The sequence below is a fragment of the Leiobunum rupestre genome, chromosome 2, assembly GCF_980474605.1.
Source record: "Leiobunum rupestre chromosome 2, qqLeiRupe1.1.hap1, whole genome shotgun sequence".
NCBI classification, from domain to species: domain Eukaryota; kingdom Metazoa; phylum Arthropoda; class Arachnida; order Opiliones; family Sclerosomatidae; genus Leiobunum; species Leiobunum rupestre.
In genome coordinates this window covers 33,341,994-33,414,082 of record NC_143385.1, presented here as the reverse complement: position 1 = coordinate 33,414,082, position 72,089 = coordinate 33,341,994, and the positions used below count along the sequence as shown (strand labels likewise).

The 72,089-nt window shown below is 36.4% G+C and overlaps 2 protein-coding genes across 2 annotated transcripts; one reads left to right on the top strand and one right to left on the bottom strand.

Annotated features, from left to right (window-relative positions):
- Window positions 1-3,349: 3,349 nt before the first annotated feature.
- On the top strand, window positions 3,350-4,033 carry LOC149957385 (uncharacterized). The gene has a single exon (XM_090167010.1). The coding sequence runs from the start codon at window positions 3,350-3,352 to the stop codon at window positions 4,031-4,033; it is 684 nt and encodes a 227-aa protein (XP_090023136.1).
- Window positions 4,034-38,660: 34,627 nt separating this feature from the next.
- Window positions 38,661-70,087, bottom strand: LOC149957384 (sodium-dependent multivitamin transporter-like). Its single transcript, XM_090167009.1, has 7 exons — window positions 69,950-70,087; window positions 51,228-51,551; window positions 49,154-49,273; window positions 48,522-48,670; window positions 46,611-46,746; window positions 45,207-45,414; window positions 38,661-38,863 (listed from the first exon to the last, which is right to left on the bottom strand). Exons 1-7 carry the CDS (start codon window positions 70,085-70,087, stop codon window positions 38,661-38,663), a joined length of 1,278 nt encoding a protein of 425 aa, XP_090023135.1.
- Window positions 70,088-72,089: the final 2,002 nt, after the last annotated feature.

Here is a 72,089-nt window from a genome sequence, read left to right as displayed (position 1 = left end):
ATAACGCGTAGGAGGGTGGTGGCAAGCCCTTCACGCCACGCGAGCCAACAGCTTCCTACACTTACTATTACCGTTAACCTATACTACCGTTAACCTCTACAAGCTTTTATGGAAAGCGGAAACTGAAGGACTCAGGCCAAAACCTCCATAATCAGTGGGGAGAGACCTTGCAAACTAAACGCCGAAGGAGTGGTTCCAAGTAATCGCCCAGTGCCACAATATGGGATCGATCGCGGCTGCGAGGCGAAAGTGCTAACCACCCCACCTCGAAAGTTGAGCAACGAAATGTTAACACAACCCGGGATTGGTCACCGAGCAAAGCTCTTGCCAAAATTATCCCTCCCCCCTATTGTTTTGATTACTAGCGACGCCCCTGGAAAATTATACTCTGAGGTCAGGTAAGGGAAACGTGTCACCATCTTTAATCTTCGGGGGAAGTAACCGGAAAATGAACAAGAGGGACAATGAATGGAGATTAATTCCTCCAACACCCTTTGCACGTCCTATAATATTGATAATAATAAATGGGCCCCCGCCATGAGCTTGCCTTTATTTGATGAAACATGAATTTGAAGACTTCTTTGTTCTTTTTCGCCAATGGTGTCAGATTAAAAAGTATATCCGAAGGCTCTGAAAATCTCTCCCTGATTATTTCCAGACACCTGAACAAAATGATGAATACCCATTTAGTATCGAAATCATTGCTTGAAGCATTTACCTGGTATAGTTATTTGGCAGTCCGACAGAATAAAACCGATTAAAGCATTTCGTTGAGTTTTAAATTATGTGAAATCAATTTTTAACTTAAGAGTAACAGACTTCAAAATAGTTTAAAATTAAAACATTGTTTGATAATAATGAAATTATATCCGGCGTGCGTGCGAAGGTTGGACTAATTTAAAGGTCTGTCTTGTGGCGTAATATATAATTTTGTGATGTTTAAAATAATATAGTTACCCAAAACAATTAATTTCACTATAGATAAATTGTAATAGTATGAAGATATGTACCTTTCGCAATTATCCAATATATCATCACTTTCCTCTTCGTTCAGTTGGTTCTTCAAAGCGAGATCTAAATTCAAACAGAGTATTAGCACTTGATGTATTGAACATGAGTTATTGTCACGTTATGTGACTCAAACCGAACACGTATTTTAATTCGAGAAACTCTACTATAATATTTTTGAGACCAACTTCATTATTAGCAACTACCAGGAATGTGCCTAATGCCATTTGTGGAAACAGGTTAATTTGTCTTTTGAAACTAGTTGAATAGAAATAAAATCCAAAGTTAGCAGTCAAAGCAGGTTTAATTTCTTAAATTTTTTGCTATTGTTGTGTTGTAGACTAAAAGGAATAGGTCCAGACATAAGGTTCTCCGATTTAAAGGGCCCTCAACCGAACCCTGTTCTGAATTAATTTTTTTATCTTTCAATGGGGAAAGCTACCTTCGTCTATGCTTCAATTTCTATTTCAAGGTTTTACAACGCCTTTAAAATTGTTAAAAAAAATGAAAATCATTAGATTCAACAGTGTCAGTCTGTGCTATGGTGTTTTAAAATTTAAATAAAAATCTAAAAAATAATCGATTTTTTAAAAATAAATGGCAAACATTTATTAACATAAAAACATAAACTAAAACAGAGATAATATTGTGACTTTTGGATAAGCAACTTATTTCATTTATCCTTTGAAGTCTAAGAATTCTTCCTAACCCTTAACCTTTGACTGCCTTGTTAATCAGATCCGAATTTTTCAAATGGTGATATCAATGTTTGATTTGTTTGATACTTTAAATTTGCCAAAGATTTCCATCATTTGCTTATAATTTCTGGCTTCATTAGTTCTGGCTTGTCTCTAGCGTTCCCAAAATGAAACAAAGGAATATCAGTTGCAAGATTTAAGACACCTGTTTTCACATGTTACGAATGTTTATGACAGGTTCGTTAAGATAACTCGGAGTGCTACTTATTTTTTATTATTGTTCTCAGCCAGCAGAGCACGCCTTGGTTGGTGTGTTAAACACGCATTGGAATATAATTAATAGCCACGCTCACACTACACTCTTCATAAAAATTTAAAACACGTAAGTCCACAGAAAATATAGAAGATTAATTGGTTGATTTACTATGTTTTTCGTGGAAAGCTTACTTTACAGGGGAAGGGTTCCACAGTAGCAATTTCTATAAATAATAACGTCTCTCACTAGATGGAGGTACGCGCGACCTTTTGAATTTTCAAAACATATATCTGGCAAACCAACAGCCGCTTTTACCACGCTTCGGCCGTGAAAAATGCCCAATTTTGTGTTGTGCTAAATTGCAAAGAAAGAGGAAATGATAAAGATGTAAGTATTTTTTTAATAATAAATGAAAATTATTAACAATCAATTAATTTCCTCATTTTTACGTGTATAAGGTATCATATCATAGGGTTCCACTGCCCATAGGCATGACTATCTTTACAAACCAAAGAAAAATATTTGTGTTTGCTTTAAACATTTCAAAGTAACGGATTTTTTAAGTTGAAGAGCAAATGGCCAGAGGCATTTGAAAAGGGTGCAGTACCATCTAAATTTTCTTGGGACGTAAATGGTGCTATCAACTTTACACAAAACGCTTTAGAAAATAATGCAAATCCAGGTCATAATTTAAATGATCAACTTTATGACAAAGAGTTAATGTTTTAAGTCACTGACGACCAACAATTGCCAAATACCAATTAAAAAGACAAAATCTTAGCAATGCCTAATGAATCAGGCAATACACGAAATATTTCCGATAGTACAGATGATATTCCTTTTAACGGAGTTAATGCACAAAATAGTTATTCTGAAAATTTGGATATAACAATGAGGAAATATGAGCAACTTGAGGAAATGCAACGAAAGATGAACCAACGGGAAGTAGCTCTGGAAAAGGCTAACGAGAAAGTACGAGTCCAAACAATCAAGCTTAATTCAACTGAACAGCTGTTAAATGAAGATATTATGATGAGGAAATTAGCCGAAAGAAAACTGAAAGAGTTGAAACTTAGTCTAGATAATATCAAAGATAACGACGAAGCCATTGCATTTTACACCGGTTTACCAAACTACAAAAGAGTGATGGCTTTGTATGAATTCCTAGACCCAGGTGATAACGGTGAAAATATTAAACATTGGAAAAGTAGGAAAGCTTCTGATGGTGTCAACGCACCTCCAATAGTTGCCGGTCGCCCTTGAGTTTTAAAACCAGTTGATGAATTTTTTATTGTACTTATGCGTTTAAGAATCGGGTTATTTGTCCAAGATCTTCAATGTCGCTAAAGCTACTGTAAGTAACGTGTGTAATACATGGATTAACTTCATGTATCTTCAGTTGGGACAAATTAGTTTGTGGTCCTCACGTGAACAAATTGATCAGACCGTGCCCAAGGAATTTAAAACGACATATCCTTCTACGAGGGTCATCCTCGATGCTTCGGAAATTAAGTTTGAAATACCTTCATCGTTAGTGCTACAATCAGAAACCTACTCCAACTATAAGTCAACCAATACCTACAGTGGTTTGATAGGCATGAGCCCGAATGGCTACGTTACATTTGTGTCTTCACTTTATACGGGCTCTATATCGGACAAAGAAATAGCAAGAAGAAGTGGATTTCTTCAATTAAAATTCAATAAGGAAGACAGTGTAATGGCCGATAAAGGCTTCTTAATTGGGGAAATGTTTAGTGAAGTTAATGTCAAAGTAAACATTCCACCATTCTTGGAAGATAAAGACCAATTTTCCAAAGAAAAGTTGGAGTTAACTAAAAAGATAGCAGCTCTTAGGATTCATTTTGAGCGTAGAATTCAGCGTATCAAAGGCTGGCATATATATGATAGACCTATCCCAATTAGTCTAGCACCAGTTATCAACCAATTGTGGATTGTAACTGCAATTTTGACAAATTTTCAAAAACCCATTATTAAAAGGAAGAACAATACACTTCTAACAAAAATTAACGAACTGGATTTTTCTGAACTTGACTGTCCATTAAATGAATAAAGTTTTTAAAATTGTGTTTTTTTAGTTAAATACATACATTTTTGTACTCATTATTAATTTATATTTTTTATCTAATTCATTTACGAAATCCATTGAATAAAATCTTAAAATCAAATAACACCTTCAGAATTTTTAAACTGTAGGAACTTCGACCATAGATTAAATATTCAATTAAAATAGACAGAAACTTGGGCAATTAAGTTTTAAACATAAAGGAGCTTGAAGATTTTTTTTAATTTTTAGGAAGATGGGCTATTTTTTTAACATATGAGTAATAAAAATCTGTCTAACTTTTCTTCAAAGACAACCACATGTCACGATAAAAATGCATTCTACAAATAATTAATCCTTTTGGTAAATATATTACATAGTCGCACCAAGTTGGACCTGTTAATACCATTTGCCCCATTATTTGATGAAAGTTACAATGGTTACTATGTAATGTAACCTCCACATTAATTTTTACCAAATGACCTTTCGCTCGTTCTATAAACTCACTGGGAGATTTATCATGCAGTGTATATGCTGACTTAAGTTCAAGAAGTCCATACGGTGGATCCTCTCTTGAATCTCAGACTAATCCATCGGTGGATGTCCCGAGCCAACACTTAGTTGGGTTGACAATGAACCCAGAGGTGTGAACTATCACATTTTGTCCGAGGTTATTCATTTGGTTAATGTTTTTACTCCTTGCAACAGGATCCATCGTCTTGCCATATTTAATGGCGTTTACTTAGCTGAGCTTAAACTGGTACATCTATCATTTTTCCTTTTAAGGGAGTTTGCTTGGGCTACCGTTAAAGATAACTTCTATTCCTGGATCAACAATAGGCAGTTGGTACGAAAGTGGCGAGTTTTTAACTTATTTTCCCATTTTTGTATTAGTCCAATCAGCAGAATTAGTGGAAGGAATCATCATGTTTGCTGTCTTGAAGAGCGAAAAGTAATTTGTTGACATCTGCGTTGACAGCTGCGTTAACAGCAGTTTTATCCCCTATAATGGCCCTGGATTCATAAATTCGACAGTTCATTGGCTTAGAACTTCCGCATTCTTTTGGAGATTGAAAATGTACATCCATTTCGACCAGTGGTCAAATAGATTTGTCCCTGGGACGACCCCATTCTGGTATCTTGCGTGTGCAAAATACTTTTTCTTTATTTTCAGCTGAAGTTGGGGGAACAATTTCACTTTGAATGCATTCCAATTGCCTCAGGAAAGCTATCAAATGGTTGCAACTTCCTGATAGCCCTGCAGCACATTCGCAATAACCATCAATTATTGGGTTATTACTACCTGACATATGGTTTATCAGTCTTATTTTTACTGTGGTAGCATTTACCTTTTACGTAAACAATGCCATTTTCTATAATAGAATGAAAATTTATATAAAGATTAAATATTGAAATCAGAATGACTGTTAAAATAAAGCAAACATACCTATCAGTGTTGGTAACCATTGAATCTTTGTCAACATAACCTTCGACGAGAAAGTTATAGCTACGTCTTAGCTGCCTATTTGTGGTATTAATTTTTTCATTATATTAAAATATATCAACTTTAGAAAATTAAGGTATACTTGCTAAAGATTTCTTATAACCAGTTATTAAAAATATCAATCTCTTGTTTATAACCGAATTTAAAATAATTTTTATTATTTTCTAATTCTTTTACAACATTTCACTTCACATTCGAGAAATTTACAAGCCTAGGGAGTGCTGAAGAAATAGCAGACGATTTTTAAGGTATCCGATGGTAACGCCGTCTCACGAAATATTTTAGCGTTAGCTCAAATTGCTACTATGCCATTTACCCCTGGTAGCGTACTGATGAGCAAAAAATAGTATATTAACCTATAGGCCTGTTTCAAAGACCAGTGGGTGAATATATTAATTTGTTGAATAATAACTTTATCTAAAACTATCCTCGTCTGCAACTTTTTTTCTTAAGCTTAGGAGACTGGGAGAAAATACGACGTAATGCCGCGGGAAAAATAAGTTAACATCCTATAAGGGTACGTTTCCCATAGATTGATTTGCTTTAAGCTTTAATCTCGAATATTTGACACCATTGACGTAAAATTAAGATCCTTTACGACACAGTTCCTCGATAATCTAATAACGGTTTATATTTTCCGCTTCCCAGAATACTTACCGAATGCGTTTCTATACGTGTATTTGGTAACTAGTTCACTGATGTCAACTTTTGAATGGTCATCCAGTTGATTTATCTTCTCTATCACTGACAACACGTGGCGCTGCATGTTTTGGTCCAAGGCAGACAAATTCTTGTTGTGGAAAATTTCACCCAGAATTCTTCTCCTTTTAAAGTAGTCTTCTTCACCTCTTAATTAATTAACGGTAATTCAGTGGAATATTTAATAAGCAAAATCTTCGAACATTGATACATTTCGGGTAATGGGGGGCACGTGTTCCCTTGTTCACCCTGGCTACGCCACTTGTGGGAAACTTTTCATTTTAAAACCATCGCCTAATACTTCAAGCGATCTGCTTAAGATTTTCGTTACGTAAATCACGCTGTCTGAAGACGTGGTGAAAACAACAAAGCAGACCAAAGTTTGCAATGAAAGAATCAGAGTTGGATGCTATAATGCCATATTTCTATAAATATCTGATCACATTCTTGGTTACTTCATATTAAAATGAATTATTATATTTTTTTATTTATAAGATCATTCGTGGCTTGATAGAATTTTTCAAAATTTAAGAGGAATTATAAACGTAAAATAACAAGTTTTTTGATAGTCAAAGCGATTTAACTTGTTTTTAATTCTAAAAATTATGTAGATTATTAAGTTAAGTTTTACATGATTGAACAGGATTCCAATGTCACACATTCATTAGGAGAAAGAAGGCAAGGCTTTTACGGTAAATTGAACACTTATCGATCAATGTTTTGTTGTAAGTGTAACCTAATACACTGGTAAGACTTATCAAAACAAAATTATATATGTAGACACTCGGGATATCTAAGGAAATTGGTGCTCCGGTTGATTTCCTTTAAGTGGTTGATAACCATTTTTTTTGACAAACTAGAGCTTTGCGCCGATACGACATTAAGTTATGCCTCAAGTCAGTGGCGTAGCCCGGATTTTGTTTTGGGGGGGGGGGGGTTGACACCATGGAAAAAAAAGTAAAAAAATAAAAATATTTGTACGTACGACCATACGTTTCGAGGGGGGCATGTGCCCCCTGTGCCCCCCCCGGCTACGCCTCTTCCTCAAGTAGAAACTTACTAACCTGATTTTCCTAACTTTTCTAATTATCTTAATACGTGGTTTAACGCGAAGCTTAAGTATTTTCATGGTAAACATTTTAAATTATCCAAGAGCTCTACTAATTCCATTTTTACAAGCTTAATTTTTAAAATCAGTGTCTTCCATTAGCTAAAATATAATAATAATAAAAATAATAATAATCAGCTAGACTAATACTCAATGCACCACCTTAGGCGTAAGTCATCGAAACACGTTTTTAAAAGCCATAAAATCAGGTGGCTGAGTTACAATGCGTAGAAGGGTGGTGGCAAGCTATTCATGCCACGCGAGCCGATAGTTCCCTTCACTAACTATTACCATTAACCTTAACTAGCGGGGAAAGAACTAGCAACCTCAACCCACTAGGAGGTTTTTCAGAGTTTTAACCCAGTGCCACAAACTGAGATCTAACCCGGCTCCTATTGCTGTAAGGTGAAAGTTCTTCCAACTCCGGAAAACCCACTGAATATTAAATTCGACGTAGTCTAAGCCTCGCGCATTTCCTCGAGTTCTTTCACGGAACACTGGCAACAGATCCTTGGACATTTCAATTGCATACGTAAATTTCTCGTTTTATGAAATACTAGCTGGGTAGCCCGTCCTTCGGCCGGGTCCCAGATAGAACTAAAATCCCGTGAAGACTGAGTCAGGGTTGCCAGATTCCAAGCTCTAGATTATCGTATATAGTTTTGATTTTGATCTGACCAAATTAAGAAGGATCGTACGGCTGAAAACAGGTCAATTAAGATAAAACGTCGAATACTTTAACTCACTGTATGTACAAAAAAACACGTGATGAAATATTTGCGATTCGTGGCGACAATAACCATTCCCTCGTCAAATCGTACATCTGGCAATATCGTACCGAGAGACCAATTATCGTACAAATACGATCCGGATCGTACATCTGGCAACTCTGGACTGAGTCATACCCCCCCCCCCCCCAGCGCCGCTGCTAAATTGACTGAGGCAGGAAAATATTGGTTGTATAGGTGTATGTAGGTATGAATTAATTAACTTAATTGGAAATCGATGAAAATTGCGCGACTCGCTGGCTTTGCGCCATAAGAATAGCTATAAGAAATTTGGCGGTCCTAGGTTGAACCTAAAACCATTTACACCTGGAATGCAATGAAGGTAGGCGTTGTTGTTAGTCTAGTGTCGCCGCTACCCCAACGCCACCATCGTTATTTAGAGGCAACTCTCATCACCAGGGAATTCAGGCTGAAAAAACGCGATCACTTAGCGCTCCTTTCGTTCATAGCGTCGCCCTCCTCTCCCGAAATTTTACTCGGTCGCCCCGCGAGTCGTGACCAATTGTCGCCCGTTATTTACGGCGTCAAGGCTTAAGTGGAAACCACATGGTAAAGTTTATTGAAATTTCACCTAAAACGGTTTGGGAACTTGTTGAAGGTATGTTTAAGTATGAATTTTTATCATGGTGTTAGATACTCGTCCACCTGCTAGAAAATAGAAATGAAGAGCCCGAGTCCGAGAAAGACAGCGGAAGAGAGCGCGAACCGTTCGCCTCCTAAAGAAGGGGGATAAAAAAGGGGGGTTGCTGCTAGTTTGTGGATTACTTTCCCGGATTTTCTCTACTCGGTGGTGTTTTGTAGCGGACACTCTGAAATCGGAGTTATAACGTTGCAATTGTAGTCCAGGTGAGGTGTAAATGGTCTTAGGTTGAACGGCTCGGACGCCTATGACTGAGCCATAAACAAAACCGTATTTCCTCCCCCTCCCCAGTCTCCATTCTCCAAGTGACGATGACGCAGCCGCGAAATTGACTGAAAGAGAAAAATATCGGTTGTATAGGTGTATGTAGGTTGCAGGATTCACGGCACCTTTCCAGGGGCAAAAATACAAAGATTTCGACTCGCTTATTAACATTATTTAATTAATTAACTTCACCCAAATTGGAAATCGATGAAAATAGCGCGACTCCCTGCCTTTGAGCCATAAGAATAGCTGTGAGAAATTTGGAGAACCTAGGTTGAACGGCTCGGACGCCTATAGAGAAACAGACGCAAGACAGACAGACAGACAGAAGACACTTAGGAATATAGTATAGATTACATACTTTGCAACAATTATGCTTTTTCCAATTGCTGCTCTTAGAGGATTATAGAAACAGGATTTTTCTAGTTCTTCTCGGCTGGTTAACAGTAGCTGCAAATACAACGGGATTCTAATTGAAACAAAATATTCCTATCTAACTGTTCTCTAAAATTGTAAACAGTTTAATTTTAATCTAGGCCTTATTTACACATAACCTTCACATGGGCAATTCTGTGGAAACCTGGAAGCCAGTGATGGGCATTTCGCTTGAATTGCGGCTCAGCTCTTGATCGCTATCTTGATATTTGCTCAAGTTCGAACCCGACTTGGAAAAGGGATCGGCACTCTTATCTTTAAGCGCTCGTATGAGAGACGGAAATGAACTTCGGCTCATTCCCGATAATTTATCGTTGATAACTATAATTAAGCGCTCATTTTTGTTTAAAACGAAAAACATCAATCAAATGAGCTGAGCAGTGCCCTTCCCCGCTAGTGGAATACAACAACACCGAATAACGGCTAAGACATTACGACGTGCGTTATTTCACAAAGTAAAATATGAAGAGATATAATTTACAAGCCGTGTTTAAAAATAATATTTGAGAATGTTATAACGAAGTTTTAGCTAAAAGGTCTTCATTTCGAATTCGTGAAACCACGTTGTGTTTTCGATCACGAGACTGATACAGAAGGGGAAATTTACACGTTTATCTTTTAAAACATCGTCTACTACATTATATGTCACTAAAAGATTTGCAGAAATCTAATAAGTCTTAAATATATAACATCCAGATGTAAAGTGTCACAATGATACATTATGTCCACTGAAAAAGGATCCACAGCTAATATTTGAAAAGCTATTTTTCCTAGGAATTTAATATTTTCAGATCGCATAGCATAAGAAGCGGTTCATTAGATGATTAAAAACTCAATGATCATGAACCATATTTTCGGGGTCATTCCAAAAATATCTCTGGAACCGATAGGCTTCCATAAGAAACGTGTTCGCCATCGCACTTAATGACTAAGGGGCTCGAAATCGCAACAATTGGCCAATCGGAAGCTAAGAATATAAAAACCATAAACAAGAACATCACGAATAAACATTTTCAATGACTACTTATCATCATAAAAATGTATTTCAATTAAGCTTAAAATATAGATTCATTGAAATCAATTTGGACCTGAAAGCTGATGGTGCACACTGTTCGAATTGGAACCGACCTCTTTCGAAATTATTAACACATTAGCGTGTTCTCTTGGGCATTTTTACTTATGACCTTCTTTTTTATGTTTATTTTCTTGGTTTTCTGTTAGCTAGTTTACATCGATTCGGAACCACGTGGACATAAAATACGTAGGCGCACACCTTTGTAATTAAAACGGAGTCTAAATCTAACGGTTCCTAAAATAGTTTTGGAAAGACATTCAGGACATTGATCAACCTCACAGAGTTTGGTACTATCTGAAAATTCCTAAGAAAAAAGCTTCTCGTTTATTAGCCATGGCTGTATTTTTAGTAAATACCCTGTATTAATGATTGTTTAAAATTTGATGTTTTTAAAATTAAATTCTAAGGGTGTCGGAAATAAAAAGTGAAAAACAAAAAGAACAAGTTCAAACTTCGGCGCTATCAGCTGTAGTTAAGACCAGTATCTTTTTAAGAGCGATCTTGACGTAGAACATGTCTTCATCCTTGAAAAGTTTTCCCATTGCAGTCAAAACGTGCATCATAGCTGTTTCAAGTTATAAAATTACTATAATAAATAATAGTGAAAACATTAATTAAGTTTAAGAGTCTCCTACGAATTGCCATAGCTTTAATAAAATCGTAATTTATACTCGATTAAGTCCTGTAAGTCCTACTTAAATAATTAATGATTGCGTATTGACTTGGGAGAAAAAGCATATTAAATAAAAAATGCTTTAATCAAAGCAATTGGAAGTTTGATTTCAGGGGTAGTTCGTATCTATGAAGGCACAGATATTGGAAATGTTTTAGAATTAAAGATATTTTTTGGAATTATTTTAAAAAGCAAAATATATTTCTAAAATAATTTCCATGAATTTTTTCTCACCTTTTATAGATTTTAAAACCCTTTCCTTAAATTTGAGCCTTGAAACTGTAACAGTAAACTGAGAAAATTTTAAATTGTAAAGGAGTACGCGTGTTTAGTTCAGATTTATGTATATTCTAATGGAAATATTTAAAATGAATTTTAAAATCGGCCGGCATGGATATAAAATAGGGCTGTGGGATAAAAAATTCGAAAGAAAAAGACATACTACGAGCTGAGTTATTTTGCTTGATAATGCACCATATTTTTGAAACGCTTATTCTGGCATTGATTTTCAATGCTATAGACGCAGTGCTTCTATATGCGGGGATTTTTTCCTTTTTCGGGAATTTTTCAACCTTTAAAAACGCTAAAAGGGAATAATGCAATTTAAGATAGAAAACGGGAAAAACGATGGATATTGAACAAAGGGTCATTATAAAAGTAATGCAAGTCATGATCTAAATATCTAAAGCAACTTTTGAGGATATGTTTATGCAAAATTATTCAAATGTAAGTAATTTTGTAATAAATAAAACCTTAGATTTGGATTAATTTTCAGAATTAATCTGAATATCTATATTAATTAGTATTAAGAGCGAGGGATACAAAATGGAAATTTCTAGGTCAAAAACACGAAAAACGTGATTTTTCATTTAATGAAATTATCGCAAGAGGAAAATTTTAGATATAAAATATGGAAGCCCTGTATAGACGTCTGCTATGCTGTCATAACTGGATTCTGCAGTTTTATGTTTCAAACTACTTCTCGCAAAATATTATAACCTTAATAAATATGCTGTTTTATATGTTAAATTAAAATTTGGTATAAATACATCTGAAATTAAACGGTCAAAGGAGTTAGCAACTTTCTATGTAAGCTAATTCTCTTAATGAATTTATAAAACAGACATGTACTTAATGCTATCTATTCAAGTCTGCACTTATTAATAATAATAATAATCAGCTAGGCTAATACCCAAGGCACCACCTTAAAGTAGAATTATACATCAGTATTTAAATTTGGCATGCATCATGAAAAACTGAAGATCCTCACAAGTCAAGTACCCGCTGGTAGTAAGAAAGAGTGATATTAGAGTTACATTAAAATGACCACATTTCTTTCTAGAAAGGCCTGATGAAATGTGTGTAGTTACATTGCAGTAGCTGGTTTGAATTGTTAAAGGGACTTTCAAGAAAGACCTATTTGAATATAAGTCATTCAGTCGTAACTTTGGGTTCACAATGTACGGCAACTGAATTTCGTATTTTAAATTGACTAGAGGGTCTCTTGAAAGTCTCTTTAATAAAAGAAAATTCATGACATCTTTTCTTAGCTAAAGTTTAAGACACATGGCTCTCTTTGCACTTGCAGGCTCTCTCTATACGTAGATAATATCATCGGTTGATTGTGAAAATAGAGGCTCTATAGCTGCACCCAAATTTTCTGTTAACTTTAATAACTTTCTTGATTGAATTGATTGCAAATCTCTTTTATTAATGACGTTTTAATAGTTAAATTTCTATAATGAGTTTCAGCAAATTTAAATGCTGTAATTTTAACGTAATCCTTTACAATTTAAAATTTTATCAGTTTACTGTTACAGTTTCAAGGCTCAAATTTAAGGAAAGGGTTTTAAAATATATAAAAGGTGAGAAAAAATTTATGGAAATTATTATATAAATATATTTTGCTTTTTAAAATAATTCCAAAAAATAACTCTTTAATTCTAAAACATTTCCAATATCTGTGCCTTCATAGATCCGAACTACCCCTTAAATCAACCTTCCAACTGCTTTGATAAAGGCTTTTTGTATTTAATAGCTGTCCCTTTGCTCTGCCTCACAGGGCATATTTTGCATAAAATTTGTAATTTAAAATAAAAGCCATAAGTTAGAAAATAAATAGGTTTTATTTTTAAATATATTTTGAACAGACATTATTATATTTTTGAATGTAATTTAAAATATGGAATATTATCTTCAATAATTTACTTAACATTTTGAAATAATGATGATAATTGGTTATGTCAAATTGAGTTTTAATTTCCCATTAAGACATAGATAACAAGATAATAGGTGTATAACTGGTTCTAGTAAGCAAGTGAAATATGCTTATTTTGGTAAAACTTTCAATCAAAAACAGACCTTTGATAAGATAGTGATTATGGGTAGCATAGCATGATTTGTGAAGAGCTTTTAATCGTTTACTTTTATCTCAATCATGTATCAAGAGTTTTCCAACTCTATCGAGTTTTCAAATAAAAAACCAACCATGTGTTATTTATATTCACCGAGGCAAAGTGTTAATTCTATTAACTAAGGCAAATTTTAATTTATATTCACAAAGGCAACGTGTAATTTAATGCCACGAAGGCAAAGTGTAATTTATAGCCAAAAGGCAATATAAATAGAATTGGGTACAGTACACAGACATTGTAAATGTAAATAGCCCCAAAGGCAATTAATATGAATATATGTTATATTAAAAAACTAAAAAAAATCTAACGCACTTACAAGGAGACGACCCGAGGTGTCACACACCGATTTTGTTCAAACTCGGGGGTTTGGTAGACCTTCATGTAACTTGAAACACCCTAAAGGGAAATGTCTCCATAGGCAACCGTTTTGCCATGGCAACCAAAAATGTTTTGAACAAAACAAAATGGAAATTTTCCCTGTAAAAATTTTAATTTTTGAAAATGTTAAATATAGATAATATAAATAAGAAGATAATGAAAAAGTTCGAAGTTGGTTGAAATCTTTACAGGGGTACCCTTACATTTGGTCTGATTCCCATGTTATATTCAATAGGAAAATTTCCATTTTGTATTGTCAAAAACATTTTTGGTTGCCATGGCAAAACGGTTGCCTATGGAGACATTTCCCTTTAGGGTTTTTCAAGTTACATGAAGGTCTACCAAACCCCCGAGTTTCAACAAAATCAGTGTGTTACACCTCGGGTCGTCTCCTTGTTAGTGTAAGTAAGCACATTTATCAACAGTACTTGAATGGTGGGTCTCCAGTCCTGTTCTGGCTGTACTACTTACAACGGTATGGCTCGTACACTACTGATCCTCAAATAACAATAATTTCAGTCTACTCACTCTTTAAGCTTTTGAATAATTAAGACGCCTTTACATAGAGAATTAAGTTTGAATGCCCAAAACGTTTATGAAAATTATTCAAATATTTACCATACTTCATTACTGTAATAAAAATTCCCAAAATTATTAACACAATGCTAGATGGATACACCTAAATAAAAATTCAATTATTATGTTTTAACTCAGTAAAAAATCAGCTGGGTAAAAAAAAATTATGGAAGAGATAATACAAAATTAACTTTAAACTAAATTTCACATTCCACAAAATTATTTCTGGTACTACTAAATACGTTGTTTTTAAACTAGAATATATCTTGTATTAATAATAGAATCTGAAGCTTAGCTTCTATTATTAATCCAAGAATATATGGGATCGGCTAATTTTCCCAACGAAGCAAAGGCTTAACGGTTAAATGTAAATTACTATTCAACTGCAAGTAAATTAATTAATTTAAATAATGAGATTTAAATTAAGTTCCCATAAGAAATGGTTTATTATTTCTTGAGTAAAGTGCGAAAAACAATGTTAACTCGAAGACGGACAAAATTTTATTTTTGCATTTTTCCGCGAAACTATTTACGAGCTGATCAGTTGGCCTTCCATTTCAAAAATTGTACACTAACTCATTACAGTACGAAGCTTATTATCTACAGTCGACTAACTTTCGTTAAATGACGGGATTCTAATACGTTTCTCGCTGAAGTTGACAGTAGCAACAAATCCGTATGTCTATTTCTGTACTGTACACCAACGCTGATACATTAATATTCATTGTAGTACTTCCAGACTATAATTGTTGACAGTAATAATTATCCCGCTAGGAATCCATAATACGGAATTTTGGACATTAAAATCGCTTAAAATAAAGTCTTGAAATTTTTAGCGACCCGACTATTGATTCTCCTGCGCTTGGCTGTATTAATTTTAGCCATAGGAAATCGCGCTGACCCCATAAATAAGAATGGCCTAAAGGCCATTCTTAATTATTGTAATCAGTTAAATCTGCGTTTAAAAAATATTTACGAATTGCTTTGCGACACATAACTTTTCCATTTTACCACCTTAAACAATAGGCATCGCAATTTAAAGACGTATTGTTAAAAATTATTTATTTCATTTGATAGGAATAAGATGATAGCACCGGTGTTGCTTAGTTTTACTGTGTTAATTAATTTATACATTTTAAATAAATTGACTTTTATTTAACAAAGTTATGAGGCAGCGGGCAGCGGCGGACTGTTTCTTAGAAGCCCCTGACCCCAATGTTAAAATATCCTTCCTGTTAAAGTGTTTTTAGTTCTTAGACGATGCCATAGGCGCGCCTGGGGCACTTATTGGGTAATCCGCACTTAATGCTTTTATATTACCTTCTTCCGCCAATAGTTTTCAACTATTTTCTGCCAGAAATATAAGCTTAATTTTTTATTCAATCAGTACTTTGTCTCAAAAAACGATGATGCTTTAAATCGATGGAACTGTCTTTCTTGATACCGTTGAGATCGTTTTAGAAAACTAACATTTCGTTTGGCACATTCTATGAAATTTCATGCAAATGTCACCCCTTTATCACTACACTCGCAGAATTACAATTGACGTTTACCGTGAGCCATTATTTATTTCGCGCTCGTTTCAATTATTATAAAGCAATTGTACTTACTTGTCATTTTACCAGCGCCTTCTCTCGCCTGGTTGATGAAGTAATGCAAGTGTCCCAAGAAGGGCAGGGTTTTCATGCTGGATATTTCGGAGTCCCTTTTCTTTCCACTATTTACACTTTTGAACAAAAACACTATTAGAAATACAACTGCAGAAATTAACGCCAACGCAATGGTTTCAATGGCTTCCATTCTAGGAACACGACGTTGTATTAAGCCTAAAATCCAATGTGAAGTGACCAGAGGTCCAAAGAGAAAGTTAAATATAATAATAATATTTAAATAAATAAACAGCTTGGCTAATACCCAATGCACAGTCTCAGTCCTTAGCCACTTAGCGTCTTGTAACCAACTGTTGAAATTCCACCAGTTTTAGTGGTCTACTATATATTGAAAGGGAATCGAATATTGGGCAATATTTTTATAAACATTAATTTTAAGGTTTCCAAATGAAATGTTTATTGAAAAATATACATTATTTCCTCAAGCATAATTCTCTAAAAGAGAGTGTATTTAGTTTCAGGTACATTCAAATGATATACGAATCTGATATTTTGTTTCATTTTCAATAAATTTCAATGGTAAGAGGAAGTTATATTGAAATAAAGTACCTTTAACATTTCCTTATTAGGCTTTCCTGTATAACAAGATTCAAACACAATTTTTCAGATAGTTCGTTAATTAATAACGGGTAATGTTTTTTGGTCTTAACGGCGTCAAAATTGTTAAACGATTTATGGCCTTAAAGTAAACCCATTTCGAGATATGAGAAGTTGAATATAATTTTAGAAACATGTTCGTTTCTTAATGAAAAACATATTTAAAATGGAAAAATTCACAGGACAAGTCTCATCAAAAGTAATATAATAACTATAAATATCACACTTAGCAAATTTTGCATGAAAATTATCTTCGGAATAATTGTTTTTTTCTAGATTCTGCGGCAAAACAAATTTTACCCTTTGAAAGGATAAAGCATCGGTAAAATAACTACTTAGTTTAGTTGCAAGTTCAAATTCGAGCTCGGCGAAAGTGTCAGTGTCGAAACAAGGTTGCACCTGAAAAATTGCATTCAAAGATAAGCAGTGTGATATTTTGGTCCCATGAAAGTCTCGTTTCTGATTGAGAAGACGTCAAATATATTTACGCTTAACGTGTAAAATTAAAAAAAAAATTCTAATAGATAAAACCGTTTCCTATAAAATAATCACCTATGATATAAGGCCGTTAAGATCACTTCTTTTATTGAGATAGCTATGTGGAAGATGTTTGTATTGGTTTACCCTTCGAATGCATATGATAGGCGAATAGTCTAATTTATTCTTTTAAATGATATCATAAGAAACAAAAGAATAACAATGAACAATTTCACTTTATGCTAATCGGTAGTTTAAAAACTTTGGAATTCCCGTCTTTGTTTAGCAAAAATAACTTCCAGTCAGTTTTACTCTCGTGGAAAGATATCAATCCTTAGCCACGTGATGAATTAAAAGGTCAATGGCGAAACACACTACCATTTAAAAAGTCAGCGTTGGGAGTGTAAAAAGTGCCATTCTAATCTTTATTATGTTAAATGTAATAATATCATAAACGGAGAAATGAGTGTGTGACTTAAATATATATGGAAATGTTGGTTCACTCAAGTATCATGCAAACATCAGAAAATAAAAATTGAACAATAGCTACTTTAGATTTATTATTCGGTGTACACGTTAATAAGGATTTGATATGAGTCCATTTTTGATCCTCTGAAAAATTTTATTTATTTATTTAATAACAATATCTGCAAAGCCAAGAAGCTAACTTATGTGCAGAAAAACATAATTCAAAAGTAAAATATGATCGATAATAAAAAATACAAGTATGAATACATAGTGATCAAAACAAGCGAAACGTTATAAAAAGTAACAAAAAAACCATAACGGCCGTTAAACAGAAAAACTATAAATTAACAACCGTCGAATATAAATTAAATAATCCAAAAAGAAATTATAACCAATTCAGTCGTTAAATTGTGAAATATAAAACCGTCGATGCTTTAAAATATTCCCAAGAAACATAACTAAGCTATACCCATAATAAATTAAAAATATATTAAATCTCTTTCATCATATCTACGACACCCAGAGTTCCAAACTTTGACAAGGTAGAAGTTACATTACAATTGAAACAAATTACAAATACAGTCGTTAAATAAAAAAATCTTAGTCCGAAAATATTTCACAAAATCTGTTGATGACTTTTTAATTCCCAGTATTTACAGATAAACTCAAAACATTTTGTAGAAAAACTTATCTCTACTAACCTTTCTTGAATATAGTCTGAAAATGCTTAATGTGCGACGATATCCTGATTTAAACAGACGAACCGAACCAGCCAATAAAAACTGAAAGAGAGTGTGCTATATAGACGGTCGTCAAAATTACCTTCTCTTGCGCCGGCCAAGTTATAGCTTGTGCTTTTTTTAATCGCCTATGTTCTATTGCTTAAAATGTTTTATATTTTTTTCCGTTGCTCCTATTTACCGTAATAACCCTTAATGACCGTAATATTTCTATCATTCCACCCAAAAAAGACCTTCATTTGATAGAAATACAAATGCGGGTAAAGCTGCTAAAATAAAAGACCCCACAGTGGTGCAAAGATCATGAGACACAATCCCGCCTTGGTGCAAAACAAGTGAGGGCGGAAGCTTTGATATTGCAAGAAACACCTTCCGGTCGACAAGTGAGAACTTCAATATCAAGATCTAAAACGTGTCTTTGAGTAAGAGAAGCTGATTTTATATATCAAGCTTATGAATATTATGGAGGTGTACCATTGCTTTTTTACATGCGGTAAGTTCAAAATTCCCAAATTCTGTGAGGCTGCTTAGTGGAAAGGCGAAACTTTTGGCATGTGTTGTTCTTCAGGTAAGGTGAGCTAACCTCCTTCACTGGAACCCCTGCAACCACTGAAATCTTTACTCCGGGGCAATACATCTCAATCTTAACCTTTCCTCACCAACGTTACAAAATATAATATACAAGTTTCCAATTGACTCGTTCGACCCGACAAAAGTTATTCGACCCCCTGGTTTAATGCCGACTGATGAAGTTCAGGGTCAGGTATACAACCTTACTGAATCCTTGATTCCCCTTGAAAACGAAGAACCAAAATTTCTTCAGAAGACAAAGAAACTAACCAGAAAGCCAACAATATGCCATGGTTAGATAAAGATATTATTTTGCCATTACAGCGCATGCTCCTTGAACGTAACATTTATGTTGGGAACTTTAAAACTGTGTTGGAGGAATGGTAACAGATTATTACAAAGTGAAGAGAAAAACGAAAAAAGCTACTTTTTTATTAAAATATACACAGGTGTCTATTTATATTATGTTTTATATAATTATTGATTGGCTTGTTTTTAAATTTTACAATAACTGAATTATAGTAATTTTTACCAATATATTTTATATGGGATATGTAAATTAGGTTAGAGTCCACTAACAAGGAGACTACCCAAGGTGTAACTCACCGATTTGGTTTAAATTCAGGGGTTAAGTAGACCTTCATGTAACTTAGAAAACCCCAAAGGGTAAAATGCGATGGGCTTTAGGTTTAGCATGGCAACCAAAAACCTTTTTGACAACTAAATTATAATATTTCTCTATTTAAATTAACATGGGAAAATCGAAGACACTAAGGGTCCCCCGTTATGAAATTTCAAAAAAAAATTAAACAAAGGAGGTTAATTTTGGGTAAATATCAAATTTTGGGTAAATATTAAATTTTCGGTAAATATCAAATTTTGGGTAAATATAAAATTTTGGGTATATATATATTTTGCATAAACATTTAATTTTGCGTAACTATCTTATTTTGGAAACTATCTTATTTTGGGTAAATATATATTTTTGCATAAACATTTAATTTTGCGTAAACATCTAAAATTTGGTATATATCTAATTTTGGTAACTATCAAAATTTGGGTATTTAAATTTGGATAAGTATATAAATTTGGGTAAATATTTTAATTCAGGTAAATATTTAAATTTTGGGTAACTATTTAAATTTAAACACTTAAATTGAATTTAGGTAAGTATTTCAACTTGGATAAGAATTTAAATAATTAATTTTAAATATTTACCAAGAATTATGTAGTTACTCAAAATTTGATATTTACCCAAAATTTTATATTTACCCAAAATTAACCACCTTTGTTTAAAAAATTGGATAATTTCATAACGGGGGACCCTCAGAATCTTCGATTTTCCCATGTTCATTTACATAGAGAAATATAATATTTTAGTGGTCAAAAACGTTTCGGTGATTTTGTAGAAAATAACGAATAAATGTAGACCTCTAACCGAATCGACTGTTTGGATAAACCAGACTGTATATAATAATCATTTTAAAGACGATTGAAAACTTTATCAGATCGTTGTCTTGCTTCAATGTTCGCACGCACATACGCACATACCCACCCAACACACAAACACACTTCCACCTACTGGTGAACAATGTCAGGCTATGGTTAAGTTCAAAAACTAAAATTGTAAAATTATCTGATACTTCTGATTCCGTTACCGATTAGTCTGATCACTTATCGTGACTCAAATGGTTGTTGAATGCACAAACACTCAACAATTGTATGTGAATATCTTCTACGTCCTAGTTCAACAACCATACGTTTAGAAAAGAATATCAGAAAAGCCTGCTCGTGGAACAGGTTAATTCGATTGTTGATTTTTGATTAAGTAACGATACCCTTCCATTACCTATAGCAAAAGAAGCCCAAATTGTTCGTGGGGTGTCACTTATTCTACGCTGTATGAAAGAAAGGGGACCGGAGGGGTATCACAGGGTGTCACAATGAGAGAATGAGGACCGGGGGTATCAGTTATCATAGGGTATCGTGGGGTATCACGTATTGTACGCTGTATGAACGAAAGAGGACGGTGGGGTATCAGTGGTGTAGGCGGGCCAGGGCGTCGCCCCGGTGCTTTTTTCAAAGGCAGGGCGCCGCCCCGCCTTGGTTTTTCCATTTTGCCAGGGCGCGCCCTGCCTCTTTTTTTCAACTTTAAAGGGCGCGCCTTGCTACTATTTCGTAAATCATTTTTCTCGAATAAAGGGTGTGTGAATTTATTATAAATACCATAACAATTTCAAATAGTTACCTAGGTACGGCCAGCTTCGATCACGCTAAAAATCGAAGTTGAATGTACATTTATAGGTTTTAGGTTTTATTGTTGCCGTATAATTCAATTTACCCTTTTGAAACAGGGCGGCTCCAGTGGGAGCGCAGCATTAAAATTACAAAATAAAATAATATTTACAAGGTAAAATAGCTCTTTTTTTTCTTTTTCTACAAACTTTGAGCTTTAAAATTTATGTTATTTACAATATTTACATTGGTGATTAGGAGAGCGACCGAAGTTTGTTCCTTTTACATTGCCATATTTCCAGAATTTTCTGCACCACAGCGAAATCCCACTTTGCACCCTTAAGTCCAAGAATTACGCTAAGCGGGTTCCCAAAATTATCTGCCTGCCAATCCCAAATAGACTGGTCCACTTCTGTCTCAGGACCTTCCAACAGTACATGGTGCAGGTCTTCGTCGACTAATCCACATAGCTTGCAAAGTGCAGTGCAAAAATTCGGACCTAACAGCTCTACCTGACGTTTGCTGGTAAGGAGAGCCCCAGTACGGGCTTGGAAGACGAGGCCACTTCCCCATGAACCATTGTAGCTGCTTTTTGACTTTATAATGGCACAAGCTTTCCTTTCCACCAACTTGTGATTTCCAGAGTACTAGCGCCCGTTTCTTTACCTCCTTTTCCACCCATTCCTTATAGGAATGCGCCCGGTCTCTCTTTGATCCCCCACAAAATTGACGGTCAATACGTTCAATGGCACGCGTCCACTCCGTACTCAGTCCACCTGCACGGATATACGTATACATTTTACAAGCTAAACGACTAAGGTGCATAAATATGAGCCTTCCCAGGTACTTAATCTCGCTACGAGCCTCTCTTGTAGCCATTGTATTCCATCCCATTTCTCCGTCCACAGCAGTATTATTTGCAAATGGCCCTGCATTCAGTACTGTTTTGCCTACCAATCTTTGAGATCGCTCTAGTATGTTTCTAGTCTTTGCCTAGTAGCATACTACTTCATTGCCATATGTTATGGTTGGAACCACTACACTCTTCGAGAGTGTGTGGCCTATGGAGTATTTCTTGTAGGAATGTTCTGAGAGATTACGGACCGCCCAACGCCTCTTATTGCTTTTACTAGCCACTGTCTCCTCCATGGTTGTTAGGTAATGGTCATTGCTACTAATAGTTATCCCAAGGTATGTATAACGAGTCACCTGTGGCATACATTTTCCGTTGAGGACATAGGGCTGGGGGTCATTTTTATCCGCGTAAAGGCTCATTGTATTTGATTTCTCCATGCTGAAGACCAAATTTCTATTCCTGGCAAAATCAGAGCTTACGTCAAGCAGTGGCCGTAGATCGGAGTTCTTGTTTGAGAGCAGTACAATATCATCTGCATAAAACAGGCATGACACAACTAAATCAGACCGGTGGTCCATGGACCCCCGAAGCGTAGCTCCGCAGCCAGCGTCCATAAGCACGTGATCCAAATCATCGAAATACACTGAACAGCGTGGCGGACAGCGGACACCCTTGCCGTAGGCCAACGCGGCTCTCAATTTCTTCAGTTTCCGTTCCATTTAGGTGGTAAGTATACCTGCACTCCGTGTACAGCGCCTCAATTTCCGATTTCAGTGTATCCGGAACTGCCTTGGAATTCTGACATTCCCACAATTTGTGACGGTCAACGCTGTCATAAGCTTTCCTTAGATCCAGAAATGCAATTTCCATCTGGGTAGACATTTTTTTAGTTAGATCAATTTGCTGTGTGATGACGAATAAATGGTCTCCAATCTGTGTGTCCTGACGAAAGCCGCCCTGAGCGTCGCAGAGCACACGATTGTTCTCCAAAACAGCAGTGAGGCGACCCTTTAACAGCATAGCATACACTTTGTAGATTACCGAGGGCACAGCAATGGGGCGATATGAATTTTTACCTTTACCTTTATAGATAAGCGATACCCGTGCAGTGAGCCAAGACTGGTGTATGGTTTTACCTCTTTTAATGGTATTTAAGAGGAAGCATAGTGTCGATCTTGCACCGGGTCCTAGTGCCTTTAGACACTCCGCATATACGCCATCCATTCCCGCCACCTTCCCTGTCTTCAAAGTGAACAGAACCATATTTAATTCCTGGATGGAGAAATCACCCTGTAGTCAGATTACAACTCTTTAGGGCATTATCAGGCATTGGTACTGATCCTGACAGTAACTCAACCTCTAGCTCTGCAATGTACTCCATGATTCGTATAGAGATAGTTTTTTTGTCCCACAATAGTGATCCATTCTTGGCCCTAATCCCCTTGAAAGTCTTTTCCACTGCCCGCCCCTGTTTTTTCAAAGATTTCATGTATATCCAGAAGTTCCCAGAACTTTCGCCCTTTGTCTTTGGCAGCTCTCTCAATTTCATTTTCCATTTTGAAGTTGACTATTTTCATTTCCCTTGCTATCACAGCTTTTGCATTTTCCTTAGCGGCTTTATAGGATGTCCAGTGACCTAGAATAACCTCACTTCTATCCTCTTTGGCTAGGGACTGTCGATGTGAAAATCTGCCTCTAGTAGTATGCTGTTATGATCACTTGTCACGCTTTTTGGGCCAGCTTCATCAATCTCTATTTTTGTAACAAAATCCTCCAAGGCCTCATTATATAAAATATAAACCACTGTAGTTTGAACTCTCGAATTTTGCCAAGTATATCTTTCCTTACAGGAAGGAGATATATTACCAATTGTCAACCCAAACTCTTCAGCAAACTGCTTCAGTTGACGACCAATTAAATTCTCTGTCCCATACTCTGATATGTGACCATTGAAGTCACCCATTATGCATACATTGTGTACATTCATTACTGCTTCAACAACATCACTACTAAGGCAATCAAAAATATGCGTATTCAACGTCTTAGCTGCTACCGACTCTCCTGTAGCGCCAACTTCGATTACGTGCGAAATCGAAGTTGGCCGTACCCAGGTAGCGCCCCGGTTCTTTTTTTCTTAGTACTACACCACTGTGGGGTATCGCAATGAGAGAATGAGGACCAGGGATATCTGTTATCATAGGGTATTGTAGGGTTACCTTTATTCTACGGAAGAAAGATGACCAGGGGGGGGGGGGTATCGCAGGATGTCACAATGAGAGAATGACGACCGAGAAGTTTTGATTGTTACAGCAAATCGCAGGGCGATAATGTACCTCAGAATATCAATTCTTCGTAAGAAAACGTGGAGTGATATTCTCGATTTTTACGGGGTATCGTGGTATAGATATCCTTTGGGAAAGCAGGGGTGATTTAATAATATTTTATGTACGGAAACCCTGTGCGGTATCGGGTTGTCGTGGGGTATCGTGGTAAGAGATTTAATACCGAACTATTGACTATCGTTGTACCGCAGGGTATCAATTGTTCGTGAGAACACTATTAGTATAAGGCATTCGATTTTTAATGGGGTATCGTGTTATAGATACCCTATGGTAATGCAGTGGTGATTTAACAATATTTTCCGAACGGAAAACCTGTGTGGTATCGGGGTATCGTGGGGTATGGGCGTAACAGAATTAAGACCGAACTATTATCGTTGAGGTATTATTGCTCCGTATAAGAGATAATAAGGTAGGAGCTGTCGGTAAATAATAGGTCTATTATCCACAAATGTTAGTAGAAATTTCTGTTCATAAAACATTTGAAATTTAATCTAACAAGTAAATTTATGTGAACACCCGCAACGTTTGCGCCATTTCTTGTACAAAGGGAATTGCTGTAACTCTGGAGTGTATTATCCAGGTTGGTAGATTAGACGGAAGTTCGGACATTACACTTACAGAAGACGAATTCAAACAACCGCGGAGGGAAAATTATCAAATATCAACGTTCATAGACAACGATTCGACCCCAACTTCCGTTTTGTCTTTTCACGGTTCGGATACGTAACGAGTCGATCTAGGTTTTTTTAAACAGAAGGGTAGTTGGCGTTAGAGAAATTGTCCAAGGTTCTGGGGTGAATTACGCAAAGCGTTACTTGACGAAAAAAGGATTCACCATTACCCACCGTCCCTGGAAAGCTTTGTTAGATAAATATGATGTAGTGATGGCCTACCACAATGAAGTAAAACGAGTTTATAGCGAAATTGAGAAAAATGTATGCGAAGAACTTACTTTTTTAATAATAAGGAATTATTATGGTTCTGATGTTGAGTACCCTTCGTAAATACATCACGAGTGTTTAATGGTGGATTGGAACTCCAGAGAAAAAAATGCACATGTTTCAAGCTATGAACCAATTATGATATTACAAAATGACGTCAAAAAAAGATTATTTTTTAAAAGAAGATTTACGTGATAATATTTTGGCTCATTTTGTATGCCACTCTAAATAAATATTGTATAAGAGTGATGATGAATAAACTAAAAATATAACACCAATATTTGGTTGAAACTGCTAAGTCTTTTATTTCGTACGTAATTTTTAGTAATGGCTCCTACCATGGAACCCCCTTTCACGGGACTCGTAGCAGGACCAACACAGTGTGGAAAATCGCATTTTATCGCTAATTTATATAAACAAATAAATATTTTATTAATCTCCCACCAGAGCGAGTAATATGGTGTTATGCTGAATATCAACCACTTTTATTTAATTCAGTATTAGAAAGTAATTCAACATTGGAATTTCACTAAGGATTGCTAAACCCTGGCAGTTTGAATCCTGAAATTAGAAATTTTATAGTTCTCGACGTTTTATTATGTGAAATAGCAAACAATAAAGAAGTGACAAATTTAGTTGTACGAGGCTCACATCATCGGAACACATCGGTTCTGAATGTAATGCAAAATTTGTTTTACCACGGGAAAGAGGGGAGAAAACTCAACCTGAATTCTCAATACCCCACAATATTTCATTTTATGAGGCTATACGTCACCCATTTTAGCAAATAATTTATATTTTGGGTGAATTAAAGAATGTTTATTACAACGTAGTGGACTCAGGTGGGAACGTTGGTGTTCGAGGGTTGTATCTTTCAGCTAGAGAAAAGGATATTAAAGTTACTCTGAAAACCGCGAGAAAGTTTTTACACAAAAAAGCGAAGTGGCGCTATAAAATAAATAAGACCATAGTGTACGGTATTTATGAACAGTGGCAAGTTGATTTAATTGATTTAAAAAAACTTTCGAAACAATATTAAATCGTTATACATATAAATTGGTTTGTTTTGAAATTTTTAGTAAATTCGCCGTTGTTGAGCCAATGTACGATAAAAAGGGGAATGCCATAGTGAGCGCGTTTGTAAAGATTTCAGTTCAAGGAAGAAAACCAAAACGGATGCACAGTGACCATGGCAATGAGTTTGTCTGTCAAGCCGTTCAACTGTGTTAAAATCAGGAGAAGTAGATTTGCAAATGATGAATGTTGACAAATAAAAAATTCTAAAAAGAGCCCTTTCACTGTACTTAAAGGGAATATAACCTCAGGTATTTGGCTTTAAAAATTTTGGCGGCACTAAATAGGGAAATTTTAAAATTGAGGGGATTTTCCGTATAGATTGCTTTGCACGGTTATTTCCGTTTAAACATGCGAAAAAGATGAAACTGTAATTTTTTTCACAAGATTTTTACGTTCTTTTGAAAAATTTATTTTTCTGATCTAAGTACCAAGAAAAAATTGAAAATCTAAACTGTTTCGTTGAGTTTCTGCATTTCTTTTGAATCGGATCCATTTTCATCCATTTGTTTGAGTTTCGCTTTTTTTTCCAATAACCTGGAAAATATTTAAAAAAAAATTTGACATTCCCTAAAATATTAAAATATACTTAAGCCACTGTCACATTAATTGGTAAATCAGTTTAATACTTAGTTTGAAACTAGCTTTTGAAAGTGATTTTCAGTATATTCAAAGTAGTTCACACGAGCCTTGACCAAGGGTTACAAAATCTTTTAAACCAGTTTTCACGGCAAGTTTCTCTCAATTTGTGAGGTCAAAATTTGCATTTAAACAGACTTCTACTGAGTTTTGAGGTCTGGAGTGAACGTGGCTTTAAAAACAACAAGTATTCTCTAAGTTCCAATTCTGTTATGTTTTTCTAACACAACTTGTTGAGGTTAACGGTAATAGTTAGTGTAGGGAGTTGTTGGCTCGCGTGGCATGCAGGGCTTGCCACCACCCTCCTAGGCATTGTAACCCCACCACCTGAATTAAAGGCTTCAAAAGACGCTCGATGACTTGGGTCGAAGGGCTGATCACTCCGCGTAATCGGTGTGCAAAGCCGTACCTTTGACTGTACTAATGGGACTACGCGTAATCTTTGAAGTCCCTGCCTTTGGCAGTGCTAATCTAAGCGTAATCCGGCGTAATCGGTGTACAAAATATGAAGAAATGGTTAGCCCCTCGCCTTGGGTATTAGCCTAGCTGATTATTATTATTATTATTATTATTATTAATAGTTATCACTTCTACAATTGAACCCTTATCGCGCAGTTTTGATGAAGAAAATCTTGTTAAAACTACTTAGTTGGTAGCTTTGCAAAGCAGTAGCAATTAAATGTGATTGGCTTTATAAGTGTGGTTTTCGTACGGTGTATGAGCTATAGTTATTATTTTGCGTCAAATTGTTGGCACCGCTATTTTCAACCAGCGGCAAACAACAACGCTTCTATATTGGTTATTTATTAGAAGGATGTAAATTTTTGGTACTTAATTACAGCAAATAAATTCATTTTCCTTCTTTAAGATAGTCGGTTTTGTTTAAATAGCTAAGGTAAGATAAAATTTTATTACGTTTTTAGAATCACCACTTTTAATGGCGCCTAGGTAACGGAAAATGGCGAATTTACTGAGAGGAGTTGGCAGCACTCAATGCTTTGACGTGAAATAAATTTTATATAAAAGACCTTTTAACTATCAAGTAAACGCTTGGAAACACCGACTATTAAGTTATTTGACTTTTGGCATACCATGCAGCCGTAAATTAATTAATTTTTTAAAAGATTTCAGAGGCGGCGCAAGCAATAGACACGGCTTGGTGGTTGCCTATTTGTGTTACAGAAGGCGCCGTGGCCTACAAAGCTAAAGATTCTCAGAAAATCAAATTTAAGGAACAATTATGAAACTATTAGGATTTGAACAACTTGTTTCGATTAAAATAAATAAATAAATTTCAATCTTTTAACGCAGAGTCCTCGGCAGCACTTAAGTCGGCTTCTCTAATTTTTGAGTGAAGCAGAGTAAACGACGAGGCATTACGCGGTTTCGATCAAAACGCAGTTGTCTTCAATAAAAACTAGTTCGTCCTTTGCCACACCAACTACACTACTGTCTATGAATGAATTTCGCCGTCTTACAGGTAGAGGCCTATTATCCTGCCTCAATATAAATCAAGTGATTTTACGTGTTGAATAATAATAATAATAATAATAATCAGCTAGGCTAATACCCAAGGCACCACCTTAGGCCTAAGTCGTCAAGCGACTTTTGAAGCCTTTAATTCAGGTGGCTCTATAAACACAGAAGGAAATATGATTATCGAGAACGACGGTTAAAGTGTGATTCTTAAATGAAGAATTTCCACGATTGAATCTTAAAATGTTCTATCGTCTACGGAACACGCAGATGACTGAACAGACGACGTAATGACGCACAGGTAGTGCGTCATAACGAAACAGATAGTAAATTAAAATTGGGTTCTAACTTTCGGAATAGAGATATATGTTTCAGAGCTCATGTCGCTTTTGGGGCTACATATAAAAGGCGATTGCCTGTACTGAAACAACTTAAAACTATTTGCAAACCTATTTCTCTGAAATTTCCAGTATTTTCAACTGATATGTCATTGATTTTTCCATTTGGAAAAGTAATAAAGCTTTTAAGATAAGATAAAATATCAATTTTTTTATTGAGGATATGTCGAAAACATTTACCTAGTGTAACCTTAAATGTCACTACTAATTTAATCAATCAACTTGTTTCGATTAAAATAAATAAATAAATTTCAATCTTTTAACGCAGAGTCCTCGGCAGCACTTAAGTCGGCTTCTCTAATTTTTGAGTGAAGCAGAGTAAACGACGAGGCATTACGCGGTTTCGATCAAAACGCAGTTGTCTTCAATAAAAACTAGTTCGTCCTTTGCCACACCAACTACACTACTGTCTATGAATGAATTTCGCCGTCTTACAGGTAGAGGCCTATTATCCTGCCTCAATATAAATCAAGTGATTTTACGTGTTGAATAATAATAATAATAATAATAATAATCAGCTAGGCTAATACCCAAGGCACCACCTTAGGCCTAAGTCGTCAAGCGACTTTTGAAGCCTTTAATTCAGGTGGCTCTATAAACACAGAAGGAAATATGATTATCGAGAACGACGGTTAAAGTGTGGTTCTTAAATGAAGAATTTCCACGATTGAATCTTAAAATGTTCTATCGTCTACGGAACACGCAGATGACTGAACAGACGACGTAATGACGCACAGGTAGTGCGTCATAACGAAACAGATAGTAAATTAAAATTGCGTTCTAACTTTCGGAATAGAGATATATGTTTCAGAGCTCATGTCGCTTTTGGGGCTACATATAAAAGGCGATTGCCTGTACTGAAACAACTTAAAACTATTTGCAAACCTATTTCTCTGAAATTTCCAGTATTTTCAACTGATATGTCATTGATTTTTCCATTTGGAAAAGTAATAAAGCTTTTAAGATAAGATAAAATATCAATTTTTTTATTGAGGATATGTCGAAAACATTTACCTAGTGTAACCTTAAATGTCACTACTAATTTAATCAATCTATTAATGAATATGTATAGGGTCAATAAATTAATGATTGGCATTTAATCTTAATTGTAAGGGAACAAATAAAGGCTAATCTGTAGTAAGGAAAAATAATAAATGTTAATTTGTACTCTTTTGGGCAAACTTTCTGAACCCTCTTAAATTTTCCTGATTTTGCTGATTTTTACAAAATAACGAAAATTTCCTTGCTAATTCACTAGCTTTTAGGTCGACAATCTAATTCCCTGACATTTCTAGGTTTTATCAGATCTGCATTACACTTGTATTTGTTAGATAATTTATGAAAAGAAAATAGACACGTGCTTACCCTTTTAAAGCGCTTTTTTCTTCTTCGTTCAGGACGACATGACTGACCAGCCTCGGGTCAGGTCGCGACGGTTTCTCTGTTAAAAGTCAGGTGAAATATTATCAAGCTAATATTTTTGCGCTTACATTCAGAAACACTATATTAAAATATTTAAGCCTGTATTAATATACAAAGCCGTAAAAAGTTTAAAAAAAAATTGGTTGGTATTTTTGTCATTTGCAAAATACTGACACTAGATAGCAACCACATTGAGAAAATTGTCAGAGACACATCGTCTTCTACTGTAGGAATATTTTGTGGCCCCTTAAGCCTTTTATAATTGTATAAGGTTTTACTTATAAGTATATAAATTAACCTTATAATGTGGATTTTCTTACTGCAATATTATTAAGCATTTGCTATTGTTTAAATTGGTTTTGTTGTACCTATGTAAATTTCACGAAAATCTGTGACCCTTTGGAAATTCCAATTCATTACTTATATTATACATATAATGTGATAAATGTAGAGGTTTTGAAAATGTAATTGTTTAAATAAAAAACAGCTTAAATGCTAGTTCCCACTTAGCGAAAAAACCAATTTCCGCGCTGAAAATTGACGCTCGCTAATAAAATTTGCGATTTTTTTCAAATTCGCCGCTAAAGTCGCGTCTCCGCCGCTCGGTCTCCGCGGTATCTAGCGAATGTTCTATTTTTTGACTTCCACACCTTGGCGATAAAAAGCTTCAGTCAATCAGAAAACGCGTTCCCTCGATCTATTCCACTCCCGTCAGTCACGTATTAAGCCCAGTTTTTAGAAAAGCAGCTCGGCCAACTTGACCAAGATACTGAAGTAAAGGTAATTATCTCACGAATAGAATCGTTTATTTATTGAAATTATCAACAGGAACATCCATTTGGTTCATTTTGAACTGATGTTTTATGTTAGGCCTAAAACATTACTAAAAACCCGCACGAGTGGTTTTCGGCGTTTTGAAATTTTCGCGCTAAAGTGAGAACCGCTTCCCAAGCGACCGCGTTGTGCGAAAATTTTATTTGTCTCGAAAATTCGCCAAGTGGGAACTAGCCTTTAAAGTGATCTCATTGGAAAATACACATTTGAAAACGCTTGAATAAATTTGTTTGCAGTTGTTTTTGCATTTAAAATGAAATAATTTAAATAATATTTCATAATAATAATATAAATTATCTAGGCTAATACTTATGTTCGTATGGGGACTCCGATACTTTTTTCCGCGAATAATGAAGTCGGCGTTACAAAAGGTTCGGGTTAAGATTTAGGGGAAGAAAACCCTTTTGCGCTATATTTGCGCCTCATTGTAATAAAACAGGAATCCAAAACGCTACTTGGAAAGAATAACGGCTTTGATTCCCCGCCATTGTGGCGGAGCATAGCAGGCGGAGCTTATAGGTCGAGTGATAGCTCTTCCTCTCATAAAACCACGTGATTTATGTGTCGGTCGCTCTGTCGTCTGCTTGCTAATTAGTGTCTTTGGTGGAGTTGATTATAATTTTATTAAGTTCTGATAGACCAAAATATGAATAAGAAAAAACAGGCCCGGACTGGGGCCCTCGGCTAGAGACCGAAAGGAGCCCCCTTGCCGGGCGGGGGGGGGGTGGAATAAAAATCTATTTATTATTAAAATTTATTGTTAGAAATTTAGGGCTTCCTTGAGCCGGGGACCCCCGGCGATCGCGGACCAGCTGACCTGGCCAGTCTGGGCCTGAGATCAAAGTTATAAAGTAACTTAAAAAAGATGTGCGATGGTCTGAATACACACAATCCTCCTGATGTGTTAAGTTTGTTTGAGATACACTGAGCAACCTACAACGCCGGTGACATAACCAATATATATATATATATACGTCCATACTTATGACCTTACTTAGAATTAAAATTAAGCAACGTAATTGCAATTCTAGGTTATACGGAAACCACAGCTATCCAAAAATATAACTTTCACGAAAATCGGACTTAAATTAAGGAGCGTTATGCCGACTTTTAGGCGAAAATCTAAAACCACGAAAATTGGGGTCCCTTAAATTACCCTGAAAACCATACCTAACATTAATATTTACTGATATAACCGAAGGGATAGTTCCGCTGAATCCTAACCTCACAAAAAATATTTAACGTTACTTAATTTTTATTAAAATACCTACCACACAAAGCCAAACTACCGAAAACGGTAAATTGGGCAAATGCCCTACTTCTGGGGCTTCAATTTCAAAATTTTACGAAAGGCTATCAATGGCGAGATATGTACACTCGAACGAGTTATCATTGACACTTCTAGCCCTAACCGTTGAGAAGATATGCGCGACACTGCGGCATCGGCATCGGCTACACTATACGTGAAACTAATACACACAAATCCTTAGAATTGTGTGTAAAAACGGTTGAAAGCAGTTGTTCTCGGAAATTAACGTATGTCTTAGACAACGATATTTTTATTATTCCCTCCGCGCCAGTTTAAGGACTGTATTGAGTTCATGCAAGGAAAAGACTCAATGGTTTTAACACTTTGTGCCCGAATACATGTTTGAAATCCTATCATGATAGGATTGCCTTTTATTTCTTGGATGTTATGATAACTCTCACAAGATTTTGAAAGCTATTTGCTTCAATCCGTGCTTCTAAATCTGAGCTGTTGCGCCTTTGTTCGGGTTTTGGAGGAAAATAGACTATCTTCTCGGACCATTATTGTCGCAGTGTCGCTCTTTTCTTTGAAGCTTCGTTACAAACTACTAAATCATGAATTGATTTTTATGACTTAATAAGGGCTCACAAGTCATCTTTTTGACTTAGCCCTTCTCCTTTTTGTAATATCTATTTAAAACTCAAATAAATGGAAATTGAATGGAATTGAATCTATCGCGGATTCTAATTTCGGAAAAACATCTCAATCAACTATGCCGATGGGTTCTGCCATTTTTACCCGATGATGAAAACTATCAGACGACTAACAAAAACCTGTACATTTTTAATAACGAATCAAATGAGAGAGCTTTCACGTCGTTTAAGGCAGTATAAGCGTTTTTGGCCTAACCTAACGTTCCACCACAAAATACCACACGGGATATGGGGAGATATTAATTCCAAGTAGCGTTAAAACGTTACTCTGTCTCCCCCGAGTAGTGAATAATGGGAATGTCCTTGAAAATAGAGACACAAGTGTCTGCCGCGTGGGTGTCTCTCTTCGTGAATCATAGTAAACTTCTGTCTGCGGGACAATGTTGGCTGTTTTTTTATTTACTTATTGACAGTTTTACTTCTCGTTTTACTTGAATTTTTTACCGAATTAGGATTTAAAATCTTATTTTAGTACGAAAAAAAAAATTAAAAAATGCCAAAGCCGTTGGTGATTTCGTAACATTTTGAGAGTCCTTTAGAAGGAATAGCATTTTGTATGTACTGCAAAAAAAGCCTGTCAATGAAGCCTGCCTTGACTAAAAATCTCTGGGATCATTTAAAAATATACACCCATCCCGATATGTTTAGGCAAAGGTTTCGAATTGAAAATTACAGAAAGAGAAAGAGCTTCAACCTCTCGGATGATATTTCTCAAACAAATATAAAACATTAAACACTAAAAATTAAATACTACATTTAAAAAATCTACAATTCCTTTGGTGACAAAACAACTAAATACAAATGATATCAGCGAGAGCAAAAGCACGAACGAATAAGGTAATTCTAGCGGTATGAACATACAAAACGGAATGAGCTTCCAATCTCGAGGGGACCTGTCTTTAGCCTTTCTCCGACCAATAACGGGGGCTTAAACCTTTTTTTCTGAGAATTCTTCTCTACGTTTCACTGGCTGTTTCAAATTTTGAAATTTTGGTACTCTACCAGGAGGGGGGGGGGGATTGATGGTAAATTTCTGCTCATCACTTGATTCTCTTCGTGGCTGCTCTTCGGTTTACGGGAGCTTCCGGATTACGCAAGACACGCACACGCTTTTCCTTCTAGGGGTCCGACAGGGACTGACAATTCATCTCGCTTATGGCGCGGATGCCCGAATGCTTCCATATATGGTCACCAGAATTTATGGGTATTTGTTTAAGCTTAAGATGTTTTCTATTATACAGGTCTTGTTTATTCCGATGACCATGAAAGAAACCAATTATATATATGCATAATTAATAAATATGGCAATTAACAAAACTTATCTTCGGTAATTCAATGTCCGCGTGTTTCGTTGCTCCTGCTTTTTCGGTAAAAGTTTAATTTTCATTGTTTTTGGGCCGGTCTTTTTCGTGATTTCGGTCTTCGGAACCCTTCAACCTTCTTTTAGAGTATCGTTTGAATTTTACGATTCATTCATTGTGTAAATTAAGGTTACTTAAATGTCGTTGTTTTTTGCCTCTTGGTTAAGCCTTGGCCATTTTTCGTGTTGTACTAAAAATTTGGTGCATGCAGTCACGCGAGTTGAACTTTACTCCATCTCGTCTGTTTAGACATAACTAACTCTTCGGTTTCGCTTTTTCGGTGGTGCACACGGGCTTAGGATCTCTCCTATACTCTCTCTACGGGGGACGTTTCCCCGAGCTGACGTCATCACTTTGGAATGTCGCAAACCTCCCTCTCAAATTTGTCCCCGGCGGCTCCTTCCGCCGATGGTGATGTGCTTGGCTTGCGATCTCAGCCGCTGGGCGAGCGTTCCTGTGCCGTCGATTCTTCTCCCTCTGCCGCCGTAAGCCCCCCGGCATCCAAAGAGGCTACTCCTTCGGATCTCCCACCTCCCCCTCCCAAGCAGTTTTGCTATGTTGATTGCGGGCTTGGCAGGGAAGGTGATACTGCAGGAAAGATGATCCATTGCGCGTACTGCCACCGTTGGATTCACATGTTGTGCTGTAAAATCAGGGCGAATGCCAACGTCTACGGCCTCTGGGCTTGTAAAGAATGTGTACCATTCAGCCTCCACAAAAAACTCCTCCTATTGGAAAAGCATCAAGCCTCCTTGTTTAAGCGGATTCAGTCTCTTGAAGCTGAGAACAAGGAGCTTCGCCAACTCTGTTCTTTCGTGACTCAGCAGCCAGTCCACCCCCCGCCTCCTTTAGCGGAAATCGCGTCTGGGCCTGTTCAGCCACTTGGCAGTACTTACGCCCAGCTCTCCCAACGATCTCCTCCTGCTGACGAGCAGCTCCGTCTGACGCCGGGGCATTCTCGGGAGCAGCCCTCTCATGTTCGTCACCCTCCTCAATCGCGTCCTCGAAAGGAGTCCCATGTACAGGTTAAGGAAGCCAAGCCCGGTGACAGGGCCCCCAAGCGCCGCCGTAAATTTACTAAACCCCGTGGCAGTGTCGTCACTGGTCAGGCAACAGGAGAGCTGGCAGGCGGCCTCCTTGCCGCTGAAGCCACTAAGAAGATATACATCTCTCGCCTTCACCCAGCTGTTACCAATTCTGTCCTGGACTCCTACGTCCAGAGTCTGGGCGTCACTCCATCCGGCGTCCGAATACTTACCCTAAGGAAGCACGATTTCCAAACCGCGTTCCTCGAGGTCAACCCGAAGGACGAGGGCACTATCCTAGAAAAGATCCACTGGCCTACGGGAATCGTTGTCTCGCCCAGTGTCAAAGACAAGGCCAACCGTCCAGTAGCTACTTGGGGCACAAACGATGACCCAGCTTGGTCCCATCTCGCCGCCAAAGTCACAAAATCACTTATCGTCTTGAAGGCTCACGTAGCTGCCAAGGCCTCCCAGGTCTAGGATCACTTGCACAAACTTGGCCTACATCCGCTCTCTGTCTCTGCGGTGGTTAATGGTCCGCAACAGTCGTCCAGCTCCTTCACAATTGAACGTCCGGCGCAAGAAGTCCGCCTGGCACTTATTCCTGAAAACTGGGCCAAAGGCATCAATGTCACCTGTCTAGGCCTCCGGCTGTCGAGCAGTACAAGCAGTCCATCCAACAGCAAGGCTCGCAGGTGTGACTCGGCACTGCGGGGATCTCCCTGCTGTACACGAATCTGTGCTCCATCACAAACAAGCACCTCGCCCTCCGGGCCTTCACTGACACTCTCCAGCCTTCCATAATTGCTCTTACTGAGACGCACTTGGACTCCTCACTCTCTTCCCTTGAGCTCTTTGGGTCAACCTTCAACGTCTACAGGAAGGACAGGAACAGGAACGGTGGAGGGGTATGTCTAGCCATCGACAGTAGACTCCGCTCTTTCCCTCTGGACCTTCGCACTGAGGTTGAGGCCATTGCTGCTAGGATCACCATTGGCTCTTCCTGCCTCCGCATATGCTGTGTCTACCGCCCGCCATCGGCTAAACCAGCGTAAAATAAGCGCCTCAACAAACTTATCGCCAGTCTCTCCACTGCGGAGTCTGACCTCGTTCTCGTTGGCGACTTTAACTTTCCCAAAATCGACTGGCCGTTGCTTACAAGTCCCGCAGCGGAAGATACATCTTTCCTTCACACCCTGCTATCCTCCAATCTGTCGCAGTATGTGACGGAGCCCACCCGTGACAACGCCAATGGTGGGAACATCCTTGACCTCCTTCTCGTATCCAACCCAACCCTGGTGGGTGAAGTCACTCACCTTCCTGGAATCAGCAATCATGACTTTCTCTTCTGCCCTATCCGGGGGGTTAAGCCTCCAGCCCGGGTGCCCCCCCCCCGCTCGGTCATGGACTATAAACACGCTGACTTCTCGAGTATCGCCCATTGTCTCTCTACTATTCACCTCCCATCGTCGGTTCACGAAGCTTGGAGCACTATACGATCGGGCATTGAAGATGCCACGAAGGCATACGTGCCCGTCAAGCGCATTTCTTCTCGCCAGAACCTTCCCTGGGTTGGGCCATCGTTTCGCCGGCTGATCCGCAAAACCAAACGACGCTACAATCGCACCAAGCTTCACCCTAGTGATGCCAATCGCCGACATTTTTCGCAACATCGCGACATCGTGAAGTTTGCTCTTCGGGCTGCGCGCACGCACCATCTCGACCTGGTTGCCTCGGACCTGAAATCAAACCGGAAGCGGTTTTTTCAACTCGTCTCACGAAAGTCATAGTCATCTCCGGTCCCGGACCTCAAGATGGGCTCGGACATATACACCTCTGCCACCGACAAGGCAAACCTGCTTGCTGCTTCATTCAGGAAAATTTTCCCGTTTATACCCTTGACTCGGTCCCCCTCCTACCCCGGAGGGCCCCGACCCTGGATCCCATCCATTTCTCAAGGCAGGGTATTCTGAAGCTGCTTAAATCAGTCAAGCCCTTCAAGGCCCCCGGCCCTGACGGGATTCCCTCTATCCTGTTGCGAAACTGTGCGGACGCTCTCGCTGCTCCCCTGGCTGCCCTCTTCCAACAGTCGTATGATGCTGGAGCCTTCCCCTCCGACTGGAGCACAGATAACGTTACCCCGGTTCCGAAGGGAGGTGATCCCTCTGACCCGTCTGAGTATCGCCCGATAGCCCTTCTCTGCCAGGTCCTCAAGCTGGACGAGCACGTTAATGCCTCCCAGATTACTACACATCTTACTACTCACGATGTTCTCAAGCCGTATCAGCATGGTTTGCGCAGTAGTTTTAGCACTGAGACTCAGCTTCTCTGTTGCCTTGAGGACTGGACCGCGGGTCTGGAGGCAGCGGGTCGGGTAGACGTTATATTCCTCGACTTCCGGAAAGCTTTCGACTTGGTTCCGCATGAACTTCTGAAAGCCAAGCTGCACTCTTATGGGGTCCGTGGCAAAACTCTCAACTGGCTGTCGGCCTATCTTAGTGACCGAAAGTTCCGCGTAGTTCTCCCTGGAGCTGCTTCTGCTTGGCTCCCTGCTTCCTCCGGGGTCCCTCAGGGATCGGTCCTTGGACCGCTCCTCTTCATAATTTACATCAACGACATTGGGGATAACGTTGTCTCAACCCTCTACATTTTCGCTGACGATGTGGCCCTATCCCGGGCGATCTTTTCGTCCCATGACTATCAACTCCTACAAGGGGATCTCGACGCCATCACTATATGGAGCAAACAATGGAAGCTCCCTCTGAACACTGCAAAATGCGCCATGCTCTGCCTTCGTCGCTCCGGTCAACCACCCGTGGTGCCCGTCTATCGCATCGATGGTGTCGCGCTCAAGGTTGTCACTTCTCAGAAATATTAAGGTGGCACCATCAACGACAACCTGGAGTGGGCTACCCACGTTGCACGGGTCACCTCCCAAGCCGCTCGCGCCCTGGGCTTCGTTAAGCGCCATCTGGCCCATTGCTCTTTAGCCGTTTTAGGCGCCTAGTTCTGGTAAACTCTGTCGTTCACCGCCAAGGAGGTGCCCTTGCGCCTCTTTCCGCAGTGGCCTCTCAGTGGTTTCGTAAACCCCGCGGTCTCCGCACGGGGCCTGTGGTGCCTCCGGGGTTCCGTATTGCGTTCCGCAAGCACTCATTCCTTCCCTCGTCCATTCGGGACTGGAATTCCTTGCCAGACCATCTTAAGGGCAGTGGTGTAGTCCTAAAATAAAAAGAACCGGGGCGCTACCTGGGTACGGCCAACTTCGATTTCGCGCGTAACCGAAGTTGGCCTTACCTAGGTAACGATTTGAAATTGTTATGGTATTTTTCTGCGGGCAAAATTTATCATAAAGTCACACACCCTTTATTCGAGAAAAATGATTTACGAAATAGAGGCAGGGCGCGCCCTGGCAAAATGGAAAAACCAAGGCGGGGCGGAGCCCTGCCCTTGAAAAAAGCACCGGGGCGACGCCCTGCCCCGCCCTGGCCCGACTACACCACTGCTTAAGGGTATTCCCGTGCAAACTCTATTCCGGAAGGAGTTGGCGAACTATCTCGAACTCTATGACTAAGTGTCCATAATCTCTCAAGCTATTTTATTTCCCAATTGTATTACCCTTTTTCGTTGTATGTATATTGTTTTTTCTTATTGACTGTACATATCTCATTTCTCACTGTCTTGACGTGATGGGTCTCTGACCTTTTGTTAAGTTAATAAAGAACTAAAGAACTATCACGGAACTCATTTTCAGAGATATTGCGCAAACAAGGTTTAGTTCATCTCAAAATGAGAAAGTTGCAGAAAATGTTCCAATACTCTAAATTACTTCTGTAATGTGCGCCAAAGTGTAAACAAGAAATATGAATAAAGTGTTCCAGAAATTTGTAGAAAATGTAAAAAAACTCTAAATTCCTTTAAGAAGTTGCGCAAATGTGTAAATGAGAACGTTGCCCAAAATCTTCTTATACTATTAATTCCTTTCATACCGCGCACAAAGCTGTCATAAGAAAGTCGCAGTAAGTGTTTTAAGACCCTTAATTCGTTTAACAACCCCTGAATAAACTTTTGTATATGAAGATATGCACATAATTTAAGATAAAGTTCGAATAGCTTCCTCTGAATAAACGGAATATAAGTTAATATGATAAAAGAATTGATACAATATTAAATGAATTCCTAAATTTAAACAGTTAAAATTATCGGATTTAAATACTCACTGAAACAGAAGCTCAAACAGAAACCCAACACGGCGGATAGAGTAGTGCATATTGGAGAGTACCACATGGTTGATATTGTATATAAAGGAAATATTCTGCTTCTCTCGCTAGAAAAGAATTACAATTATAGTCCAGAAAAGACCTTTCGACGAAATAAATGTTTTATTTTATAGTGGCGAAAATAGTCCATGTTTTAAGCAAAGTATTTCATGAGTATTGAGTACCTAACATTACTGAGCATGATAATGATACAGGGTGTCCACGTAAAAACGAAAAATGGTAAATAACTGAAAAACACTTTTTTTTTAATTTCAAATTTCTATGGAACATTCCTCGTGCAAGAGACATAGTTTAAAATTGAATGACCTTGAGCCAGGTCTTCAAGATCATTCAAAAACTATTTCGAGAACCGTTGGGTTTACGGATTTGGTTCCAATTAGAAAGCTGTAAGTTGCTCACCATATTACTAGTTCAACAAACTTGGATTTGACCGGATTTGACCAATCACAAGCCGAGAAATTGAAGTTTAATGAATTGAACCGTATTTCTGTAAAATTGGTTGTCATGACAAAAAAAATTATAATAATTGAACTCCGTCGTTAAACGAGTTCAAGCATGTATAATAGCCGATGGTGGCATAATTGAACCGTTGTGAACTATTCAGTATTTAATTGCTTTAGTTACATTAAAACTAATCAGATTATTATTATTTATTATCAAACACTGAATTCATTAAACTTAAATTTATCAGATACGAGACAGTTTTTGAATGACCTTGAAGACATGGTTTAAGGTCATTCAATTTTACCCTTTGGTAATGTCCCCCTAAACAAGGAATGTTCCATAGAAATTTTTAATTTTTCAAAAACAAAGTTTTTCTGTTAATTATAATTTTTAGTTTTTTAGTGGACCTCCTGTATATTATATTAAGCCAGATCGTATTTATTTATTTCTGCTTCGGCAGAATGACTGTGTTGAGATGACTTTGAGTTTCTTCCAATCGTCGTCATGTCGGAAGAGTAGATTTCTTTCCCCTAAAATAAAATAGCTTGGTCTCTCATTGGTTCACTAAATCCTACGCAATTTAAGTACACCGGTAACATTTTTCGTTTTGCCCCACTCTTACCCGGGGAAAATTAGTGTTTGGTATCTGCGGATGCTCTCGTTATAGTAATTTTTTGGTTTTCAAGTATTAATAAATACATTCTTGATATAAGAGGTAAAAAGATATTACAAACATTTTAATTGTCTCTTTATTATTTTCTGTTTACTTAATGATAATTGTTCCCTGATTTATATAGCACTTTCTTTGCATGCTTCGGTCGTTCGTTTGAATAGGTACTTTGCAATGAAACCCAAGACGGATTTTAACTTAGTTGCATGTTTTTTATCCGTAGGAATTCGCCCATAAGTAAAAGATATCTGCCATATTCCAGAAGACACGCTCTCAATTGAGTTGGAAATAAATAGAGGTACAACTAAATCTGGCTGGCGCGGGACCAATTTCGTTCCAAAAGGAGACTATATCAACTTTATCGTTCTACCGTGGCGGCATCTGTTTCTAGTGGTGGCAACTATATTGCAATTGAATTTTTTCGCGAATCTGATGCGAAATTGAAATGTTAGATTTCTCGTAATAAACAAACCTTTGAAGTTGTTTAAAAATAATTTTATTTTGTCAACACGATCCTTTTTAACTTGAGTTACGGTGAGTTAGCCAATAATTATTTATTTTTAGTCATATAACTTTACAAAATATAGATGGCGCTACCGCCTAATTATGAAGATGAATTCCGTACAGTCTTATCAGAAGTCCCACGTAACCATGGCAACCGAAATCGTAATTGTAATTCTAGCAGTATTATTACCAATTGAATGCTCCCAACCTTATATTAGGCTTATTTCATTTAAACACAATCTCAGTCTTCATAGTATCTGAATCATTCTAAGAATATTTACAGAGCCAATGAAATTAAGCTTCTACGGAAGTGAATTTTACATGAAAAACAACGTCTGACACGGATTCTTTTAAGTAAAGGAGTCCTCAAAATATACTTACGTGCTGTTCGTTACACTTAGACTATAATTTGTGTGACTCTGAAAGCCGGATATCGTCGTGTTCACTCCAAACGATGGGTCGAGGTGGCATCCACTGGTATCGTGATTAAGGTGGATGAAGTTTGGCTTGAAACTCAGGTAAGATCCAAATCCAAGCCAAACTCCAACTGCGAAAGAGAGTAATATCCCCAGTTTGCAGGCCTGATGTAAAAAAAAATTAACCTAGATTAAGCGAAGAAATAAATAATTACGTGCAAAATCATTTGACGGGAAAAAAGCTTTCTGCAAAGTAAAATGAATTTCTTGTTTAAATGTAGCTCTGTCGCCACTGTCTCTAACTTTAAAAAAATCTATTAACGCGTGATTGTGACGTGAGGAATTTAAGATTTTCTACCAAGATTATGCTCTACATTGGGAATGACTGCTCTACTACGTTGGGAATTACCGTTCAAGTGGGACAAGACATGCGAAAGAGATAGAAATCCCAGACGTTGACGACTCGGGCAAATAAACTCACCGTGGCATTTGCCCGTTTCATAAAAAATGCGAGAATTAGAGCGCCTGTCAGAGGCCCACTGAGCGCTCCCAGAAAGAGCATCATCGCATTGACCATAGTTCCTAGAGATGGTACAATCATGGCGAGAACGACTGTCAGAACTCCAAAGCACCCAGCTGAAATGCAAAAGGAAACAGTGCTTATCCAATTGAAGTTTTTGCACTGAGTTCTATGAAATTGAACATCGGCGAAATGTAAAAAATATAATTCCAATGATATTAAATATAAATATATTTATCTTATATTTATTTCGATGATTGAAAACATGCCAATAATCGCAAAATTGCGATTCCTCGCTAAGTTAAAAGAAAGAGGTTGTGGTTTCAGAAAACCGCGAACTTCGCGCCAAATCGGTGTGCAGAGACATTTCGATCGCAAAAATAACAGGAAAATGTTCTTTTAATTTTGCGAGATATCTAGTCCAGTCGCTAGCCGCCTAAAAGCTCTTAAAACAATGGCGGATTGGTAAGCAAAGACCTCGGGAAATAAATTGAGAAGGAAACGTTTTTTATCTACTGTAATAAGATCGGTCAGAATCTTTTTACTTATTAGAATTTGAGTTTCTAGCTCATTATCGCTTTCCGAAAATTGTTTCTGTCAAAATATTTTCAGAGCCAAGGCCTAACCACAAAACACGATTTACGAAACACTAAAATAAGCCAGCCACTTTTAGCAACTTTACAGGTAAGAATAATTTATAGTAGGGAAACTTCTACATTACTACTTTTGGTGTATTCTAAGCCTTGGTTTATTTATAGATCCTTATTTTCTGGTAGTGTATGCAGTGGGTTTTAATGAGTCAGTAATGACATAGTGAATTGGTTCAGTGTATCAAATATCTTTAGCTATCAACCGGCGTTTATACCGATAAAAACATATTCTATCTACCCAGAGAAACCATTCCTCAGGTAGACAAGAGTTGCGCTTAAAGATGTTTTGAAATATTCATGTCTATTTGGATGCATCCAGAGTTTACCGAGCTAATTTGATGTTTTACCATAAAAGTGTTTGTCAGTTATTTGTACACGCTTATATCATGTTTCATTTTATACCTTGACTAGGCTACGTATGATCAATTGCTAGAAATTGCTTTATATATAGACAATTAAAAAATTTTGGTACACTGTTGAAATTGCTTTTTTTATTTATTTATTTATTGATTTATTATATAATTAGATTTATTTTAATTGCTATCAGCTAAGTTTTAAAATGAATATTTTCCCAAAAACAAAATTATATGGTTCTTTTTCTAACAGAATTCTTTTCGGGAAACTCTGGCTTATAAAATAGAATTTATTTTTCGTTATTTATTGATGTACAAACCATTTTATAAAAATATTTTTTTTTTAAATAACAAAACCATTAAACTGTGTAATGAATGCCACAAATCTAATAACTAATAAGAGTAAGAAAATTATATAATCAGAAGAAACTAATTTTCATGCGTTATTTAATTGCTTTAAACAATATTTTGGATAACCTCTCATTCTTCAGAAACTGATTTTCTGCCTAACGGGGATGTATTATAGAAATATATTTTATTTTAAAATAACGGACTAAACTATAAAAATTATAATACCTTAATAATTAGAGGAAGAAAGTTATTAATCGGAAGAGCCAGATTTTGACCGTCAAAATGCAAGCCAACCATAACCGTTTGGTTCGTGACTTTGGTATATAAATTCGAAAAAATAACAGAGTCGCCAATTAACAAGAATCGCTAAAACGCCACAGCACCGCGATTGCGATAGTGAGGATCGCAAAATAAACTGCTACCTAAATCTGAATCACTAATTGCGATCCTGTTCAAATTAACAGGAATCGCAGAACGTCTCTGCACCGGGTCATTAGGTTGTTAATATTATTTATCGAAATAACTGGCTTGGTTTTTAAATGACACAGGCAAATAAATTTTCTTTTTGGTAAAATAAGATTATTATGATTCTTTAATGAAATACGTAACTTGACTATAGTCATTCATGTTATTGATTTACAAATGCAATCAGCTAACTTAGCTTAGAGATTATTACGTATATCCTAATTGAATACTATAATAACGAAACCATAGCTCAGTGAAACTACGATGTAAATGATAAATGAAATCAGAAAAGAATGTTAAGCCCATTTAAGCTGTGAGACCTTATAGGCTATAGAATACATAGGATACCGAGAATCAGTTCCGACCCGGTGCTTACTTTAGTTTTGTTTGATGTATTGTTTTAAAACATGGCAGCGATTCTACCAACGACGCGCGTTATGTCATACCATATCTTCTAGCTGGGTTAGTGATCTGCAACAAACCGGCATCATGGTGACCAAACCAGAAACACAAAAATTCGTACAGTAGAAATTGATGACCGATGTTTCTACTGAGCGTTGCTGACTGTATTTTTATTTACAATAGACGTACTCAGGTAACGCAAGCGATCTTTTACAGGCCGAGTTTATTCGTGGACATATATATCTTTTACCATTACAGCTTCAACATTTTGTTTTTTTAGGTTTGCATTTTTGAGCTCTGTCTAGGCAGCTTTATTTGTGTTTAGCAACAATACTAAATAGAAACATATTGCCTACCTTAAGTTGATAGTATGCTCTATGACAAGCTCAGCCATTTCAATAGTTATCGTCATCATCGAAGCGATAAATTATCGACAAATTTGAATTCCTTAATAATTATTTGAGAATAGGAATAACATATGTCACTTACTTAATACTTGACAAAGAAATAAACTGGTCTTCTCTTTTGCCGTCAATCGGGGAAACCCCCATTTCAAATAGTCCTCCAAGGTAATGGCAGCGAAAGAGTTGATGTTGGAAGATACTGTACTCAAGGCCGCACTTATTAGCCCAGCCAGTAAAATCCCGACACAACCAGGTAACTCTTTCAGAATCTTTTCAGCTCCGTAGACGTAAATCTATAAAAACAATGAGTGGAATTTCCAAATTCTAATAATTTAAATTGATCTGCCGAAATTTAAGACTTCCAGAATGTTTGCAGCAAAAATAACAATTTTTTTACCTCTTTTCGAAACCTGCAGTTCACATTCTCATTTGTTAGAGCTAATTTAATGATATACTTCCACGTAAGCCAAAATAACTTTCGACTCCGCCTTTCGCTTATTGCGAGGGGATCAAAGCGTAATGATAGAATTGAATCGTCATGGGTGAAAGAAATTCATCGTCAAACCCGTTCAATAGAAAGTATTAATATAAAGAGCGTAGAAGGGATAGCGTCAACGCGAAAAACCTTGTGTTAGGGCTAATGATTGGTATTCACCAGCGTGCGTTTCAAAAATGGGTGACGCGCTATTAGGCGCGCTAGTGGAAACTAAGCTTTAGGTCTAAGCAATAGTTTCAAATTTGCGTTTATAAACTGCGTGTTTCGTCTAGTGAATAACAGAATATTAACAAGGAGACTACACGAGGTGATAATCACCGATTTTATTGAAACTAGGTGGGTATGTAGACCTTATGGTAACATGAAATTTCACCAAGGGAAAAATTGCAATGGGCATTAGTTTTGCCCTGGCAACCGAAAATGTTTTGACCAACACAGTATGTATATTTTCTCATTGAAAATAACATGGGAATCTGAGCACTTCAAATTTCAAAACAAAAAAAAATAGATCAAAATTGACAAATGAAATGAATTTTATGATATTTTGATGAATTTTGGTCAATTTGATCAAAATATGTAAAAATTGATCAATTGTGGTTTTCAATGGGACAATATACAGACTGTGTTGTCAAAAACATTTTCGTTTGCCATGGAAAAACTAATGCCCATCGCAACTTATCCCTTGGTGAAATTTCATGTACCATAAGGTCTACATACCCACCTAGTTTCAACGAAATCGGTGATTATCACCTCGGGTAGTCTCCTCGTAAGTATCACTTGCATGCGCCCACTGGAATAGGGATCACCAAGTAGCACAATGGACTCAGTTATTTAAGGAGCATATTACCAATGATTATCCGGTTTTATCCAACTTTGATCGCGCAATTTAAACAAAATTGACCTTGCGTATTTACTTTCTCCCAATATGTTCGCCGACACTGACTTTTACCTGGAATTTTCAAATAATTTGTTGATTCCTGTACATGTACGTACCTGATCAGGCATAAAAAGTCTTTCTTCTGGACGGGCAAAAGGGTTGCAGTGAGTGATTTTAGCAAAGACAATCATTGCAGTTATTGCCACCAAAGCTTGCATTACAATTAGTAGACTTACGCTCAGAAGAGCAGTCCTGTAAATAGTGGGATGAAAAAAATCTGTACTGTGCCCGTATCATTATAATCAGTACTAGCTATAGGATCAGTCCTTGTGAAATTAACCAGAGTGTTCGCCATAACCTTACTAAATTTTTCATAGATTATTATATAAAAATAGGGTTTAAATAATGACCACTCCCAAATATTCGGTCCTCTATCTGAAAAACTGGTAATTGAAAGGCCAAAAAGCCTAATATTTGACCATAGCCTTCTTTAAAGTATTAAGGTGTTCGAGGTTCTCTAATTAACGCCTAAAAATCGGAAATGACGCCACCTTTTTAAATTAGTTTTGAACCTAGTAACGTTTATTTTAAATATCAACCAAGAGAAACATTTAGCAAACCATTCTCGAATTGAGAATTTTCCCTAACGCTTATCGAGTTTTTTATTGACCTTCAAGGTCTTCCCTGTTCAATAGCCCGGAAAATTTCAATTTCGTGCCACGACTACTTTCAAATTTATTATCTTAACGAATGTGTTCCTTTGGATTTTTCATTTATTATTCAGATAAACTTTTTTTCTGCTGATAACTATTTAGTTTACATTAAAAGAATTTAAGTTTAAAATAACTTAGGATAATTAAATCTGAAACTAATCGTGCTAAATTTATAAGACATTCAGGACATGTTGACTATTTAATATTGCATATTAATAAAAAAACCAAGGTTGAAATTGCAAAGTGGAGCTAATTGGATCAAAACTAACAACGTCATTTCAGATTTTCGGAGATTAATTCCCTTATACCTTGCTATTTTCTAGATAATTTTGAAGTCATATTCTGTATCCCGTCAACATTGTGACTAGGTGGCCATCATTTTTAGTAGAGCGTAATTTAAATTTAATATATGGTTAAATATTTTCCTTTTTGGGCTTGCACAGCCTCGAGTGTGGGTAACTCTCAATAAATCCGAAAAATATGTTTTTTTATTAATACATTATTTGAAAAACTTGTAGGGAGCTGTTGGCTCACGTGGCATGAAGGGCTTGCCACCACCATCCTACGCATTGTAACCCGGCCACCTGAATTAATGGTTTTAAAAGTCTTAGGCCTAAGGTGGTGCTTGGAGTTTAAATAATTATAATAATTATTATTAATATAATTTTTGCCTTCCTTCATATAAAAATCCATGTAAAAATTGCGGAGATAATGGAAACCACTCTGGTCGATTTCACATGGACTGAAATAAAATAACATTTAAAAATGATCAGAGTCATATGTTCACAGGTTCTCCGATAAAATGACTCGAGGAAATAGTTATGATAGATATTAGATTATCTGCATTTACGGTCAGATTTAATCAGATTAGTTAATATGGTCTGATAACTGTTCAGCTGGTGAAATAAACTATAGCATATCAATTCAGATCGGTTACTTGGGATAACTAATAAGAAATAATTTGACGTCAGATTGCTGGGTCGATAATAATATAAAAAATACACCTGATCTGACTAACTGATTAGCTTGAGATATCTCAGAAATACGATTTTATTAACCTTTACAGTTGGCCTTGAAAGCACTAGTTCAATATAAAAATTATACCTACTTAGTCGCTTGTCTTTTGTTTTTTACGCAAAGTAATCTCTGAGCTGAGGCTTGATTTCCAAAATTGAAAAAGAAACTAATACTAATTCCGAAGAATATAATTCCAAAAAAATTATGCCTCCCCGAAGTGCCATCCTCGTAAAATCTGAATTTAAAATAAGAAATGATGAACTTGAAAGAAAGTTAGTTGTCATTCCTTTAACTTACCGAAAGTGTTCCTTTAGTCTGCCTTCGAAGGTGCGTTTGAAAACGTCGCTTCCCATTTCGACGAAGCCTTGAATGATCAGAACGAGTAGTCCCACCACGACCAGCAGGATTTGGAAGACATCCGTCCAAATGACGCCTCGTAGACCGCCCTAAAGACACAAAACATAAAATTAATTTTTGGCATTGGCATTTAAATTGGAGCTCTGCTTTTCTACTTTTAATACGTTTTAAAATTCACGGAATGTGAATAAAATTTGATTCAGAAATTATTTCAAATATTGGGATGATCCAAATTTAACGTTTATCAAAGCAAAAAAAGTCATATTTTATCTAATTACAACTCACCTCTATTCTGATTTTATAAAAAAAAATGATCCAATTGGATGAACTTGATTCCAGTCGCCACTAAATTTTGTGCAGTGGATCAAGTAAGTGTTGCTTTTAAATTTATATTATGTTTACTGAGGTAAGTTGCTTTTCTATTCATATTATCTTTACTCTAACCCATATTTTACATGATATCAGTAGCAACGATATGTTGAAATAAAAATGTATTCAGAGTTTTAAATTGAAGAACATTATTTTGTTAATAGACCGTTTTCTGGTTCATCTAGAAAAAAATAAGATCTTACCAGGACGCAATACAGAGTACATATGAGTCCTGAGAATATGATGGTCATCCAAAGCGGAACACCCGTCAGCGTTGTGACGCTAATCGCCGGTACGAAAAGAAATACCGAATTCAAAATCACCTAAAATAGGTTAAAAATTCTTTAATGAAAAGAAAGTAATAAAAATAGCGATAATCTGAGAAAATGTTGGTTGGAATTTATTGTGAGCATAAAAACGTCTTTTTCAAAACGTTCCCCGAGATCCATCAAGAGGATTTGACGAATTTTCAACTTGACTTTAGAGATACAAAACCTTTTTGAATTATTTTTCATTGTTACTAAAGTCCGTTAAATTTCAAGGAATTGTTTAAAATTTTCAAGAAATTTTTAATATTGAACGCAAGAAGAAAGGAATTTTTTAATTTAAAATTCTTGATTGAATGTGGTATTCAGTTCAATAAGAATTAAAATTGTGTTACAGTGTTTGATTGTGCTCAAATCAATTACGAGGCTATTGACAAATTAGCTTCTGTTGGTAATACTCACATTTAAGAGCAAGAACCCGACGGAGAATATTATTCGCATCGTCTTGTCAAATCGATATTCCAAATACTGTAATACAAAGGCTGTTAATTTTATTTGCATTGCTGTAGCTACTACGGTAAGGAACACAAGGTTTGATTTTCACAGAGAGTTTAACCATATCAACAACGTTATTTTAAAACCAATGAAACAAAGATCACGTACTGATAGGCTTGTTGTCGGGTCGGGTTGGCCTTCAAGTACCCCGAACCTGACTACATCCGATAATAAAAGCCTAAACCCGAACCCGACCAGAGCCGACTCGAAACCCGACAAACACTAAGGTTAAAACAGGAACAAAAATTTTAACAACCATATGTTTGGACGATACTCAAACAAGAGTTGAAGAGTCTTTTGCATGGCTGATTTGCTGTTAGCCAGTGACTCTTTTATGACGTACGTTTCTCCTCTTTCGTTGGTTTGGCCACTATGGTTTTTCTTATATCGTCTAATTAAGCTTTGAATCCCAAAATCTTACTGTTCATGTTTCTCTAGCTGTCAGACGATCTATGGGGAATTGCTTACTCCCGAGTTTTTTGTAGCGCCACCTATTACACCAAAACATTCTCACATTTTCTACCCAGGCGTACGTTTTATTAAAGAATAAAAAGCAATCCCGATCCAACCCGATACGGCTCCACCTGAACCCGACCCGATAAAATTGCGGGTTGAAAATCGTAACCAGAACCCGAGGGCTTGGTCGGGTCTAACACGTCTTGACGGCAAGCCGAAGTTATTTGCCCATTTCATTTAATTTTGGCGATATTCGAATTTAAATCTACATACTTTTTATATTAAGACCAACTTGGTTGAAAATTTAATTTTTAGCTAGTTCGAATCATTTCTGAACAACGTTTTCGGTTGAATTAAGAAATTTTATAGAAAATTTGATTTATTCTGGCCATCTCCAAAAAAAAACATTAGGCTTGAGTAAAAATTATTTTAATTTAACGCATTCACGTTTCGCTACGTTATTTTCAAACCCAGGTAATTCGTTTAATTCATTTTTTGTCCTAAAATATTTTAAAATTATTTCAAATTTAAATTTAATATTTAAAATATATTTAATACATCGGGGAATTGTGTGTACTTCAATGTACGTGTTATTGACTATGGTCGATAAATAATCTTTACACAACACAAGCATGTATTTAATATTTTTTAATGTGTTCGAGAATAACACAAAAATAAAAAGTTGAGCTGTGTCCTTAATTCGAAATGTTTCTAAGCGCTTGGGTCCTACCCTTTAACTTTGTAAACTTCGAGTTGTAACTACCCAAGGTCCGAACCACTTTACTAACTCTCTTGTTCATTCTAAATCAAAGATCTTATAATCTAAAAACCTGCCTACGGTGTTATGTATAATAAATATTGGTGTTTAATAATTTTTAATATCATTTAGCAAATTAATGATGACAATTTAGGAAGTGTAAGATTGAAGTTTAAGAATCAAACTACGAAATGTACTTACAAATTCGTAGGAATTATTAAACTACTTATAGTACAACCTCACCTCGTAAATACTGGTGTACTCCATGTTGTGAAGGATGGGAACAACCCAGTACGCCAAAACTACTTGAACGAAAAAAAATCCCACCGGAATAATGAGGTATTGGGCACCATTCCTGAATATCTCAGCAGAAGAAGACGTTATGTTATTGGCAGCCACCATCGTTGCCAACAGGGATAAGGATGCCGGTACAAAGGACATCTTTCTATCCGCCAACAGGTAGTTCTCTACATTGGCTTTGCTTTTACGTTTATTCCAAATTCCAATTGCAAGACAGAACAAAACTGACATTGCCACGATTGCAATATCCAGAACGCCCAACATTTTCTAAAAGTATAAAAATGTAATATAAATTTGCGAAAGTGTATTTGTGTGTCTGTCTGAGAAGTGCAATTAGACTTGGTACAATTAGCCTTTTCAGTTTACATATAGTCACGCAGCAGCCAACGCGAGAAGTTAAAAAAAATTAAATTTTCGTCTGCTAAGCAGGCGATAAAAAAAGAAAACTTATTATTAACAGACGAAACTCCAGCATGAAAACTAAAAAGGTTATTTTTTCTCAATGTAGAAAGAAAATGAAGTCCCCGAACCCCTAACGGTTTCTTTTACTAGTTTTAGTGAAATTTAAATTTTTGAATAATTGTTGTCGAAGTGAAAAATTTGCGAATTGCGCTATCTCTACCCACTCTTCCGGAGGACGAAGGAAGAACTGAAGCTCGGAACATTTTTTTTTCTTTTTTTGAGAGTCACACAATATGGTGTCGGCTAGCACCTTAGACACCAATACAACAAATGAACGTCACAGACAATAGCGGCACCAACGTTAGAAGCGCTGAAGGGATCGCAAAAATCCCGACAGCAGGCGCAAGTTTCCCGGGTGGGAGCTACTTTCCGGAAGAGCGGAGAACGATAATAGAGAGTTCAGGGTGTTTCCAAAGCAAGGGGGTAAGCCAACCACCCGAAAAGCGTTCCGAAACTGCAAGCGAGGAACCGCTGAACCGGGGCAGAGCTCGGAACATTAGTCTTGTGGTTTTGAAGTTGCTGCTGCGTCACGGGTGACGTGTAGATGACGTTTTACATGGAAAAGCCCTGGGCGTAAGAGAAAGTTTGACGAGGTACCCTGTTTTTAAGTATAAACAGAACTAAACTTCTACGTATTTCGTGACGAATGAGCTACATAAAAACAAGTTCAGCAAGCGTAGCTTCTTTTATAGAAAGGTCTATTCCAGACAAGGGAAATTCCAAACACTTTTTTACAAAAATGTACTTACGACGTTAGTGCTACGATCATATTTTTCCACAGTTAACTTTTGACAGCTGTTGTTTGTAAATGTTAGAAGACGGAAGACGAAATAACAGGAAACATAAGAATCATAACTAAAAATAAGCGCATGCCGGTTTATATATTAATTTTTGGCTCACCACCACGCGCCGCTATAATTTTTGATCGAATTTGGCCAACGACGAGTAGTATTCTTTCTAACGAGCTGTTCCGTTTTCCCAATGAGTTCATTATTGGGAAAATTTAGTCTTTATTGGTTAGGTAAGGGAATAGTAGCACTTGTTACTTATTTTAGAATGAAGAATGCACGCGTAAGATACCAATTCTTTTGATTTTAATTTTTGTTTTTCTTTAACTCATTTTTAATGCTTACGCCGGCCAACGCTACCGCCACTGATTAAATTATCCTTAAGCCACCCCTCTTATCCTGTACTTAAATTTTTTGACGAGTGACAATTGATTGACATCTCTGACAGCTTGAGTGACCGCCTGGACAATTCCATGTATTGTAGCTTACCTCATTTTTTGATGCTCATTGTATATATTATATTCAAAAACAGTCAGAGCCGTCGGTCAAGCTGTCCACGCTGTCACTCAATTTTGCGGGGGTCAACATTCGCACACGAGACAATGGAATCTCTGTTCTCGGCTTTTAAGAGAAACTGGAAAAATACGGGACCTGATACTGCCAAAGGAGTCGTTACAGAAGTCGTGGAGGAACAAGTATTTACTATCTTCAAGGACGACCCAAGGAAAAGTACGAGGGAAGTTAGATGTCATGCACTTGTCTGGCGTATCCGCCGAGGACACCAGTACCACCCATTCTATTTACAAAAGGTTCGATCTTTAAATGAGACCGATTATCCAAGATGAGTCGAATTTTGTCGGTAGTTTCAATAGCAGATTGTCAATTGGTTAAGTACGATCCTAGTTTCTGACGAGGCTAATTTTTCCCGTGACGGAATCTTTAATTTACATAATCGTCATCAGTGGTAGCAAGAAAATCCGCACGAGACTACCGTTAGGTCACATCGAGTGAAGTTTAGTCTCAACGTCCGTTGCGAAATTACTGGCGAGTATTTAATTGGACCTTATTTTCTACCACCAAGACTAACTGGTGAGTTGTACTTAACCTTTCGACAAGAATCTTTACCAGAGCTACTTGAAGACGTACCGCTAGCAGTAAGACAATGAATGTGGTTTATGCACGACGGATCAGACCCTCAGTTTAGCCTTCGGGTTTAAGCTCATCTTGATGCCGGGTTTCCCTAGAGGGGGATAAGTCGAGGCGGAACTGTTGCATGGCCAGTCAGATCTCCTGATTTGAACCAATATTATTTCTATCTTTGGGGCCATATCAAGGACTTTGTATACAAAACTTAGGCTCGAGACGTTGAAGACCTACGTCAATGCATAATTGAGGCCGGTGGCATAATCCGAAACACGCCAGGAATCTTTCGTCGTGTTTGAAAATCTTTCCGAAGACGAGTCCAAGCTTACCTACACGCCCATAGGGGCCATTTCGAACAACTTTTGTAAATACATTGATCAATGTAATGTTGTTAGATAATAGTAAATGTAACCTCTGCGAAACCATAAAACAAATGCATTTTTTTAATGTTACTCTTGGTAATTTAAATCGAATTACCATTATTTTAAATCGTAACGATACATGTAGCATACTTCTAGATGCGAACGGTTAGCAAGCTTTTGCTAATAGAAATTTTTATACACTTATCTCATTAGATGTTTTTACTCATTGTTACTCAAAGAACACGAATTTCTACCCATATGCAACTTTTATTTCTGGGGACATCTAGAAAAATTGATACACAAGACTGAAGTACGCAACATTGAAGACCTACGACAACGAATTTTTGATCGCTGTGAAACTATTCGCGACTGAAACGGGTTTAAATGACGTGACGGTGCCGAACAATAAAAGGGGTCTAATTACGTAAAGCATATGCTTAATTTGCTAAATTGTATTAAATTTGACCTCCGACGCCGTTAGGGAGCGCAACCATAGTTTTCGGTCGCGAATTCGTAACACGCCTCAAATCGTCAAACAGGTTCAATAAGGATATCTGTCGTGGCCCAGGTGATCATTTTGTACATTGGTTGTAATTCAGTAAAATTTGTTCTTATGGCAGTTGAAGAAAAAAACGAAAGTATAACTCTATTACGTGGTCACTTTGAAACACCTTGATATTGTTAATTTCTACATGTGGAATACTTCTTAAATATAATAACAAACTTTTGATACTAGTGATCATTTTCAAATTCTTAGTAAAGGAAACAATAGTTTGCCGAACTTGTTTCTATAATGCTCTAACGTCATGATGTCACAGCGTTATAAGTATAGTGTTGACATGCGCGGTTTGCACGCGCACGTGAAAATCCGAGGTTTCCGCGCCCTATGTGCGTGCTACTAATATTACCAAAGTTAAAGTTGTTACGTAGTAGCTACATTCAAACAATAAGGCACCGTTTATTTATAAAAAAAACACCTAATGGGTCGAGGGAATATTAATTCAAAATCTTTCGACAAACCTTCTAAAAAGTTGAACTTAATAAAATTTAAAATCGGCCTCCCTACGAATCGAAAGCCATCCTTTTGCACATCCTTTTTTATAATTGCGTTGTTACTACTGATCAAAAACTAAATCTACTCGGTTTGTTCCGTCATGGTTCAATGAATTTATGAAACTATCTTTTGTGGAAATCAATTAAGAAACATCGTTTAATTTCCTACACGAAACAGATATGTATTGTGTCAAAGGCCTAGTAATGTTGCGTGTTTCTGAAATCTGTTTTGTTTAAAACTGTTAATTTTTCTAATTAGAGAAACGAGTATCTGGGTGTAAGGTTCAAGTAGTTAGTCGTTAAGAGCAAAGAAATATTAAGTTAAATCTTCCTAGACTCGAATCTGAGCTCCCAATAGACAATGCATATTGATGAAATAAATACAAGAAGAGTTAATACCATTTTAATGTATTGTTTAGGAATGGTTATTTGTTCGATTACGCTTTGGCAAAAAATCAATTTTTATATTTTCTCTTTTCCACGTATTCAAAATCATATTGGCTTTCAAATTTCCATAATTTTTTTTCTTAAAATTTTATTTAAAGAGTATGTAGGTCTTTGACGGAATATTTTCATTCATTCTTGAATTTAATAATGTATTTTTGTTGAATTCGATAATTGGGTGTTGTTCTAGAGATCATGATATTTTCTTAGATAGCTCAAATGTCGGGGTTATACTTTACTATCTCATTTATCTTTGTGATTTATGCAGGCTGTATTCTCGACGTTAAAATTTAAAAGTTAATTTTATTCTAATTTAATGGATTAAAAGAACACACACCAAATAAAAGGTTTGTGTGGGCTAACGTTCCTCTGTTGCGCCCTAAAAACTTCCATCATTGAAATTGCGATTCCGCTCACAGCCGGATTTCGAGGTTCACCTTGTCAGAGTACAAGAGTGTTATGCTGTCACGAGAATGACATCGTACTTGTATTTCAATTTGCAAACTGACAGAGCGGGATATAAATATTTTTTGTAGGTGCACATTTAATGACAAGAATGTAAAATGATAAAGATCAAGGTTTCCGGAGCGCCTAAAGACTCTTTTAAATGCGTATTACTATTAGTCTATAGTATTGTTTCATAAGTTTGTCACTTTGGGGAATATTTCACTGAGAGTCAGTAACGAATTGACGTCCTCACAAGAAGAAAATATCCCCCTAGCGAGGCGCTGTCAAAGGCTACGTGTGACGTGTTAGCAAGCTGACGCAAAACGGCGCTGAAGCCCGTAATGCAGTCTCTCTTGTGAATAGCTTTCAGTAAAATTTTTGCATGTGAAGAATAGGAATAATCACACTTATGTAACAATGTTATATACTTATGGTACTACCCCCTCCCACAATCCGGCCTAATTTTCACTGAGTACTTACAGACATGGAAAACCTAGAATTAGATTGTTGACAGAAAATTCAGGAATATTCCAATTTTTATAAATATCACGGAAATCAGGGATATTTCTGTGGGTTTAGAAAGATTGTTCTGAAGAGTATAAATTAACATCAATAAGTTTTACTTATTAAAGATTTCCCTTTATTACTAATAGAACCAATTTAGTTGTAATGTCAAATGAGTATCTCTATAGTTCTCTTCACGAAACATTAGGTGCCCTGGGACATGGAAACATCAGGGAAACATCAGTGGGTAAACTGTTAAATATCGGGGAAATCGGTTTTCAAATTTAATTGTTTGAACCGAATTTTCTACAAGAGATCGCCTTCCATATGTAGCATCAAACGTGACTTAAGACCTAAAAGTGTCCCAGATCGTAATATTTTCCACTGAGAGCTGGTCACGAAAGATGGTTTTTTTTTCGCCTGTCCGAGGAAAAAAGTGTAAACATTTTACCCTAAAACGTTTTATTCACCTGTTCTCGGGGTACGATTTAATTTGTCCCCAATTTCGTTCGCTTGTTCAAGAGCTCTAAGGTTACACGAAAGGAGGTGTAGAGGGAGTAATCTAGCTTTGTCGTCTGCTTATATAGAAAATTAATCTGTTAAAATTTCGTTTCATGAAAACATGACGGCGTTTGAGCATCTTCACATGTGGCAAGCTTTAAATTACGAAAATTTAATTGTTAAATGCTATTTAATAGCTTCAAAAGTTGCTTGATGACTTCAGCCGAAGGTGGTGCCTTGGGTATTAGCCTAGCTGATTGTTATTATTATGAAATAAATGAAAAAAATGAGCCTGATATTGATGACCTCACCACCGGCCGCCATCTTAAAACAAAACTACGGCTGCTACGGCTAATAAATAACCTTCAACCCTTAACCACTCCCTTCTTACTACCACTCGTTTTTTCGTCAAGAAAGAATTGGATTAAATTAACGTCATATGGCTACACTTTTTCACCTGCTAAAAAAACCCAGAACAGGCGAAAAAAAACCAGCTGAACTAGAAAAAGTGTAGGAGAGGTGGCAGAGAATGTGTCCCCCAAATTTAAAATTTTCGCCACTCTAGAGAAGAGATAAAATGGTGCCAAGAAAAATTAACCCTTAGACCAAAAAGAACGCCTCCAATACTAGCCATCTGTTTGGATTTGTAGGCGATGGTGAGACTAGCTCTCAGTAAATATTTCAAAAAGCTCCACGTCAGAACCTACAATCTTCAAAAACCAACTTTTAATGAATTCATACCTCAGCCGTATAGAGTGGAAATTTCAAAATAATTGAAATTTTTAATGACTAGAAGTGTCGAAAATTTACTTAATTAAAAAAGAAAGCTAGCTTAAGCGTTACATTGGGCACCTATTTTATTTAATTATTTGCTGTATACGTTTTGTAAATTTCAGTCACCGAAACACTTTTGTATCTTGGTTTAATGGATTATTTCATTTAATTAAATCGGATTTGTATAGGTTTACGTAGAGCTTTTTTTATTAATTTATTTGACTATTGTAGTCGGACAAATATCCGATAAAAAATATAATTAATTCTAGAATTATCGCCCAACGATTTCTACGCTTTGAACCTGAATTCCACCCAACCTATGGTATCTCTTAATAAATTAAATTTATTAAACTTACCAAATACTGGTGGTTTTTTGTCTAGATGCTTTCTCAAATCACTGAATCGGAATTCGGATATATCGTGTGGTTGCAACCTGTATTTTCGTTTCTCTTACACTGACGTTTAGACAGATGGTAGCGCGACACAGCGGGGCATTATATCCTTGTTCAAAACGAAATAGATCATAGACATATTAGTTTTTTGTCTGTCCTTCAAGCATAAAGGGGCTTGGGTGACAAGGTTTGTTCATGTTTTTAATTAAAAAAAAACGACGTTATTGATTTCAATCGGATTTTTATTGATTTTATATATTTTGTTCCTTATTTTTTGACAATTTGATAAACAATTTACGTGCTGCATTAATGTAAACTAAAATTAAAATGAATGAAATTTCTCTAGGAAACCTACTTTCATACATTTTCTTTGATTGTTCAAAATGGTTCAAATCCTAATTCTTTGAACTAATAATATTGCGAGCAACAACTTTCTAATTGGAACCAAATCCGTTTGAGTTTTCGAATGACTTTGAAGACCAGGTTCAAGGTCATTCAATTTTACGCTAATAAATGTGCCCCTGCACGAGGAATGTTTCATTGAAATTTGAAATAAGAAAAACTTTTCAGTTATTTATTATTTTTCGTTTTTTAGTGGACACCCTAACTTATCAAGGCATTTATATTTATACTTCATACTTACATTTTACTAGAATTCCAAGAAGTCAGAGCTTCAAGTTTACAAATTCGCATAATAGTTTTTAAAGGAACAAACCACCTTTGCACCTTAAGACCGTAATTTATCCCATTTAAATTTATACCGGTATATCTGGTATTCTTGGCGTCATGTACAATTTTCAATTCAAAATTTAAATCTCTAATAAACATACTCCCTTTGCCGTATGTACCTGCGAAACGCGTGCGTTAGCAAATCCACATCTGAAATTTGCAACCCAGTAATTGCGCCCTTGACGATTCTCTCCTAAATAATGAAGCGCGGGCTGATGCTGATGCTTCTTCTTCGCGTAGCAAAGTTCGTAAAATAACTTTCCAATTTTGGTCGGTCTCCCTCGCATATTCGCTGCCAGTTAATCATTGCGTACGCATTTTCTCGAAGGGTTGGCAAAACCACCGTGTGACGGTGAGCGTTAACGGATTGATTTGCGGTTGGGTTTGGTTGGTCTTTTTTTCGTCAACGCTCACCGTCGCGACAGTTTTAATTCAGTTTGATTGGATATTTCGTTATTGTAATGCTTATGTGTAAGTTGTGAATGTTGAGTTCGTGTTGTGACGGTGGTGGGTGTTGAGTTGGTGTAATGATGCCTCGTGCAAGAGATCTACTCTAACCACTCAGCCACCAACGATTGTTAATTTACGGTGTTTTTCTAAAAAACAGCTTTGGCGAATGTCCTTTACAAAGTTATAACGTTAGGTACTATAATTTATTCTACATCATTTTAAATATTTATATATTATATTAATCTTATATTTAATTAAATATTTATAAATTATATTAATCTTATATTTAATTAAATATTTATAAATTATATTAATCTTATATTTAATTTAATATTTATAAATTATATTAATCTTATATTTAATTAAATATTTATAAATTATATTAATCTTATATTTAATTAAATATTTATAAATTATATTAATCTTATATTTAATTAAATATTTATAAATTATATTAATCTTATATTTAATTAAATATTTATAAATTATATTAATCACCGTCGCGACAGTTTTAATTCAGTTTGATTGGATATTTCGTTATTGTAATGCTTATGTGTAAGTTGTGAATGTTGAGTTCGTGTTGTGACGGTGGTGGGTGTTGAGTTGGTGTTATGATGCCTCGTGCAAGAGATCTACTCTAACCACTCAGCCACCAACGATTGTTAATTTACGGTGTTTTTCTAAAAAACAGCTTTGGCGAATGTCCTTTACAAAGTTATAACGTTAGGTACTATAATTTATTCTACATCATTTTAAATATTTATATATTATATTAATCTTATATTTAATTAAATATTTATAAATTATATTAATCTTATATTTAATTAAATATTTATAAATTATATTAATCTTATATTTAATTAAATATTTATAAATTATATTAATCTTATATTTAATTAAATATTTATAAATTATATTAATCTTATATTTAATTAAATATTTTAGTATATTAATGTAAAATTTGATCGTGATCAGGAATTGACTTCCTTAAGGAAAATATTAAAGTAATGGAACCATTATGATAAGGCGGGTATTTTTACTAAACGGATTAATACAATATCTGTATATATTGTTTATTGAACTTTGTTTGTTTATTCTTTGGTACGGTTTTTTGTTTTGTTTTAAATTTGTGTTAAATTCTTAACAAAATTTCGTTAAAACACAAAAATTAGTTCATTGTTACCTTTTAATAACGCTTAGAAAAAGGATAATTATTCAAAACTCCCGCGGAAACTATATCAAAGTAATAATATAGAGCCACCGTGTGGAGAACTATCAAACAAACCGGGTAAAAAATATAATATCTTCAATTTTTCGAACTTTAGTCAAATCTCGACGGATCAAACAAATACACAAAATAAAAGTATATAAGGCCGTTGCCGTCAATATACAGGGTCTTTTTTTTTGCTCGGAAAAGTGTTTTTTTTTCAAAAACTATTTATAGTACCGATTTCAAATTTGGAAGGTCAATTCTCTATACCGGGGGACATCAGTTTGAGAAATTTGAGCGTTTTCGGTAATGTTTTTCACCAATTTTGAAAAATTATTTTTCGACCACTAGGTGCGAGATAAAAAATTTCTATTATAAAGTTGTAGGCCGTCATCGAAAACCCTTAAAAATTGTTCACTCGACGAAAAACAATTTATTTATCAGTGAAAATTCGAGCTTGAAAAATTTACAAGTTGGTGAAGCCAAATTACGATTGTTTGAAACGATAATTGAAACCGAATTACCTAATCCAGTTGAAACTTTGGTTAAAAAAACGACCGGATTTAAAAAACACGAGGCTATAGGTCAATCCTAAACATGCATTGGGTATTTAAAGGAAAACTTTGGGAGATTATTATCAGTGTTTGATAATATTTCGAACAATGCCTCGTTATTCAGTAGCTGAGCGTACCGAGATAGTTGCCATTTACTATGGAGAAGCAGCGCAAAACCTTAGAAGAGTGACTGAAATCTTCGCAGAAAGACATCCAAATGGAGCACCATCTGTAAATACAGTAAGACGAGCAATTCACGATTTCAATCAATTTGGTCACTTGCAACCTAGGTTTCGCGGATTGGGTCAACCGGATTTAGACTTCGAGAACAATGTACTCGCGTACTTTGTGGCATATTCTCGTCACAGTTGCGCTAACGCCGCTGCTGATTTGGGTTGTTCTGCAAATCGTGTGTGGAAAATTCTTCGCAAGAATCGCTATCACCCATACAGAGCTACGCTCCACCAAGGACTAATTGACGGAGACCATCAAAGACGTTATGAATTTAGCAACTGGTTACTAAATGCTGTCCAAGAAGATAGACAATTTTTGCGCCATGTTTTGTTCTCCGACGAAGCGTCATTTTCTAGAGATGGGCCCTTTAATCATCAAAACAGCCATCTTTGGTCTGACATCAACCCACATTGGGGTTTTGAATATCCTCACCAGGTTCAATTTGAACGGGTCAATGTTTGGGTTGGACTTGTTGGAAACCGTTTGATTGGTCCCTTTTTCCTGCCGACGAACCTCAACGGCCAAAGGTATTTACATTTTCTACAGAACGAACTGAGTGACGCAATCGACGACCTTCCATTGGCTGAAAGACGTCAGTTGTGGTTTCAGCAAGATGGCGCCCCTCCGCATTTTTCCCGGCAAGTAACTGAGCACCTCAACAACGAGTTTCCTGAAAGGTGGATAGGGAGAAATGGTCCAGTGCATTGGCCAGCAAGGTCACCTGACCTAACACCGCTGGATTATTTTCTCTGGGGATTCGTTAAAGCAAAGGATTAGGTAATTCGGTTTCAATTATCGTTTCAAACAATCGTAATTTGGCTTCACCAACTTGTAAATTTTTCAAGCTCGAATTTTCACTGATAAATAAGTTGTTTTTCGTCGAGTGAACAATTTTTAAGGGTTTTCGATGACGGCCTACAACTTTATAATAGAAATTTTTTATCTCGCACCTAGTGGTCGAAAAATAATTTTTCAAAATTGGTGAAAAACATTACCGAAAACGCTCAAATTTCTCAAACTGATGTCCCCCGGTATAGAGAATTGACCTTCCAAATTTGAAATCGGTACTATAAATAGTTTTTGAAAAAAAACACTTTTCCGAGCAAAAAAAAAGACCCTGTAGAAGATTTAGTCTTTCTTAGTTCTTGGCTGTCAGACGAACTACTACAGGACGAGGTCCTGGTGTCGGTCAAAAGTTATGAGGTAACTTTGCGGTTTTAATTAGTATATTCGGTCTTCGGTCAAGAAAAGAGTTACATTGTGTTTCGCGTTTGGAACGTGAGTGAATGGACTTAAGTGTATAAACAGTGCGTGTTTAAGACTGAAAGTGTTAAAGTAATTGTGAACTAACTCAAGTCCGCTGAAAGATAAAATTGATTGTTATTATTTTTTGAATTGGAATAACCTAATTATACCCTTGAAATTATCAACTCAACCTGTGAGGGTAATTAAGTAGATTGGAAGTAATTAGTAGAGAACAGCTCTCAGCTGTTAATTTAGACAGAATTTATAGTTAGGTAGTTTGAATTTAGTTAAAATTACTCATTATAATTTATGATATTTACTTAAGTGTAAGTGTGTTTTGGTTTATGTTTCAATCATGATGAACTAAGACAAATCTAGTCTTAGACACTTGAGTACCAGTTCTGTACAATTACGTAGAAGTGATATATATTGTTGTGTCATTGATGAAAGTTAAATCTAGAACGTTGCATAGACTGTTCTGAATAAAAATACACATTTATAATTTTGCATAATTCTGGTTGCCATTTTATTTTCTAATCACTCGCCCACAACATTACAGTTCTGGCAATCCCGATTCAAATAAATTTTCGATATAACTGCGACGGGAAATTATTCTCGTAAATTTAACAAAATTTCGATTAACTATCTTTTAATTAAAATCGGCCCGATTCCGTTAAAATTATAAACCAAAAAGCGACGGTGGTTATAATACACTCTGTAAATATTAATTTCATTAAAATTTGTTTCGTATTATATTCAACTGATAAACTTGTACTGTAAAGAGGGTTTAATTTAATTGTGCATTGTTATAGTACGTCTAACTCACTGTTGTAACTACTTACGAGCTGTCAAGGGGCTTTCTGTGCTTTGTGAATGGTAAGTTTTTCGCTTCTTGTTAATTCATTTTTTATTGGTGTGGATATTTGGACATCTACGATTAATAATGCAGTCATTGATTTCCTGGGTGTGCGAGTCATTATATGATATTGGAAATTGGACGGTTTTGGTATTTTTCATGCGGCATGTGTCACAACGTGCACAGGAAGTCTACGAGTCGTCCACTACCAGATGTCGAATATAGCTATTCTACGGTATCTTCATCAAGGGCGAGTGTTGAAATAAAATGAGCGTTTAAGATGCGGCAAGTATGTCGTAAGCGAGGAAAATACAAATACCCTCTGTAGATATTTCTTTCAATAAAATTTGCTTCGTATTATATTTAAATGATAAACTTGTTCTGTAAATAGGGTTAAATTCAATTGTGCATTGTTTTAATACGTCTAACTCGCTGTTGTAACTACTTAATTTATATTATTCTGAATAAATTAAACTCGGTTGTTTCGTCTCAATTATTTTAATTATAATTAAAATTTTATACCGGGCGGGATAGAACTGGGAAAACATTTTAAACAAATAACTCTAAATTGCGGAGATATATCTTTAAGGGTTATCACGAAATTAATACCACTAGGGACAATTCTTCCGAGGATAGGTATATTTTGGCTTGCCAACTTGTTCTTTAAATTATTACCGTAAAATAAACGAAGAAAGCATTTGAATGTTGCAACCTTTAACGGACGATATTTCCCCAACAACGCGTATCGTAGCGGTTGCGATAGCGAGTACGGTCTAGAAAATATGCCTGTCCTTGCTCGAAGATATTAATTTACCAAGGCGGGGGAAGATGGTGACACAGTGCGAGTCATGGCCTTTCGTGGCTTGAATTAAATCTAAAGAGGGGGTTCATAAGAAGGAAAAAGAAATAAGAGAAATTCGAATTCAGAAATTTATTTTTTCACCGGTAGGTGTCACGCAAAATGTTTCAATAGAAAAGTTGTAGGGCATAGTCGAAAGTGTAAAAATAATTTTGGTTCGGTTGAAAAGACCTATTTTTTACTGAGTTTGGTGGTCGGGGGAAAAACAAGTTTTAACAAGCCTTTAACGTAAACAATCGTACATAATCACAATACACATGTACATTTATTTTAGGGAACTTATGCTTTCAGCTATGTAGTTAATAATCAGATCTGCAAAAAGTTATTGTTAAAGAAAATTATTACGTTCAACACCTAATTAGACAAAGTAGACAAAGACCGCGTTTTCCATTTCGACGTGGTTACGAGTAAGATCATCAAACAAAGATTTGTAGACCAAAAATTACGCTTATTTTTCTTTTGTTGTTTTTTAACGTGGAATATCAATTGTCCAAGTAGTATTTAAAACGTTTACATTTCAAAGTTAAAACATTATCTCAGCTTGGCCGATTGTTGTCCAGTATGCCTCTTTACACTCGAGATCAGCGCGCTCATATGCTTGAATTATTTTACGGAGAAGGTCGTCGTAATGCTACTCTAGTAAGTCAGTTATTTAGACGAAGATTTCCCAATTGCAGACCAAGTCATACGACGGTTCTTAGAGTGATCCGCGACTTCCACAACTGGAGTAATATCAATCCGAGGTTTCGTGGTCGTGGTCTCCAGGGCATCGACATGGAAAACACCATACTTGCCTACTTCGTCGCCTATCCTCAAGCGAGCGTCAGGACTGCCAGCTTTGACTTAGCGTTGGATCGAAACTACGTTTGGAGAACACTCAAAAGACACCATTTTCATCCTAATCGAGCGACACTTCACCAAGGACTGCATGACGGTGATAGACAGCGCCGACTCGACTTCTGCAATTGGTTTTGCCTCATGGTTGACGCACACCAGGATTTTTACGATCAACTACTGATGTCCGACGAATGTTCATTCTGAAGAGATGGGCCTTTCAACCGTCAAAACCAACATATGTGGGACTACGAGAATCCACACTGGGGATTTCCTCACCGCCACCAAATGCAGTTTCGCTTAAATGTGAGGGCTGGTCTGTTAGGTGACAGAATTATTGGCCCGTTCTTCCTGCCAAATCGTCTGAACGGTCAAAACTACTTGGAGTTCCTTCAAAATGAAATATCCAACGTGTTGAACGACATTCTTCTGGCCGAGTACAGACGCATCTAGTTCCAGCAAGATGGGGCGCCACCTCACCAATATCGTGACGTGGTTGCATATCTAAACGACGAGTTTCCTGGAAGATGGATCGGAAGAACTGGTCCTGTTCGTTGGCCTGCAAGATCCCCTGATCTAACATCACTCGACTTTTTCCTTTGGGGATTCTTAAAGGACTACGTATACCAAACACCTGTGACGAGCGTTGAAGATTTACGAAAAAGAATCATCGAAGCATGTCTCCGGGTGACTCCAGATTTGGTTCGGGGAGCATTTCGCAATATGCAACATTGTGAATATTTGTGCATTGCATCAGAAGGTGGAATTTTTGAAAACATTTTGTAGAAGTCATTAAAAAACATTTGTCACTGGGCTAATTATTATTAGTTTATTTTTCGAAATCTTATAACTGAAATGCATGTTACCTACAATTCGTTAAAGGCTATTGCCTGCTAGTACAACTTGTTTTTCCCCCGACCTCCAAACTCAAGAACCCTAGCATAAATACATTTTGAGAAAAATCGCCTGATCGAGCAAATTGAGACACCCTGTATAAACACTATTTACGAAATGAAAAAAATGGGGGAAATTATTACTATCCTTTTGGTAGCGAGGGGAATTAATCTATTTTACTCTAGTGATGGTTAAGCCACCACGACTAAATTGACAATTTCTCAATTTTTAATAAACGGGGGGAGGGTAAAATAATACACTACTTCATTCATTAATATTTATCTCTTACGGTTTTCCGTGGGATCAGTTCAAGTATCATGGGCTCAAAATAAGCGGGAGCAGAAACAAATAGACACTAACACTAATAATAAACATTACAATTTAAAATTCTACAGTTAAACAGTAACAATCGAGGGTAACAATTAAACTACAAAAGCAATTATTAATTAAAAATGGCGAAAGCGAGGATAACGACGAATAAAAAAAAGGTAATCCTAGCGGTATGAACATACAAAACGGAATGAGCTCTCAATCTCGAGGGGACCTGCCTTTAACCTTTCTCCGAAAAATAAAAGGGTATTAAACCTTTTTTCTGAGGTACGTTTCATTGGCTATTTCAGATTTCGACCCTAGGCACTCTACAAGGGATGCATGGTAAATTTATACTCACGACTTGTTTATCTTCTTGGCTACTCTTCGGTTTACGGGATTCAAGATTACTCAAGACACACGCAAACGCGTTTTCTTAGAGGGGTTCCACAGGGGCTTCTGGTTTCGCGATGACAGTTCCGAACTATTCGTCTCGCTTACGGCACGAATACCCAGGTTACGGTAACTGACGAGCCGGATTACGGTACGGATGTCCGGATGACGACGACTATTTTTTTACAAACTGGCGTAGGTACTTCGGGTTTCGGTCTAAAACATCTGGTTAGGAGAGGGAATCGTCTCATTCATCTGGCTTTCTTCTCTCGGAATTGCTAGGTTATTGGTGATCAACAGGTGATTGGAGGAGACATTGCCGTTCTCGGGTTTATGGTTGCCTGGACTATGTTCTTTTGGTTAGGATGCTCTGGATAGATCTCATCTGGGTAGTTGGCGAGGGTATTTAAGACGTATGAACGTGATTGATCGCGCATTTTATATATAAATCATGTAAAAGTTAACCATTTATTTTATTACGGTAAACAAAAATAATCATTACCATCAGAAAAGACACGCTATACGGAAAATAACCTGTGGTATAATTATTAAATAACGTAGGAAAGTGCTAAAAATAATATTAATAGAGAAAATTCAATATCTTTTGTGGTTATCTGGATTTATTTGGGACGATTATCTGATTATCTTAAGAATCAATTTCGTGGAATTTATTATTTAATCTTAATGTTTCATCGATTGCTATAGCACAGTTGAAAAACGAAATAGGCGTTGATAAATTCTGTAAAAAAAGGAACAGACTAAAGCTAAACAGAGAAAATAGATTTTAGTATTATTTCATAATATAAAACAACGTAGAAATTGCATAAGAATGTTTTTAATTTTCTTCAAATTTGTTTAGGGTTTAGCTTTATTATCCCTTTTCATTATGGACTAATCTACTTATTTGATAATTTTATCATCCTTTGCAATGCAGTCCATAGGTGGTTCCTTATAACTCAGCATAAGTACTTGTCTATTGATTATATTTTAAAGCTTAATTTCAAGGTGTAATGACTCTTTTAAATTTTTAAATTTTTATTAGAACATTTTTGATAACACATTTACATGTATGTGTTAAGCTTACTTTCCTCTAGTCCTAAAGGTAAGTGATTTTTGTAATAGTTGAAAAGGTATAATATCACCAACCAAGGCTAGTTTAGCGCAAATAAAGCTTTTTAGCTTCAGTGAGAGGTTCATTCAATTCGTTATAACTATAAACCTTTTGAATTAAAACGTAAAAAATATATCAAGCACTGTGAGGGAAGTTATTATAATAAAATGAGTTATTCGTTTTCCCCTTTCCATAAAAACTAGTTGATGTTAGCATTAAGTTTACAGATCTGTTCGTTAGGGTTCGCGCTTTACTTCTGAGAAATCTGTTGCACTGCTTATTGAGAAAAGCAATTCATGTCGCGAGTACATTACAATGGGTAGAGCCATCAAGCTGTCGATGACGTCCATGACTAATGTCTTCTTATATCAAGCAATATCGTTTGCTCATGTTCCGCTAGAGCTGCGGATACTTAAGCTACCCGGGTTCATTTTATGCTTCGTCGCTAATTTTCTCATTTTAAAGCATATGGATTATTGTTCTAGCTTTTGGAGCTCTTATCTCCTTTAAGACATTGAAATATTGGAGCTGGTACAACGTAAAGCTTCTTAAATGGTCCCCGTGGTTACAAAAGCTGCCATAGGAACATCATCTTCAATGCCTTAATCTGTTGCCATTAGCAACACCACACCTACGCATCGACCTTATGGAATGTTAAAATGTCGTTTACATTTTCTACTACATTCTGCCTGAGAAATTCTTCAAAATAACGTGGTCGAGGGCGTAAAAAGCCGAAAATTTCCTAAGTGCATTGTTTGCACCACAAATCGACAACAGATTTTTACAAATTATTTTGCCATATAAAGTTGAAGCTAAGTCGGCAATCAGAATGTTTAAGCACGTCTGGACAAATATAAGAACTGGTGAGCATAGTTGTTTTTGGAAGAAAAATTAAACCTCAATGAAGTTATTTAGAAATTTGAATGTCATTCCTTTAATTTTACTTAAGATTTGAATGCAGTTCTTTCTGATATGATAGTTTCTAAATTGTTAAGAATCTCTATGCAATTCTTAAATTTCTGGTTTTTATTTCAGTATTTTACAAGACACACTTTCTATTTCCTGTACAATAAACTCCTATTATTTATATAACCGTTTTATGTTTTATATTTAAAAATAAATTTAAAATTGCTAAATTAATGATATCGTAAGGGATATTAATGATATCATAAAACCAAGAAAGTGAAATACTCCGCTTCCTTCTCTTCAAAAATGAAATAACGAATAATTTTTCAATTAAATCGGAAAATGTTTTTATAAACTGTCATTACCCGACATTCGTAATATTTTTATATAGTGACATCTAGTACTTGCGATCTTTATAAAAATCTCCAACACGAAAACGAAGGTGCTGAGTACGCAACAGAAGATGTAGAGGTCGAGAATGCTTTTGACCCCTTTGAATTGAATGGCTTCATTTACTTGCTTTGGTTTAGTCCACCTGAGACGATCCAAGGCGTAATATTGAACGTCTTCCATTTGGATATGTATTTGGTTCTCAAAGTTGTAAATAAAACTGAAAAAATCAATTAATTTTCATAAGTTATTTTTGTTTAAAAAGTCAAAACTCCAAAACAGAGAATCCTTTTAACGTTTCAAGGTTAGAACGGGTATAATAAACTTAAAAAATGTACACGATTTCGAGCGTTCTTACTGGCTTTCATTTACATTTTTTTTTTAAAATAAGGAAACTTTCTGGCTAACTTGACGCATCTCAATGACTTACTGTTTGTTTACAGTATCAAATAATTCCTCCTTTGAAAAATTGTGAGAAGAAATAAACGCTACAAACGATTCTGTGATAGGCGGAGATATGTAAATTTTCCCATAAACGTTTCTCAAACTTTCCGAGTCCTCAGTCAGCACCATTTCCAAAATTTTCGTCAAGAAAAACCATTTGTTGGTTATCATAATTTTGTTTTTCGTGGCCACCTCGTCAAGCCAATCGGAAAACATAAATTCAAATACGGTAATCCTTGAGTTGACATCTTTCAAGATATGGGTTTGTGCAATAGACATTTCGTTTTCTTCGCTCTCCTTTACAACCACGTGATTTGGAAAATAGGTAAATAAACATCATATAAATACAAAAATTACAATAAAGTTTTAATTTTTACTTGACTTAGAATAGCCTTTTCTTCCGGTGAATTGGCAATGACCAGTATTTTATCTCTTCCTGCTTTTCGAAAATCCTTGAATGAATCGACTGTGTCGTAAACACTTTCCGAATAATCCGATCGCAGTCTACTCGTCATCTCGACGTAAACTACCACAAGCGCCAAGAGCCAAGTGCCCGATAATACGCGCCAACTTAAGTATGGTGCACACTGGTTTAATGCTGTAATCTCAAATGAAAATATATTAAATTATATTTAAATAGGAAACATATTTTATTAGTAGAACGATAAGCCTGAGCTCATATCATTATAATTCATTATTATATCCATACTCTATTCAAAGAAGGAACAGCTTAAGAAATTGTCGAAACTTTCGAAATTTCATTTTTCTATTGAGTCTCTTACATGAACTTTTCGGGGTATTACTTTCGGCTCTAATACAAGTACGAGCTCGTCGTACAAACGATTATCGAACTGTTTCAAAGATTCGATTTGTATTGCGGATAGTTTCACAGCCATAAATTATGCGTTTTCGTAGGTCGTCAACTTCAGTCTTGTAAACTAAGTATTTAAGATAGCCCAAGAGGAAAAAGTCGCGAGGGTTTAAATCGGGAAATCGTGCTGGCCACACAACTGCCCCCCCCCTCGACCTATCCACGTTAAAGATATTAGAGTCGCGTCAAGATGAGCTATTGTTTCGCGGTTAAAATGGGGTAAAGCTCCATCGTGCAGAAACCACATACGCCCTCGTATAAATAATCTCGCGGAAATTGTAAGTATTTCCGACCATTTAACCTAGGCGTAAGGAAATAAGGACCATATAAATGGCCACCAACAATACCACACCAAACATTTAGGTTAATCTGCACTCAATGAGATTTCACACTAGTCTTGTTGGAGCTATTTTGACTCCACTGGTTCAAGTTGAGTATACCGTCACGGGAAAAAATTGCTTGATCGGCTGTTAATAGAATTGTCTCACCTACGATAGTCTACGTCGTTCAGTGCTATAACCTTTTGAAGGAGATACGGGAGAAATTCTTGATCATGCAGAATTCACCAAACCATAACGTAACTTACACCCAATAGCTTCCTAACTCACCGGGTAAAACCTAAAGTAATTATTGTTTTTATCCACTTTGGTAAAGTAATTTACTTAACTAGAAGGTAAGACGAATCATATCAAATAACATGTTTTAATCAAAAACCAGTTGAACCAAATTGGTGTATGCACCTGTTCCTCAAGGTCTTCTGGTACGTTTTGAACTCTCTCAAGAGTTTTTCCTGGTTGTTGTTTTTGGGGGTGAAGTAATGTACACAGACACACGAGATTTTCGACCAAGTGTTATATTTATTTGATACCTTGGGCGATGAGGAATATTTTGGTGCAAGACTTATGCAGCGCAAATTTATATTCGCGGAGATATTTAACTTTAAAAATTTAGATTTTTCAATGGATTTTTACTAAAAACTTATGGTTTTGAATTTGTAGATAACGTAGAATACCAGATGACTGAATTCCGCGCACAAAATAACCATTTGGCTAGATAATTTCCAAAATTTTAGACCATTTTTAACAGTGTCGATTAATAAAATCATTTTAGGATTTAGCACACTTCTGCTAGTTCAATAATGAACATTTGGCATTGACTATTGTGTTTATCACTCTACCGTTAAAAAACAAGCGAATAAAAAATGGAAACAATAGGGCTCAAGGCAGAATACCGAACTTCACATTAGTGGGTATTTCGTTGTTTGGGGCCCGGGTTTTGTTTGCCAAAAACTCTGAAACAAATCATTTTTGGACCAATGTTCATAGGACATTTTTCACTCATTAGGCCCTTGAATTTCTGATAACATCCTGTATATATAATATACACAAAATGAATAAACACATTTTGATGACGGGAACCCCAATTTTGCTAAACTTTACATATAGATCTTTTATGGCCCGAGTAAGCAGTGACATAAATATACTTTACGCTCGAAAAAGAATAGATGAACCAATTTCCATAGTTCTCCATAATATTTCACCAGGAACAATGGTGTACTCCATTTTATTTCTTTTGAGGTTAGTAGTAGATCAATAATTACCAATATGAAAGCAATGACAGCTACACTTGACACTAAAGAATATTTA

Coding starts and splice junctions, on each gene's coding strand:
- LOC149957385 (XM_090167010.1), top strand. CDS start 3,350: ATGTATCTTCAGTTGGGACAAATTAGTTTGTGGTCCTCACGTGAACAA.
- LOC149957384 (XM_090167009.1), bottom strand. CDS start 70,087: ATGACGAGTAGACTGCGATCGGATTATTCGGAAAGTGTTTACGACACA. Junction 48,671..49,153: donor GTACTCTGTATTGCGTCCTG/GTAAGATCTTAT, acceptor TTGTGTCTTTAG/GGCGGTCTACGAGGCGTCAT. Junction 38,864..45,206: donor ATTTCTTTGTCAAGTATTAA/GTAAGTGACATA, acceptor ACTGCCCTTAAG/ATGGTCTGGCAAGGAATTCC.